Source organism: Gymnoscopelus microlampas, assembly GCF_963454915.1.
Source record: "Gymnoscopelus microlampas genome assembly, chromosome: 13".
Taxonomy (NCBI): Eukaryota; Metazoa; Chordata; class Actinopteri; order Myctophiformes; family Myctophidae; genus Gymnoscopelus; species Gymnoscopelus microlampas.
Window position 1 is genome coordinate 41339527 of NC_139950.1, and position 72089 is coordinate 41411615.

At 43.5% G+C, this 72089-nt stretch overlaps 2 protein-coding genes across 2 annotated transcripts; one reads left to right on the top strand and one right to left on the bottom strand.

Moving 5' to 3' along the window:
* Nucleotides 1-14700: 14700 nt before the first annotated feature.
* LOC311058665 (uncharacterized protein) lies at nt 14701-43925 on the top strand (the record flags this gene model as incomplete). Its single annotated transcript, XM_084076128.1, has 16 exons — nt 14701-15592; nt 15703-15753; nt 18622-18722; nt 19716-19851; nt 20108-20157; nt 21369-21474; nt 24179-24337; nt 25028-25145; nt 25250-25311; nt 26454-26579; nt 29679-29773; nt 29868-30023; nt 31022-31218; nt 32227-32356; nt 36772-36965; nt 43629-43925. The coding sequence occupies 16 exons, from the start codon at nt 14701-14703 to the stop codon at nt 43846-43848; spliced, it is 2793 nt and encodes a 930-aa protein (XP_083932254.1). The 3' UTR covers nt 43849-43925.
* Nucleotides 43926-52143: 8218 nt separating this feature from the next.
* LOC311058889 (ATP synthase subunit g, mitochondrial-like) lies at nt 52144-52455 on the bottom strand (the record flags this gene model as incomplete). Its single annotated transcript, XM_084076418.1, has 1 exon — nt 52144-52455. The coding sequence occupies one exon, from the start codon at nt 52453-52455 to the stop codon at nt 52144-52146; it is 312 nt and encodes a 103-aa protein (XP_083932544.1).
* Nucleotides 52456-72089: the final 19634 nt, after the last annotated feature.

Below are 72089 nucleotides of genomic sequence, written 5' to 3' on the forward strand. Positions count from 1 at the left end.
ACACACACACACACACACACACACACACACAGGGTTCACAGTGCAAAACGTGCACAGGGTTTTAGGCTGTTTGCGGCGGTGAGTAGACGGAAACAGAGATGTTATCTGGCCATGGTAGGGAGGGGAGGGGAGGGAGGATCTTTGGGGAGTGGAAGGGGTTTTCAGCGGGCGTGCTAATGCAGCTAACAGCCAGGAAGGACAGAAATGTTGACTCTGCAGAAACTGGGCCCAGTACGCTGACGGGCTAACGGAGGCTAAATACTGACCCCATGGACTAATAAAGAAAATCACCTCAGGCACGAGCCACGCGGGGTCAGAGGTAAGGGCACGGCTGGGAAAAACAGAGGCGGTGGCATGCGATCACCCTGGTGGCTAATTGAAATGACAGTTGAAGAACGGCGGGGGTGACAGTGTTTATTTACGTCTTTGTTGCCGCAGTGAGCAAGCACAAAGATATTCCATGGGCCGGCCAGGGATGACATCGCTCCTGTATGCTGTCTGGCTCCGGGATCTCTGGACTAGTACAATAAGGACTTCCTGTCTGCCATCGGATTCCGTTTGCCGCATTCCATCCAGAGCTGGCGATCATGGAGGGGAAGGGGGAGGAGGGGGGGGGGGGTCTGGTGTCATGGGGGCATTTTGGGGCGAAGGGGGTGGGGAAAAGGGGGTGTGGTGGTGGCAGTGGGAGGCGTGGGGTAGAGGAAGAGACCTGGATTAAATACAGTACGCACACGCCTTTCTCCTACTCTTTTGTTTACTCTGCGGGGAGAGTTTTTTCATCCTTATCAAAGCTGATAAAAGATGGGGCTGTTCCTCTCTTTCAGCCCCCGAGGCGTTTACGCTGACTCCTCCTGTATATACTGTCGTATATCAGGTGGCTGTCGGCCAAAACGTTTCTGTGGCAGGTGGACTGTGATGTGGTGAAGCGTCACTCAGAGCGGCATGGTTTCCCGTGCTGCTCAGACAAAATGCCACAGGAATGGCTTCAGGGCAAGGCTGGTCCTGACTGTCACTTGCTGATGTTAGCCTTGCTGCGTGCTGGTTATTGGACAGTATAGGGCGGCTACAATACCTGTACTAGTCACATAAAAGTAAAGCGGGTATGCTTTCTGACAGTTTGATCGTTTTGTTATTTTCTTATGATTGTACTTTGGTGTTGTGGACTCCAGTGTTGCAATGCTGAATTGGAACGTGGTTGCACTCTATTTTAATGACGTGACGCGCACGGCGCTTAACACCTACACTACAGGTCACACAATGGACAATTGATATGCATCTAGGCTCATTCCTATGTTAATTCGCCTGGTGTGAGTCGGGAGCCTTTGTAAACTTTGTTGAGGTGTGAATTGAAAGTCGTTTTAAATCTATGCATGTGCCTGTGCGTGCTCCTGGACTCACACCATTATATATTGGTTACTTTTCAATAAGGCGTATCAAAATAAGCGTTACATTTGAAAATGTACACCTCAATTCAAAGCTCCCTATGCATGTGCGGGAGTCAAATTATACATCAAATGAACAGTAAAAAGAACAGCTGTGTTTTAGAAGCTTAGCATTATGCAAAGAATGTCACAGGGGTGACACATGCTATTGATAGTTTGTAATGACCCTATTGCAATACTGATAAAACAAACACTGGAATAGAAGACGGCTTCAGAGAGTAAAGTGGCTTAACCCCGTTATGCGCCGTTCTTAAACGGGAGGCAAAGATGAGGAATGCAGATAGAGATATACGTATATAACAGGCAGCTAGCCAAAAACCAAGTTCCTTTGTCCACACCGCAGGGGGCGAGCAGAAGCCCTCATGTTGCTATTTGAAGGAAGGCGGAAAGATGGCATTGGAGCTCTCGTGTTTCAGCGGGGGTCAAGGAAAGAGAACAACTTTTAGCAACCTGAGCACACTAAAAGTGCTTGCTGCTGTCTCGCCCCATATAATGGGATCTGCACAATAAAATCCCCAGTGATCATTTAACTTTGAGAGTATAAATGGACCCCGAATGGTCCATTTTACAGTGTAGAGAGAAAACACTCTCGTAAAATGCCCCCATAACCCAGCAGCACTCGGCACCGCGAGATCGATACACTGTGTGCTAAGCACATTATGAAATGAATTAATACAAGATATCTTAAATGTAAAAGATAGAATCGATGGATTATGAATTACGTCATTCTTGACGTCATTATGCCACGATTTTGCAACCCTTTTTCACCCAGTGCCAAGTGAACCTGGGCACTACACTCCCCCTGCCCGCCTAGGGAGCCCAGAGCCGAGCTCATGCCTCCTTCAATGCATGAGAGCCAACTGACCTTCTTGTCACCTGAGAGGGGGGAGTTTCCCCGGTAGGACGTAGCGTGTGGAAGGAACACGTTATTCCAACCAGTTTCTTTACCCTCCATCAGGCGCCCGGGCTGTCATGGCGGAGGCAGTATAGAGACCAGGATTACTGCATGTTTTTGTAAGGGTACCTACCCTAGGGGACACAGGGAGGAACATGCATACTCCACACAGAAAGGCCCTTTCGCCAACCCCACATAGGGTATGGGCGCTGATGACGTGGAGGATAGGACACGCCCCCCGGCGCCCAAAGCGCCCCCGGCAGGAATCGAACCCAAGACTTTCTAGCTGTGAGGCGACAGCGCTACCAATGACGTACAAAATAATTACAATTGAAGTACAAGATAGAACACACCTGTATTACAAACAGCCAATATAAAAAAGAAAGAATCAGAGATTCATCAGATATAATATAGCCTACATCTCTCTCAGAGTTACATTTTTGTAAAGCTGCAATGCGTAAGTTACATGTCCTAACCGAGATTCGAACCCGGGTCTCCTGCTTGGGAGACCACTATTATTATCACACACATAAGAAGTATACTGTTACTGTCAGTTAAGTATTAACATACATACAAATAAGTATATAAACAATGAAAAGTATTTGCAAGAGCTTGTAACTAAATAATAAATACATTGGAGCCACTGGAACAGAGGTTATTTTTTCCCGTCCCATTTCCTGGGAAGTAGCGTGTTTTTTTTAACATAAAAGGTTATTCCACCCGACAGCGACCATATATAGAAGTATAATAAGAAGAGAACATTTTCCAGGTTCCAAACAGGAATCGTTTGCACTTTGTGTCAAGGAACCTGTGATTGTGATCAGGGCATACACACACACACACAAACACACACAAAAAAAGCCCATGACCCTTTGAAAAGCCCATTCCATTCAACCCAGGAAATGAAGCAGCATTGTCCTCCCTTCTGCTAATTGAGCAGCTAAGACGGGTCAGGTTTCTGTCGACAGCTCACTCTATGAAATAAAAGGATCACTCCCTTGGTTCCTAAAACGTTGGCAGTCTGCACGAGCATTAAGTGATGTTATGGAGTGATCAGTGAGTGTACAGTACATTTGATCCCATTACGTTTCCAGGTCTTTGTCAAAGTCATTCTAGGTGCTGATTACTCATGGTATTATGCGCTCAAAGGTGGCCTTTGTGCCCGTCCGGGTAATGCCAAGCCGTCATTAGTGCTTTTCGGCAAGAAAGGGACAGAGAGAGAGATGACGCATGTGTGTGTGTGTGTGTGTTCTGTGTTCTCTCTCTCTCTCTCTGTGTGTGTGTGTGTGTGTGTGTGTGTGTGTGTGTGTGTGTGTGTGTGTGTGTGTGTGTGTGTGTGTGTGTGTGTGTGTGTGTGTGTGTGTGTGTGTGTGTGTGTGTGTGTGTGTGTGTGTGTGTGTGTGTGTGTGTGTGTTCTGTGTTCTCTCTCTCTCTCTCTCTGTGTGCGTGTGCGATGTGCTCGTGTGTGTGTTAAGGATAGGCAATATGGACAAAATAGAATATTGCAATATTTTTGAACAATTACCTGTATATCAATTGTGACGATCTACTTTATCTTTTTCTTTTTTCTTACATTTTCCATAATAACGAAAATAGCTACAAGCTCACCTGTCGCATCGTGAGCTTGTAGATCTATTTTCGCTATTTTAGAAAATCTTGTGATTAAAACCAGGAAAAGACAACACCTATGCCATGTCATGATATTACGATATTCTAAAGCCCAGCTGATATCTAGTCTCAATATCGATATAATATTGATATATTGCCCAGCCCTAGCGTGAGTCACATCACCCATATTTGGGTTTGAGTGCATGGTGCGTATAGCTAGACTGTGTGTACCATATTCTCATCCCTAGCTAAGCATTGGACAGAAATACACAACAACACTATAGCCCGATTCCCTCAATAGGCTTACAGTGTGGAATATGTGATGTGAAACGATAAGCCACGTTCTCAGAATGCGTGTCACCTGACTGCAGTGCTTGGCTCAGTTCGGACTGATAGCGATGTGCGCGTGGTTGTGTGGTTGCGCTTCAACGATAACCTGTCACAACTGTTGAGGCTGGAACGTACCATCTCTTCCAACTTACTAACAGAATTCTGGCACCCACCCTGCACCATGGGACTCAAGGCTACGCATTATGCACAACAACAACGCACGCACGCACACACTCACTCACTCACTCACTCACTCACTCACTCACTCACTCACTCACTCACTCACTCACTCACTCACTCACTCACTCACTCACTCACTCACTCACTCACTCACTCTTGTTTGGTTGCTATCTTAGAGCCCCGCCCCCAATTGGCAACCCGCCAATTTTGTAAGTTATTTGTTCAGGCTTATCTTGCCTTCATTGATTGTTACAGGTAGTTGTGTCTGGATAGCTCACTTGGTAGAGCACTTACCTTTGGAGTGCAAGATTCTGGATTTGATCCCAGGCACCGCCACCTGAGCATATGAGTGGCATATCATCATAACCTTTATTTCAACTCGGAGTACAGTTGAGAGGTAGGACCGAGCTCATTTTCAATGTAGCCGAGATACAGAACATAATCAACAGGAATACATTTATATATACATCAATATTAAAAGTAGAATCAGAAGACAGAGAATACTCAAACATATTCAAAGAACTAAAACAGATAGCCTGGAAATTTAATAAAACAGTAATTAATGGCTTATATGGCTTGGGTACTGGGCTACTGATGCTAAGTCTTGCGCTCCACCTCAACAATACATCTTCCGTGCGTCTATCACATTGAAAATAGTATTGATATCCTTATTCTCGCCCGACACCAACAATAAGCCACTCCAACCTACTTATTGATAGTTAAAGTGTAGAGAGAGAGACATGCAGCATAGGTCCAGTCCAGCCCTGGAATCAAACTGGGGATTCACTGTAAGGCATGAGCGCCTATGTGATACGTGCCTTAACAACTCGGCCAACAGTGTCCCCAACCAATTAGATTATGAGATATCTGGTGTGTAAAGTGTCTTGTTGACATTTTTGCCCTTATATGGTGGTGCTAGAGGCAACATCATTGCCAAATTTTTCGGCAATTCTCCAAATTCGATTTTCTATTGTGTGCAAGTGGAAATTGTGGCCGAGGGGTGGTACTACAGGAAAGGCCACAATCAGTATGGTTCATCCTCTGCGATCATGAAGGTCCACAGGAAATTCCATGGCAATCCAGCAAGTAGTTCTTAAGAAATATTGTACCAACATTGCTGTCCTTAGAGCCCTGCTGCTAACTAAAAACGCCTTTTTTTCTTAACCTGCTGGCCCAACCTAACATAACCCTTACCGTAAACGTAACCACAACCACATCTAACCTTGACCCCACCCTTAACCACAACCACACCTACCCTCATCCACGCCCTCACACTGTAACTGTAACCTTAACCACAAACACTTCTAACCATAACCTCACTAATCCATAACCACTCACTCTAACCTTAATCCTAACCCCTAAATGCCTCATCCTAATCCTAACCCCAAAGATTGTTCTTTTTCTCTCTGGTTTTACTATCCTTGTGAGGACCAAAAGTAAAACAAAGCTAAGAAAGAACATTCTACAACATTCTATAGACTACCGTGCCTTGCAGACAGAGAGTGATTTGGCCTTTTGATTAAGGCAGGCAAAAGACAAAGGACCTTTTGAGTTACATTAAAGCTCAACGCGGTGTCTGTCAAACTGATTCATTGTGTACTGTGAATCAACTTTATTGACCTAGATATTGCCTTCTTATACCGTATATTGGTCAATAAAATGATCGGTTTTGTGATTAATCAAAGGACCGATTTGTTTTGTCCAATAGCTATTTCAAATGAATAAACGCATACCTTTTTTTCATTCTTCCCTGGCATGCATGAAATGCATTTTATGTTTGACAAGTGTTCCGTAACAATGGTCATATTGACACACAGACCCCCCCCCCCCCCCCCACCCAACCGCCTTGCCAATGGAGATTTATGTTGCCTGAAATGAATTGGATTTCTTCAGTGTTAAAAACTTGGTCAACATTCAATAAGACTCTCACTCTCCTCCCGTAATGATAACCAGCAGAACGAACCGCAAATGCGTCCAAGTCTTTGTCTTTATGAAATTCCTCCTATGATCTGTATGACTGCTGCTCGCTAGACATCTTATGAGCCGGTCCAGAAACAACAAATCAAGAAGGCATGCGGCTGTTGATTTGTTGTACGCTTCCAAGTATTTAAATCTAATCCGTGATTTATGATCTGATGGGATCGTTTCTCCTGACAGATGTCCCATGTCACTGTCACCCGGTTTACGTACGTTTGTCTGTGGCTGTGCTGCACAGAACATGGAATAATGACTGCTAACGACATAACGAGAACAAAGGAACACAACGTTAGCTTAGTCTTAATCTTCCCTTGCAAAGTAACACAAAGTGAATCATTGTTCCCTGTATCAACATTGCAATGTAAATACAAAACATTTTATTTTCATTATATCACACGTAATGCTTTCAAACAGTGGTGGAGGAAGTACTCACATATTTTACTTTAAGTAAAAGTAGCAGTATATAAGAATACTCTGTTACAAGTAATAGGCCTGTGTTCAAAATGTTACTTGAGTAAAAGTACAAGAGTATTGGCATTAAAATATACTTAAAGTACCAAAAGCTCACAACGCGTCGCGACGCGTTGTGAGCTTGTAGATCGGCTATTTTCAAATAGCCAATGTATAAAATAGGGCTAAAGTGGTCAATGTATGTTTCATAATATTAATATTTGTCAAATAATTGTAGTGGAGTAATAGTACAATATTTGCCTCTGAGATGTAGTGGAGTAGAAGTAAAAGTGTAATTGGAAATACCGAAGTAAAGTAAAAAAAAGTACCTCAAAATTGTACTTAAGTACAGTACTTGAGTACATGTACTTAGTTACTTTCCACCACTGCTTTCAAATATAATTCATTAAAGTAGTGTTCAAAGTTTTACCACGTCTTGCTAAGGCTGTCTAGAATGTCTCTTTAGGCCTCTCTCTCTCTCTCTCTCTCTCTCTCTCTCTCTCTCTCTCTCACTGTTATTCTGATAACTCTTTCATATATACCTAATGCAATTGACCTGTTGACAAGCTTCACCTCCCGGCGTTAATACTTCAATGAAAAACCCATGAGGCCCACGGTAAATTTGTCCCAAAGAAAAGAGTTCCATTAATAGTGTTGGTCATGGCAAAGGCCTGTGACTGTTGTGGCCATCTGCTCACTATTTCCACCACCTAAAGAGGATAATTGAATCTGAAATCACTTTTCTCTCGTTTTAAGAGGGAGGGGGTGTGCCTTTTCCTCCGGGTTCTCTCTAGACCACAATAGAGTGGGCCCTTGTTTATATATTCACCGCAGAGCAATTTCCCCACATTGTCTCTTTCCTACATCTGCCCTTAACCCTCCAGATCGATATGCACCATCCAATCACCTGCCACACTTAATTACAAACCCATCAGTGCCTTCAATGAGAGGCATCAAAGACATTGAGAGACTTCAATGGGTTTTCTTAGCAGGGCCGTCCCGTGGCAACAATAGAAGTAGTTGGAAATCCTTATAAGCTGGTTTTGGTTGAAAATAGGTCAGTGGTTGGCAGCTGTTTGTGATGATGTGTCCCATGGCCGGCCTGTGGTCCAGCGTGCCGCTCGCCATATTTAACACCCTTTGTGCCATCCTCTCGGCACTAATCTGCCTTTTCACCGTGTTACAATTAATTTGCGGTGATTTCTATGAGGGTCCCGGCGTCGTTAGGGAGCCTCAAAGGGCCCTAGCCCGATGGACATAATGTCAATAGTAGGTCATTGTCTTTGGTGTAGCCCCTTGTAAATGCCTGTGACAGCATGCTTTGAAATCCATGCCCGATGAGGCTCCGACCGATGCCCTATCAGTGGACATCACAATGGACATGCTTGTTTGGCTGTGAGGAGACCTCTTGTGACAAACATCATCAACCTGGCAAAGCTAGACCTTTATGAGTTGAAAGCTGCTCTTGTTGCAACAACAACAGCTCAACATTTAGTTTCCCTTTAAGCACTTTCAACCTGGTGTCCCTATTTTGGGCATGTCCTTAGGTGAACATTTTCAAAAACTGTCGCATTTTCTTCAGAGATTAAAAAACAAATGTGTCAGTCTAAAAATGTTCAAATATCCTGAAAATGCCACATTTAAAAGCTCACATGTTGCGATGCAACGTGTTGTAGCTTGTAGATCGTCTATTTTTCACTACTCCTTGTACAACAAAGGAACCGCTGCCTCCGGAAGCGCTGGTCGGCAAAAAAAATGCAACAAAAAAAAGTCTCCATGGGGTGACTAATCGATAGAAAAAAAGTACTTTTTTTGGGCGAACTATCCCTTTAATGTCATTAAAATAGTATTCTCTGAAACAAACATGAACAACCGTACCAAAGTCACCAGTTCATTACATTCCCCCTATAAGGAGAACACCAGGGCAAAGTGATAGTATTTGTCATCTTTGCAGAACGGGGTGTGTTCCCATGGGAACGTTAACTAGACCCAAAGTGTTTAGTTGAAGCTTTCCGGTGGTGCTCATAATACCATTAATTGTGTGTGTGGGGAGAGTTGGTGAGTAAAGGGCTAGCCATGAAGAGCCCTGAGGAACCACAACTTGTTTAGCAGGTTTTCTTACAGTGTTGCCCACAGTCTGCTGGGGTTTTTGTGGAGTCAGACCTCCTGTATCCGCCCCTCTCTGCCCTCTCCTCTCCTCTCCTCTCCTCTCCTCTCCTCTCCTCTCCTCTCCTCTCCTCTCCTCTCCTCTCCTCTCCTCTCCTCTTCTTCTTTCTGTATGCCCCTCACTCACTGTGGTGTAAAGTAACTAAGTACATTTACTCAAGTACTGTACTTAAGTACAATTTTTGGGTATTTTTACTTTACTGGAGTATTTCCACTTTAGCCCTATTTTATACATTTGAAAATAGCCGATCTACAAGCTCACAACGCGTCGCGATGCGACGCGTTGTGAGCTTATAGATCTGCTATTTTCAAACATTTCAGTACTTTTACTTTTGGTACTTTTAAGTACATTTTGATACCAATACTTTTGTACTTTTACTCAAGTAAATGTTTTATTCTTACTTGCAACGGAGTACTTCTGCATTGCAGTATTGATACTTTTACTTAAGTAAAACATCTGAGTACTTTTCCCACCACTGCCCCTCACACACACACACACACACACACACACACACACACACACACACACACACACACACACACGCACACAGAGAGTCATGCCCCCCGACCCATAAAACAAGAGAGGCAGAATTAAAGACACAAACTTTGCTGACGTCCACAGGACCGTGGGCCCCTTTCTCTCTCTCTCTCCGCGTCACTCTCACTCAATAAAAAGATAAACAGGGAGACAGAGGAAGATAGAGGGATAAAGAGAAAGATAGTATAGAGATGTAGAGAGAGTTTAGGCAAGACCCTCACTTCTCACTCCATAAAAAAAGATAGAATTTAGAGAGAGAGAGGGGGGGGGGACAGGACGGGACAGAGAGAGTCAAGAAGGGGAAGAGGGGGAGGGGCAAGAATTCCACTCATCAAATTAAACTTCCATCACCGTCGTCGCTGTGCTGAGATTCCAGCAAGCCAATCAGGCAATTTAAGACAAATGATTTAGTTGAGCTTCCTAGCCACACTGGGCGTGGGAACCGGCACAGATTCTCATAAAAAAAAAAAAAGAGAGAGAGAGAGAGAGAAAAAAAAAGGAAAAGAAAAATGGGGGGGCCAGTAAATGATTCCCCTCTCCTGCTTCAAAGGAGCTGAGCAACAAAAAGGTTTGTGTTTATGTGTGGTGGTGTTGTTGCTGCCTGGTTGTCTCAGAGAGTCTCAGCTGATTTCTACTGTGCATGTTGTAAGTGTAAACGCTGCAGTTCGGCTCTCTCTCTCTCTCTCTCTCTCTCTCTCTCTCGTCCAACTGCCTGCAAAGAGAAGAGAGGGGGAGAAAAAATACAAGGGGAGCGCAATCTTTGTTCCTCTAGATAAATAATGAGTCGACTAAACCGTTCAAGGGTCATTTAAGCCAAGGGGCGTCTTGTTGCAAGCCCCCCCCCCCCCTCCCCAAACACACACATTCACGCTCGCACGCACGCGCGCATGCACACACACAGTTCTTGAAGCAACGTTTTGATCAAAGACGTTTTGTAGGACTTCTTTCCCCCCAGCCCCATATCCCACACTCAAACCCCCCAAACCATGGCTGCCTTGCTGCCCCTAATCTTTGGTGGTCTTCTGACTGCCAACGGTAATTGATTAGGGAGCAGAGGACTGGAGGGCCGGAGGGTGGGTTGGGTGGGGGTTGGTTGGTGGCGGTGGTAGAGGGGAAAGTTCAGCCCCAGAAGTTCTCAAGGTCACTGCCCCCCCTGATCGCCAAACTCCGTTTTCTCATGCTATTAGGTATCACCTCCCCACACACACACAGGGGGACGTCTGCAAATATGTGGCGACCGTTTGGACTGAACTCTTCAAGAGGTTCGGTGGTGCTGAGTGCACTAAACAGGAAGGTACCGTGTAAGCAATTTAAATGCGTCTGTTTAGGTCAAACCGGGTGGCTCGGTTTTGCAGGCTTTACTTCTCCCTCCATGTTGATTCATCTGTTGATCCAGGAGTTACAAACAAATAAATGTCCCCTCGCAGGAACACACTTATTTGTTCACGTAGAAGAAGGCCCCTCTCGTGTTTGTCCCACCGTGTTTGCTCAACATCCTTGACAATATAAAGAGGTTGTGGATGTTATTCTGAAAGTTCTCAACCCCTTCGGGTACCCCCCCCCCCCCCCCTCTCCGTTCCTCCTGAATTCACACGAAGAGGTGACATTCCACCCATCTGGAAATTGACTCATGCTGCCATCTTGTTTAGTAAAGGCATTTACAGTACAGATGAACTGTTTTGCTCCACAGAGAGAGAGAGAGAGAGAGAGAGGGAGAGGAAGAGAGAGAGAGAGGGGGGAAAAAAAGCCTCTTTTCTGGTCTTTTGCGGTGAGATTTCGGTACGGCCAACCGGGGTCATGCTCGCCACAGAAGCCGCTGCATGCTGACGACACTTTAGGGACTGTGGAGGGGAGAGTATTGATGCCTATGGAAACATGACTGTCACAGGAAATGTTCAACATGTTTCAGAGTGCTGGAACCGGAGGGGGGGATGGACGGGGGGGACGTGAGGGTCTTTTTAGGAGGCTGTTCAGGGCAGTGGGGCTGGTGTTGATCTTGGCTGCAAAAAAAGGACGACTGCATGGGTCTCCCCATCCAGGATCTACCACACTCTGGTGGTGGGTCCCAGGAAAAACACACCGAGCATGCTAGCATACATGCACGCATCACGGACTTGTGTGTCTGATTGTGACTAAACAGGGCCAACTTTACTAAGTGCAGTGAAGTCAGGCTACTGTCTGCTTGCCCAGTTTCGCACCACAGCAAAACAAAAACAAAGATATCAAGCTTTCGACAAGTAATTTGGATACTTGTAAACGTGATTCCTCATCCTTCGCCGTGGAGCCATGGTTGGGTTCGATGTCTGTCTCCATGGGTTGTTCCCCGGCCTCAGTTATTGTCAGCAAGATGCCCCTGGGCTACAGCAGCTGTGAAACATTCAGCTCATGTGTGCTCTGACACTTATAGTGTCATTTAGCATCTATCATAAGGAACCAATTTTTCATAAATCTGTCAGTATGTCTGTAGATTTTCAAGTGATCTCCCACCATTAGCTTACAAAAAGAAGATGAAACATCGGTTGCCTTTACACAAATCCCTCTTCTTAACTTGCCTACTATGTCTGTGCAGTCAAACAACATGTAAAAAGGATTATTACAAAACCTGATATTCTTGCAAATACCAGATCACAGCATCATGAAAGCCCTGCACTCTCCGTGTTGTGAATGAAAAGCACTTGTGCGGTTTAACTTTAGCCAGACTTGTGAATACCAGAGGAGGTTGCTCTAAGGAGCAATGGGTTTCTGCTTTATGTCTCCTCATGTGTTCTCTGCTTCTGCTCTCTACTGCCTCTCTGTGGCGGGCATGCGGCACTGACCGCAATTATGTCACAGACCCCTGTGTCGCTGGGCATACAGTTCTTTTTTAAAAAGCACACGCTGAGCCACAAGTGAAGACGAAAATAGAAAAATTATCTGCGCTTTATATTTCGATCGTGATACCATTTTTTTATGCTGCATACATTGTTTTCGAAATTGGTTGCAGCTGCTTTTTAAGGAGAGGTAGTGTTTCCATTTTTCTGAGGCATGGTCTCTTTCACCTCTCTCTCTCCCGCTGCACCGTGCTGTAGTTCTTGGCATGCCTCTGGGCCTTGCAGCTCTTGCTGTGTCATGTTCTGCTCTGAGGTAAACTGATCCCAAACTGGGAGGCTTTTCTCTCATCTGCCACTAATTCAGAGCCCAGGTTGTTGGAGACTCCAGACCACCTCCTCTCCCAGCGGAAACCAGCATGCGGGCCTGTGAGTGCCTGCCACTTGGGTATAGATAGACCCCCCCCAAACCCCCACCCACCCCCTACTTCTCTCCCTCCCCCCACAAAGTGTTCAAACTAAAGCCCGATTTACGCACTGTGGTGCCAGGCAGCATTAGACGGAGTATAATGCTGCCTGGCACCGAGACTGTCAATACGAGCATCTTCCCCACTGGATAAAACCTCAACAGGAGAAAGAGAGAGAAAAGGAAGGTCATTTGCAACATTTGCGGCCTATAAAAAAACACTTTGAGAGAGATTTCTCAACCCATAACTACCCTATCAGCATTGGGTATGTAGAAAAATGGAGAGAAAGTGCTTGCTTACTGCTGATGGCAGCAAGTACAAATTATAGTATAGCACACCAAGAAATTGTTTGGCCTAATTTAATTTAAGACTGTGTAACTGTGTCCCAGGTCAACCTTTTATTCGGGGGAAGAATGGCCAGTCTCATTACAGCCTCCAATTAAGGGAAGGTCTGTGGTTAAAAACACACAATGAGGTTGGTTCCATATGCATGTGGGGTAATATCGCGGAATGGCATTTTAGTTTTGACTGGAAATGACTGTTGTGCAACATATGAGAAAACAAATCTCACTTTGCACATGGTAGGTAGGTAAAAGTGTATTACGACTTTGTGAAAGGGGTCCAAATCGCACAGTAACTCATATGAGACAGAGAGAGAGAGAGGAGAATGGAAAACTGGAGTCAGTAGAAAGTGTGGAAAAGTGCAGGAAAGCATGAAAATCAGCGCTACAAACCCCTCTCCCCTTTGATCTAATGAGGACATGCAGTATCAAAGGTGGACATTGTCACAGACGGTAATCACGCTCATTACTCCACCATAGATGTGTGGACAAAAGCACACAAACACAGATGCTGTCGTTCGTTGCCTACAAGACGTGTTTGCAGCCAACGGCAACATTGTGGACCGCCCACACGTTTGGGTGGTGGTGGATAGACATGGTTCTTACTCTTGTGTCCTGGATGACTTATCCTGTAGCAGCAGAGAGAAGAACAGGACTGGGCCTGTGGGGGTGAAACAAATGCTATCTGATGCCATAGGGGCTGTTATTGTCAGCCGTGCATCCGCCTGCCCATATTCTCACCTGTTCCCCAAACACAACGACCCCCAACAGGAGACCCACACAGTGAAAGGGAATACTGACTCAAGCTGTGTGAATGACATAGGATCACGCAAAACACCCCCCCCCCCCCCTCACCACACACCACACAGACATACGCATGGCATGCATGCACACACACACACACACACGGAACCACACACACACACACACACACACGGAACCACACACAGCAATAAAAGACACGCAAGACCTGTTACGACCTCGCATGCATAACGCAAAGAAAAAACTAACGTTGCGCAAAAAAACTATGAAAAAGATTTTAATCACTTCCTTCCCGTTTTCTGCTATCTACACAGCACCGTCCATATGTTTTTCTGCTAAGATGATATGTGGGCAGAATATTGATGTCATCTTCAGGCCCTTTTGAAAGCAGACCTGTGTGTGTCTGAACAATAAGGACTGCTTACCATATGAAAGCATGCTAATTCAAATCAGTATTCAATTTCAGGTGCTCACCTGACCCAGAAACACTGAATTGGTCCCCCTCTCCCTCTCTCTCTCACTGCTAAGCAACACATGTTCCAGATGAACGTTTTGTTGGGTTGCGTGCAGAGGCTTTGGGTCCTATCAAAGGGCAACATGTTGCTCCAGAGAGGTGTGGGCGGCTGTTTATCCTCGCCTCAGACTGCATGAGGTTTATCTGATGAACCTGAAGAATGACGTGTTTACCAATCCGGCCAGCACAAAGTTAAAGGCTGTCACAGACAAAGCACGACACAATGGTGGATTCAGAGAGGCTTAGGCCCGGCAGTCGGCGCCCGTGTGAGAAAAGTCCACGGGCGCGCTCATCTTACAGGCTGTTCTGCTGCTGCTCGTGTTTGAGACCAGAGGAGAGGGGTTCTTCTCCTCCTCCGAGGCAGGAGAGCAACGGGGACGCCCAGTCGCCTTGCCTGGACGATGGGATGTCAGTAGGAGACAAGGTGACCATCCAGATCACAGTGGAGGACCTGGGCCTGGTCAACCCCAGCTTCAGCCTATCCGAGGAGGACTCCCCCTCAGCCGACAGGGCCATCAGCATGGCCCGCTCGGTCAGCTCCGTGTCTGCATGCTACAGCCGGGCTCTGAGGAAGAAGAGGCTCAAACCTCTGTCCTCGCTGCCTCTGCCTCAGCCCAGGACTGAGAGTAGTACTAGTCCCGCCAATGGTGTAGAGGATGAGGAAGATGGCGAAGATCCGAGGTGGTTTGAGAGTGGCACCGACAGCACCACGCCTGCTTCCGGGGGCCTCCTGATGCCGCCCGTCATCAACTTGATCCCGCCCACTCCTTCCGACGTCATCGACGACGATCAATTCTTTGACCTCAACTCCGAGGAGGAGAGCGTGATGCATACCTCCGGTAGCGATGGTAGCTTCACTACAACTGGCGACCAGGAGAGCTATGAGGAGAGGATGGAGAGCATGGGGCCGGAGAATTCAACAGAGGAGTGTGCACGAGCCGAGAGCCAGGATGAGCGTACAATTGAACCCGAGAAGGGCCAAGATGGAGAGCTTAAACACAACAAAGCAGAAGTCATTCCAGGCAACATGAGGGAAAAGGAGAAACCCAAGGTCACATTCTTACGTAGTGCCTACCAAGTCGCTCCTCTCCCCGAGTACCCACGGAAGAAGAAGAGTGAGTCCGACTGTGGCCCCTTCAGCGATCCAGCTGTGCTTCACGGCTCTGCCATCATATAAAGATGCTTTGGCACCAAGTAATGATCTTGCCTTCTTTTTCTGTCATAGGGAGCTTCAACACTGGCATCAATCTGTTGTCATTTACTGAGCACAACCTGGGTAAGTTGGACTTAAAGGACCTAGTCTGGCATGTTTAGCCTGACTAAGATTCACAGCATACTTGACATACTTGCCCGCCATTTTGCAATGTCCATTTTGGTTTGGCATTGCTTGAGATAGGTAATCCAACACACTAAATATAATTGCAGCTTATTTTTCTTTTGGTCAATGTTATGTTATTGTGATGTTTTTTTAAAGCACATATTGTTTTGAAAATAGTCCCTATAGAAAAGATAACTACCAACATAATTCAATTATTCAGGTTAGTTTGTTAAACGTGCAAAATGTATGCAGAATAGGCAAATGAGATTACGTATCGACAGTACGATCCTTGAGTTGCATTTGCAGACGTTAAGGATTATTTGCATTCGAGCGACTCTGTCACGCAGTTCCCACTTCAAACTGTAGGTGAGGGGTAAATGGCAACAGATGATGGTCCCCCTCCTTCCAGCTGTTGAGCTCATGTGTTGCCTCTTTGTTTTGATCTCGGTTCCCCCTATTCAGAGGAAATTGCAGTGATTATGTGACATGGCTACAGTACCTCTAACGCCTCCGTCGGGAATTGCGAAAAGTTTCCCTTTGTTGGAATGTCTTTTTAGCCATTGTGTGCGTATTCCCAGTGCGTGGCCACGCAGGCGGTTCCCAGGTGTTGGGTTCCTGTGACTCAGCACGCTCTCCTCCCTCTGTGTTCTCTCAAAGAGAGCTCTGCTTGCCCATAGAGATTACTGCTTACTCTCCTTTCAATCTTCAAACCGGAGCAGGACAATAACGCTCCAAACGATAAGCATCGCGCTTTGCCTATCCGTTACATAAATGTGCTGAAAAGTTTGAACTCCTCTACTTTTTGCATTAACCCTGTGTGTGTGTGCCTGTGTAGGTGTGTTTGTGTCAATGTGTACCTGTTTACATATTTTCACCGAAAATATCGAAATCGGTTGAAAACAAGCTCACACAGAGAGACGCGGTTATTATGACGAATCAGCCGTTAGTACAGTACTGTATGCTTCAACAGAATGATGTTCGACTCTTCCATTACCGATGATTTCCAACTAAAGACAACACATAGGGCCTTGTCCCCTAAGCCTGGCCAGAATTTCCTGTCCTCCTCTGTTTGTGTTAGCCCTTTTCCTGGAAGACGCAGGCCGCCTGAGGTCTCTGACATCGCTTCGACATGGCTGTGTGTGTCCTGCTACCCTCCATTAGGCTCCTCAGACAGCTTCGCATCTCGTGTGTCCCTTCTCCCACGCTCAGTGAAAGGCAGTCATAGAGACGAGGAGAGGGATGGAGGATGGAAATGATTTTCTCCGTATATTTCAAAGACACTCTCTGTTATTTTAAGGGCCTGAGGTCAGCCGGAGGAGGGTGCCATTATAAGCCTATACACGTGTTTGGACCGAGGCCCCCTTCGCTTTTCTCATTTGAGCTTTTCTCTAGTAAAAAAAAAGGGAAAAAAGTTTCATTCTTGGTGTTTTTGCGTGGCCCGGGTGTGCTGCCTTGGCAGAAGCTGTAGGGGCCAGACTTTTATGATGGCGTAAAGAGTGACTCACAGCAGGCCAGCCAGGTGATGGAGAGTGTGCCGTTGCACTCTGCCCGTGAACCCCCCTACCCCCCCTCCCCCCTCCCCCCCTTCCCCTGCAATCTGTGTTCTACTGTCTCTCCAGGGCCCAGACAAGATTCCACTGCTGACACACATAAACCAATTACACTGTCTTATCTGATTCAGCCTCCCTCTAAAGTCCCCTTCACATCAAACAAGCCTTTCAGAAACAGGGCCCTGAAATGAAAAACATGTGTTTAAGAAATTAGAGTGTTTTTTTTGTTGTTGTTGGCTAAACTATTTGAAAAGGACTACCGTTAAGAATGTTTGTGAACTGTGTCAATAAAGAGGGACTTGATGCTATAATCAGTGCAGGTATGAGGGGGGGGAATACCCGACGCTTAAGTTATAGCTTAGCTATAAACATCGGTCATAATCATGTCACGGTGTTGTATTGCCTGAGAAGGCCAGTCCCTCGCTCCGATGCCATATTCTCGGTCTCATTTGTCTTGCTTGTTATGATAGGAGGAAGGAGATATTTGCTCACTGATCAAGTGACGTTTTGGGAAAATGCAAGAACATGCGCTTTCTGTGGGAAAGAACGAGGGTTGTCACAAAACTATGTGATCAACCAGACAGACTTTAGTGTGTCTGACCGGGTTGCCAAGCAACCCCAAACTGGCTGTGTCCAGTATCAGCACCAGCTAATGCACTGCAAATAGACTCTGAGTTGTTCTCCAAAATGAGCGCTGAGAACCCCAACTTCTAGGACCCTGAGAGTAGACGGAAGGACGTGAAGTTTGTTTACCATAAATGGACTCAGCAAAGCCTTAAGTCGTTATACTTATGTATGTCCGCGTCGCTCAATGAAAATCTGTTATTTTCATGCTCGGGTGGCACAGTGGTACTGCCCACCACCACGGAGGTTGTGGGTTCGAATCCATCCGGCTTTGTTGAGCATCTACAGGAAAACAATTGGCCTGTGTTCGGGGGAGGGTAGCCAAGCGGGAGGGTGATATTGGTCATTGGTCAAAAAAAAATCACACCCAGTGTGAAGAGAGTGGTGCCTTCGAAAGTGTAACTGGTTGCATCCTTGTGTTGCAATCAGCAACAATATGTTGTCACGTGACACGTGACAACATATTGTTGTCACGTGTCATTGGTCATTGGTAAAAAAAAACAACACTCAACCAACAAAAAAAAACACTCAAAAAGAAAATCGGTTATTTTCAGCGAGCGCCACAGTCATACAGCAAAGTATACAAGTGTCATTATCAGGAGATGGTCCCCAAGAAGAGTTTGTTGTAACCCTGTTTCTCTGTCTCATATAGATGAACTGAGTAACAAGGATGCTACCTATGCTGAGTTGCTGAAAGCTCAACTTTATCTGCTCGATCACAACACCAAGATGGATGCGTCCACTCGCCTACAGGTAAGAAGATCATATAGACCATGGGTTCCCAAACTTTTCAGCCCGCGACCCCAAAATAATGTGGCCATTGACTCGTGACCCCACCAAACCGTGGAAGTAATTTTAGCACATACACTTGCACGTTCGGTGCGCATTTGTAATGTATTTTAGCATGACTTTTGACTGTAGGCCTACTACTTGTGCTGTTAATAATCGTGTTAATATAGAATTCAATCAATCACATTTACATTACCTAATGAGATGGGTAAAATGTACTATTTGTAATTTTTAGATTGAAATAAATTCTGGATTTTTTTTTTTACCCAAAATAATGTCGCGACCCCACCGTCAGTGTCCCGCGACCCCAAGTGGGGGCGACCCCAACTTTGGGAACCCCTGATATAGACAGTATGAGCCCACTACAGAAAAGATGGGTGGCGCCGGTGTAAAAAGGATCCCTAGCTAATAATAATAATAAAATTCGGGGGAAAAAAACTGAAATATTGTATTTGTTTTAGAAGTAGTACGTCTTTCACTCAATAGGGACCGCTCCCGTCGCAAGTTGATGATGTCATTTGTCCATGTGTGGTCCACTGTATGGAATGCATGTGCTAATAAAAAACAACTTAATACTTCCCAAGGTTAATATGAGCGTCAAAGCAATATTTGAAATACTTTTTGTTGGCACATGCATTCCATAAATTGCACACATGGGCAAATGACATCATCAACTTGTGACGGGAGTTGTCCCTATTGGGTGAAAGATTAACTATTTCTGAAATAAACAAAAATGTTTAAGGTGTTTTTTTTTAAAGCACTTGTCGGTTTGACCGGGCATCGATAGGAACACAGTTGGCCGTGTTCAGGGGAGGGAAGCCGGGTTCGAGAGGGCCATTGTCGCTGATCTAGACAATTTTTGGTTATCTACAAATTAAGTTAAAGTTATAAATTAATGGTGGTTTGTTTAGATCATCAGGATAGACCAAGATATGATCATTTACTGTATATTTTCAGCAACCTGCCACTCGTTCCTGTAGTCTTGGAGACACGGTGACCAGGAGCCGTACCCTTCATGTCATCAAGCCCCAGGTGATAACACACCAGAACAAGGGTGAAGAGGGATCACCACGACAACGGCGCATAACCGTTGGTGAGACCTAATGGCTAAAATCTATTGTCTGTTACAGCCGTGTTTAGTGCCTAAGATAACTGATGTTTTTAAGTGTATTGTTTCGAACACAGTGAGACAAAGTATTCCAGGAATACAGTATATTGCTGATGTGATTTCTAATAGGCCTACGTCTGGTGTGTTTTGCACCAGAATACTATGTTATTCCAGAGTTGTACCTCTAATGCAATCAAAATAAATCTCACAATTTTCACTTCCCTCGCTGCCTTGCATCCAGCATCGTATATGCCTCAGTCTAAGGATCAGAATGGAAACTTCAGTGAAAAGGTACTGTAACCCATCCAAGCAAGCAGGCCCTTCAGGGTGGCATCAACACGCAGCCCAAAAGCTGGTGCAATTACAGAATATGTTTATATTTCCCAACTCCCTTGATCTGTCAAAGCAATGACTCTGCAAATATTCTCAGGATTTTAGTCTCCCTGTCCAGGATTTGCCAAGCTAGACTGCCGGTATCCTTAGCAATCCATGTGTTAGTTAAAACACAAAACAGAAAGAAAATACCCCCTTTTTTCTTTCTTTTTGTTTTTTTTCAAAAGCAAATTGCTCAAGTCCTACACTTGATGATTCATGTTTCCATGCATTATCTCCTATATTCTCTCCCTCAAGCACCCCGTGAATTAAGCATGAATAATTTGTACAGCATGTTCTTGGAGTAACCCATGCCTGGTACCCCAAATTAGATAAATACTATGGATTGCTAATTTGATTTTGGTCAATTACAATGTAATAGTGGTTATTTTCAAAATGTCTCTCTGCCTAACAACACAAGAGTAAAACCACTAAGACAAGGCAGACCACTTGCATGAACTCAGCTAATAATAATATATTCCAAACTCCCATGTCGCCTGTGCTGGCAACAGGGAATGCCACACATAGTTTAGTTCATCGGAGTTCAATTAACAGTAAATCTCTACCTCGAGAAATACACAGAAAACAATGTTGAGGTTGAGAACATAATGACATTTTTGTTCTGTACTGTGTAGCTTTGTGCTGGTACCTTTGCCTAAATTAGATACATTTTACATGTTATTTACCACATTTTATCCAGTTTGTCCATCAGGCTTAGCTTAGCTTCTTAAAAAACAAAAAGTGTTACTTTCCATACCCAGCAAATCAAAATGGTTGCTCCCAGTGGCATAATTTGTGGTAGATGTTGTGCGTTTAGTACCATAACATGCACATTCCTATGAATGACACACAGGATGATATGGAGTAGTAGTAGAGAGTGTGTTCAGAGGGAGTTCATATAAAAGAACCCGGACACTGTCTCTGAAATGCTTTGCACAGTGTCTGTTTGTGGTCTGTGATGTGTATTTGTTTGAATGACAGTGTTTAGCATAAACAAACATCTTCCTTTTGTCAACATATGCCACAAGAGATGCACGTTCATCCTACCAGCAACCACTTTTTTGTCTTCCAAAGAAACACACGTTTGTGAAATGCAAGAGCGCCTGTTTATCCTTTATGTCTCTCTAAAGGACGTGGAAGAGCCAGTGGTCAAAACTCTCGGGGATCTGAACACAGACGAGGTCTGCCAATGGTTCAGCAACATTGGTCTGCAGAAATGCCTCCCTTTCATCAGAGGTAACACATTCTGCCGCCTGGCTCCCCTCCTTAGGTTGTGCAATCAATTCAACGCCGTTTCCAATACATATTTCCAGGCAGACATGTCTGACAACGTGATTTACCGAAATCAGATCAAACCAAAACACCTCATCATTATACACAGTTTACAAAACACAATTTTGATCGTTCATTTGTATGTTGAAATAACCACGCTGGAAAAACAAAGTTACAAAGTACTGTAAAAGGAACACAATAAACATATGAACAAATAATAAGATTAGTCTGCTATTGTTTTTCATTAATTCCTATTCCTACTTGGGGCCAACTCAGCAGAATATCATCTTACCGTCCAAACACCAAAAATAACTATTTCTGAACTTCCTTCTGAGCATGTTGCAGACAAGGAAGAGCTTTAACTGGTTCAGGATGTGAAGAATTGGCTACACTTTTGAATAGAATATTGTTATGCTAGATGATATGGCTGCCTTCATTAACCCATTAAGACCAGGAAAGAATCTGTGTCATTTTTAGATTTCTTTGGCTATTCAAAAATAGCAGATATACAAGCTCATAGTGCGGCAAGCTTGTATATCTGCTATTTTTGGAGAAAATAAATTGAAAATATGTGCAAATCTTTGAATATATATATTTTTAAAAGCGAACATTTGTAACTCAAATCTTTGCTTCTGGGGATTCTACAAATGTCTTTTTTAATGTATTTGGCCGTGGACCCCCATCTCAAAATATTTTGTTCCAGGGACCCCCAGAAGTTGTAACAGAGTAAAAAATGTTCGCTTTAAAAAAAATTCAATTTCACTATTTTTTCAAAAATAGCAGATCTACAAGTTCATAGTGTGGCACTCGGTGCCTTGCTATGAGCTTGTACAGATGTGCCACTTCAAAACTTCACACGTTACTGTTCTTTCCCTGAAAGTGCCCTGAAAAGGCATGTTTTCCTCCCTGTTCTGCCCTTAAAAACGCACTGTTTTGCCCCTGAAAAGAAGTTGTCACTACACACCCCCGTTTTTCCCTTCAACAGACATCCATATACATGAGAACAAAAGAATGTGTGTTGAAGAAGGTGTCAGACTCATTGTGAGGCGAAAGGGGATTTGAAGAGGTCCTTGACCAGTTGCTCAAATTAATTAGCATCATAAAAGCAGTGATCATCAAAATAATTCAGCATTTTAAATGCCCTTCTTTGTCCCTCTTATTGCCCTGGGAATCCCCTGAAAATGTACTGTCTTGGCGATGGCAGGACATTTGAAGTTTTGAAATGGCACATCTGTAGATCTGCTAGATCTGCTATATTGAATAGCCCAAAGAAATCTTTAAAATGACACACAGATGCGTTCCCGGTCTTAAAGGGTTAAGTATCTCGGGGGTTCGTTATGTTTTCTGGATAATAAATGATTGTGTTTGCTTGAAGCTCAGAAACCTAATATCAGGGGGATTCCCCCTTTGCCTGAGCGGTGGATATTTTCCCATGCAGGCGGGAGAACCTGGGTTTGCATCCAGGAGCTTACATTGGTGTTGTTACATGCACTGGGTTTCCCAGTGGGTGTGGTTGGGGCGGGTGGGGGGGGGGTCAAATAAGGCGGGGTTGAATGAGGTTGAATCCAGGTGGTGACTATTGCTTAACCTTATTCAATCCGGAAACGCATCTGTCATTTTAGATTTCTTTGGCTAAAAGAACACATTTTCAAGATAATTTTTTCAATTCAAAAATGTTTTAATTTTTTTTTCACTTTAAAAAAAAAAAAAAAAAAAAGAACCAGGCGACACACCGCCCGCCTCTACCCAGACAAGGCACCCCAATCCTGGGTACCTCCACGCACCTGCGTGAAAATTCCTTGAGGCAGGAAGGCAGAGGCCGTGCTCCCGGAGACCCTTGGACACGTAGCACGATTTTTTATTTTTCAAAAAGAACCAGGGAAATCGAGAAAATGTGTGCAAATCTTTCACATTTTAACTCAAATATTTGCTTCTGGGGGTCACTGGAACTAAATATTTTGCTTCTTGGGATAACAAATACATATCATTTTGGGTGGCCCTTGACATGAAAAAAGTTTGAGAACCACTGATATTATAACAACATAAGTACAAAAAACTGTTAGGATTTTGAAGACATTTGTAGAATCCCCCAGAAGCAAAGATTTGAGTTAAAATGTTATATATATAAAATATATATATATTCAAAGGCACACATTTTCACGATTTTTCTAAAATAGCAGATCTACTAGTTCATAGCGTGGCACTCGGTGTTGATGTCTGAAAAATGATGTTGCAATATCAGTGGTGCTCAAACATGTCAAGGACCTCCAAAATGTATTTGGCCGGAGACCCCCCCATCTCAAAACATTTTGTTCCAGAGACCCCCAGAAGCAAAGATTTGAGTAAAAAAATGTTTCTTTAAAAAATATAAGCACTAGCAGGCAAGCAGCTCATAGCGCGGCACAAAGTGGCGCTCTATGAGCTTGTATATCTGCTATTTTTTAATAGCCAAAGCATAAAATAATGGTTAACGTGGTTAAAATAAAAAATTACACAGATGCTTTCCCGGTTTTAATGGGTTCATGTAATGTTTTCTTGTGGGACTTACTGTACATGTACAGCAGAATCCCGAGTGTTACTCTGAAAGCGTCCATTTTTTACACTTTCAGAGTTAAATTGAAACAGGTCTTTACTGTGTACTTATCAGTCAAACCTATACCTCTTTCAGAGGCAGGTCTGCGTGGAGCCCACATAGCCTCCGTAGATGCAAAGACTCTGGACCTCCTCCGTGTTTCCACGTTGGAAGATAAGGAGCATCTGCTGTCAGCCATCTACACGGAGCTCCACCCTCCCAGCACTACCTCTCAGAGAGTGGACTCTCTTCTCGGTATGTACGCTGACATCATTATTATAACATCACCCCAGACACACATGTGCCAATGGAGCAGTGGTGGAAAGTAACTAAGTACATTTACTTGAGTTCTGTACTTAAGTACTCTTTTGAGGTATTTGTACTTTACTTGAGTATTTCCATTTTCCAATACTTCTACTTCTACTCCACTGCATCTCGGAATCCAAATATTGTACTTTTACTCCACTACATTTATTTGAAAACTTTAGTTGCTAGTTATTTTGTAGATTTTGATTATTATTACAAATCTTAACCACTTCAGCCCACATTTCGGCTATTTGAAAATAGCCGATCTACAAGCTCACAATGCGTCGCGATGCGACACATTGTGAGCTTGTAGATCTGCTATTTTCAAAAGATCTTTATACATTTTTGATACATCTTTTTTTTATACATCTTTATACATTTTTATACATCTTTATACATTTTTGAAATGGGACATTATGCATAATGAGTACTTTTACTCTTGGTACTTCAAGTACATTTTGAATTCCGGAGTATTTCTACAGTATATTACGGTATTGATACTTTTACTTGAGTAAAAAATGTGAGTACTTTTTCCACCACTGCGCTTACATCATTATAACATCACTCAGACACACATGTGCCAATGAAGCACCAAATGAGTCAAATCTTATTCTGTCTCATCATACTGTATCTCCATAGAAACCTTGGGACCCAACAATGTGGAGAGATTCACCGCGGCTTTGGTGTCGATGAGCAAGTCCAGGTCCTCTCCCCATGTGAGCTGCCTCAACATGAACCGCTCTTCCCTCAAGCTTAGGTGCAGTTTCCCATGCATGTTACACATTATTATGACTAAGATCATATGAAGTAAAGATAAACACAAAAAGACGCAGTTTCAATATGTTGTCCCTTTCGTTACAGAAACAAGAGCCAAAGCTTCATGACACAGAAGAACGCTCAGCTGATAGAGATTACCATTAATGGTACTGTATCTGATTAGACTGCTAAGACTTGGGGGTGGAGTTCTAAAGTGTTTTTTTGTTTTTTAAGTTGCTAATGCTTTTCTGCCATGCATTTATGATACGTAGCTTGCGAGGTTAGTTCAGGCAGTATGTACTCGAGAGGTTACACACATGCTCATTACTATGTGGCTGCATACAGTGTTATGCAAGACCCATACGTCATACACTGACGTGGCAATCAGCTGTCCAATTGGGCGGGTTATTTAAGCTCACCTAAATCTGCGTTCCTTCCGCTTTATGTGTTCCTGGTTTGTTGTCATGCGACTGTTTGCTCCCACCACCACCCCAGCACCACCAGTGGGCTCTGCTATTGGTTCTGTTCCCCATGGGGGGGTTGTTATTTTATATCTATCTCCTTGCTCTTAATAGTTAATGATGGTTGTCTAAATTGTGCAGAGCACGGAGAAATATGTAGCAGAGCCTGAACGTCAAGATAAAATATTACATCCACACTTGTATTCTCATTCTATAATATTGGTTCAATCTATTTGTGAGTTATCTGACTGAACTATGGTAAAGATGCGCTAGGAGTGCTCCTCTTCCCAGCGATGTGTATGTTTCTGCACTCTCTGCATCCAGCGTTTCTGGCAAAGCACTGCCCTGGGCTTCTCCAGTGTAAAAATACATCTGTAGTTAAACTTTTGGAGAGGAGCGCCACATTCCTATGCAGAGGATTGGACTGACAAGTGGCAAACATTGAGCGGAGGGAGATGTGTCTCGCTAAAAAATCCAAAACGCTTTCTGTTGGAATGGCCCCTTATGTTCATTTTAAGGCTGGAGTTTGAATACTGACTGAAGTTTAAATGCCGGCACCAGCAATGTATGTCCTTGTCGTGGTATTTTTGGTAAAGATATAACGATCCTTTCTCTATTGTTCAAATCATTGGCCTTATTCATTGTCAACCTATACTGTGCAGTGTCATATATACTGTACTTAGACAGTATTTGATATTTGTCATATCATTCATTCATTCGAATCACAACGTGTTGCAATATGACGCGTTATGAGCATGTACTATATTGAAAGTTGCGTCACAAATACGCTGTTGAGGCAGGCTGCTTGTACTTCTTACTTCTGGTAATGGTGCCATGTTGTGTTGCAGCCTCAGAGCGGATTGTCCATCTCAGAACCCCAAAGGACACAACAGTAGGAAAGGTTACAGAGTCATGTATCAAGATGCTGGGAATGACCGAGGACAAGGATCTCTTCATTCTGAAAGACAAGCAAGGTTTGAGCACACACACACACACGCACGCACGCACGCACGCACGCACGCACGCACGCACGCACGCACGCACGCACGCACGCCAGTCAACGGTATTACTCCCGCCCAGCTCCAGCCCACAGACAAAAAGCCAAACAGGCCCCCATGCCAGACCCACTCCTGATATCAAATGGAAATGAGATATCCGGAGGGAGGGGTTTACCAGGCTAGGGCTGCCTTACTGTAAGTTGGAGAAACTCAAATTGTATATACGGGAAAACTGAACGTTTTTAATGAGAATAGTTTAGTTTTTTTTTCTTATTTGCTTATGTGCTGTTTGCACGTCCTCCTATCTATCTAGGTTCCTACCTTTATATTTGTGCATTTTATTTGTTATATTTGAATGATTTAAAGGTAGGGTAAGTGATTTGCTTTGGTTAAAATAAGTGTTAAATAGCTCTATATTCTGATAGTACTCAAGTCCTATAGAGTGTTTGTTCAGTATTAGGAGTCTCCTTGTCTCTCCAGCTCTTTATTAAACAGAAAATGCATTTTCGTTTCAGTTTCAGTTTCATTTCCAATTTTATCCAATCAGGACAGAGAACTCAATCAGGATATAGATTAAACAAGTGAAATTGGAAGTGATGACACTAAGAAATGAGCAGACAAAATTGGAACTGAACACTATGCAAATTAAGCTTAAAAATTGGTACTTTCTCCTGATTGGCTGAGATTTTGACACCTACCGAAAGATTTATTTTCTGTTTATTAAAGAGCTGGAGAGACAGGGAGACATCTGTTACTGAAAAAAACACTCTATAGCAATGATTACTATCAGAATATAGTATTTACCTTTTAACAAAATACTTTTTGTTTTAACCAAAGAATATCACTTACCCTACCTTTAAAGATTTAATTGCTTCCGCTAAAATAGATTCTACAGTTGTCACAGGTGTTGCGAATTATGTGATTATTAAAGCAACTCATTTTACTAGACTTCTTTCTGTGAATTGATATGATCCAGTCTACTGATCAGAACTACAGCTACAGCAATCGAGAAATAACAGAACAGAGAATACTGTGATTGACCAATTAGAATCAAGCATTCAACCAAGCCGTGTAATAAGGGATAACAAACAGCAATAATGACCACCATTGTACCACTTTATAAACAAAACAATATAAGTATACAAAAAAATATAATTGATTTAAAAAGCATTGTATTGCTTCTGCTAAATAAAATGGTACAGTAAATTTGACAGCTGCCACAGGTGTTGCGAATCAACTGATTGCAAAATTGCTGATTTGTGATTTCTCATACCAGACCACTGTGCTCCATAACAGACTGGGCTGGGTGCACTGTGACTACACACCTGTCGTGCATCTGATGCACCCAGGATAAGGGTACGGCCGGTCACACATTCGTGAGAATCGTGACTGAAACAGTCCGTGTCCCGTTCACTTCCATTCTATGCGAGGGAAGGGGGGTGGAGGTATGATTGCGAAAATGCAAAATCACATCACGTACTGTACTGTCGCCTGCCCTCGGGTTGAACTTTGCCGTGTTTGATGCCTCAGCATGCACTGGCCACTCCCCTGCCATCATGTGTGATCATGTGTGACCGTACCCTTAATCAGCCATCCCCACACATACTGCAGGAGAGAGCCTTTTGTCTTGACATCATGCTTCCATCTGCTCTGGCTTGTACCATCTTGCCCATATTCTTCAATAAACTTGTGTTTGTGCCATCTGCTTGTGCCCCTGCGTCGAAAGAGCCCTATAGGAAAGCCACTGGTGTAACACATGGCGGGCGAATTGCCACACTTGTGCGGCCAGATGACACAGAAGGGCCAGATAGAAGAATGACCGTGAAGCAGGGAACAGCGGCGAAGTGCCCCTGCATGGGGAGGTGCAGAAACAGAGCCCGACTATGAGACCCAGCGTTCTGGCTATACCAGCCCCAGCGGACTGGGGATCGGCAGCATCCTTGTGCTACAGCAGCCCCAACGCAGAGTTGATTTCGTCAACTAAAACTGTGTTCGTCGACTACCTTTTTTCACTGACGAAAACAAAATAAAAACAAAATAAAAACTAAGCTATGATGACTAAAACTAAGACTAAATATATTGACAATTTCGTCAACAATTAAAAACAAGACTAAAATGTTAGAGAGGGACGAGTGGAGAAGAAGTAATTTTATGTGTGGTTGCGCTAGGGTGTTGCACTCTGAAAATAGCCAATCTACAAGCTCACAACGTGTCGCGCTACGACACGTTGTGAGCTTGTAGATTGGCTATTTTCAGCATGCAACCAAGTGTAAAATCAGCCATTACGACGCCATCAAGGCACCGCCAAAATACATTTAAGTCGACTAAACCAACTGTAGATTTAGTCGACTATAATCTTATGATATTTAGTCGACTAAAACTAGACGAAAACTAAAACATTTCAGATGACTAAAATATGACAAAAACTAAATGGAATATTAGTCAAAAAAATATGACTAAAACTAAATTAAAATGTGCTGTCAAAATCAACGCAACGCCCAGGCCTTCCCCAGCAACAGCTGAAGTCAACCGCGGTGCCCACCTGAGGGTGGGGAAGGATTACCATTGTAAAACGCCTGCAGCTGGCCTACAGCCTCAGGATCTAGTCTCCGAAAGGGAGGGTGTGGAGGTGGTTGGTTACTCTGGGGAGGTGTGCAGGACAATGGTGTTTTCTTTTTCATTTTCATTTTGATGATTGGGCAAGATGATACAAGGCAGAGGAAACAAACTGTCATACCTGGCTGATTTATCCTGTGTGCATCGATTAGATTGGTGCACAACAGGTATGTAGTCACACCCACGACACGTGTGACTGCTTAAATCAGCCACCACCAAACACCACATACCCCCCAACACCAAAAGGAGGCTGGGGAGAACCCCTCCCAAAATAAGAATACCAGACTCTAAGAAAGGGGTGAAGTACACAATAATACACGTATCTGTACCATCTACTTACAGTATGTGTCGGAGGAGCCCCACCAAAGCCACTGAGGTGGCGCGTGTGGCAGGCAAATTGCCACGCATATCTACATGCCAACTACCATCGATGACAGTTACCTATTCCCTGTGTTTAAGGTGCCTCAGAGGAACTCTCACCAAATCAACAGATTGGTGGTCTGCTGATATTAGCGTCAGAGAACAGACAGCTGGAGCTGTACCTATGTAAAAAGGTAGGTTTACAGACAGTTAACTTGATCATCATTCATGTACTGGAGCGGCTGGTATCGACCAGCTTGTGATACTCTATGCTTGTGCATCTTATAGGAGAAGCCACGGCGTGTCGACTCTCAAGGACTCTCAATAGTAAACGGTTCTCATGAGAATGGTAAACAGAATGGCCAAGTGAACCAGCCAGCGAAAGAAGAGAAGATCAGGGAGCTGAACCAACAGGTGGACTCTCTACAAAATGTCATCCTTCAGGTCTGTATACTGTATCTCCACCCAACTACGTTGATTACAATCAAAGCTTTAACTTGGTATTCTGGGCTACATTACTTATCCCACTTGACCCCCAGTAATTTGTTAAAGTTACAGTCCGGGACTTACAGTAGCTACAGTCCAGAGTTAGTGTCGAAGTGTCCTTGAGCAAGAAGCTGAACCCCTAATTGCTCCCGATGAGTAGGTTGGTGCTTTGAATGGTTTCCTCCGCCATGGGTGTATGAATGTATGTGTGAATGGGTGAATGTAATGCACAATCTATGTAAAGCGCTTTGGATAAAAGCGCTACATAAATCCACTATTTACCATTTTACAATTATGTAATTTCTTTCAGTATGCCAATTCCTGATTCCCTGTGTATTCTAGTCCATTGCCACTGCTAACTCCTACAGTTGGTCCTCGGGAGAGCACAGAATAGACAATCATTTGTCTCCTCCGATACACGTGACTTCTTTTCACGGTGTGTTTCACCGGTTTGGGGCATGCAGAGGTACATGCTATGCCTCCATAGTTCCCAACCCACTGAACAGGCACCTTGACGAACCTATAGGAGTCGGTAGTGCTGCGACAGAGATCGCCCTCCCTGTCCAGCTTCCGTCCCGTGAGCACATGTCAGTTGTGTTCGTTGGGACACCTGGCCAAGCCAGGTGCACTTCGGAGGATTCAAATCAATCTGTGTGATAGAGTATGTTAACACAATATAACAAGTACATCTGCAGTGGTTGCATGTGGTCTCCCTACTCTACTATCATAGTAAACTTGCAGGTTGTAGCTTTAAATAATATAATATATAAATCATGGCATTTTCCTAACACTTCCCCCCCATACACAGTAAAATCTGTAGTGTTAATTCGACTCTAGTTTAAGATAAGACTCACAACCGGGGATCCCTTCACAGTTCCTTCATAACTGCATTGAAATGCAGGCACGCTGGTTCATCATCATTGGCTAAAAGCTTGACTTCCTCCTGGTCTCCAAAGGTCCAAGAGCTCCACCATGGCCTGGTGGCCTTCTGCTCGGAGCTGAAGAGCATGGATGGAGAGGCGGAGGTGGCAGGGCTCGGCTCTGCTGAATTGGAGCAGAAATTGGAAGTGGTCCAAAGCCGACTGAGGGATAAGAGGCACAGCCTTCATTCCCTCAGGGAGAACATCGGCAATGCTGCTGCTCACAAGAATAAGTGGGTTGAATAATTATAAAGTGTCTGTGTATGTCTAGTACGGTATCTATGACTGACCCAGCCCATGCACCTTTGAGACCCATGCAGAGCGCCTAGACAGGAATGGTTGCATCCTATAGTGTGGGATATTTTTTTTTAAGTCTGCACACCGTGACCTTGCAAAGGCTCCCAGTCAAGGCCTTATTGATTAATGTTTCGACACACAGTCTTCCTCAGACTAACCACCAATCAGTGCTGGGTTGCATTGATCACACAGGTGCAGTCGATGTGCATCCTATCGTGTTCCTCTAAGTCAGCGGTGGGCAGCTTTGATGATGGAGAGGGCCACTATATTTCCACACTCACTCCAGAGGGCCACATTACATATACTGTTGGGCAATGGGCAGACACCTCTTATCTAAGTATTTTAACTTTTTTCTTTTTCCATTTGTCACACAAAAGCAGCAAAAATTGCAGATCTACAAGCTTAAAACATGTCGCAATGCGACGCGTTTTGAGCTCTGCTAGCTCTGCTAGATCTGATAATCTTTTATACTATAAGTTATACTTATTTTAACTTAAATACAAATACATTGGACATAAAAAAGACAATAGAATTTTAACTAATATAGACTGAAGTAATTAAAACAGATTTTGTTTGCATATTTGTAACAGCTGAAATCAATAATATATCAGTATTCCGACATTAACCTGCAGGGCCGCATTAAGTGAAGGTGGGGGCCGCCAGTTACCCATGTATGCTCTAAAGCCTTTAGATTTATACTATACAACCGTCACACAACATGTTGCTTGTCAAAAAACGTACGTAATTTCAACTTTCAACTTTCAACAAAAGAGGTTGTTTGACAAAGGGTCATGCAACAAAGTATAAAATGTGGCTTAATGTTCTATTTATTCTCTGAGACACTGACCTATTCTATGGGGGGAAAAAATGACAGATCAATAAAGCATTCTAGCAGGCGATCACTCATGACCTTTGCTGATGAATGATATTGTCTTGCCATGCAGGCGGCTGGAGGTTCGTCTTCTGGACAAAATGAAGCTGAACTGCCAGGTGTTTCAGGAGGAGATCTCCCTGGTGCACCTCAACCGGCAGATGTCTCACCTGGAGAACGCTCTGCAGGACAGCCATGAGAAGGTGATTTTTGGTTCACCCAAAGAATATGTTTTAACTCATTCAATGCCAGAAAAAAACATTGTCTAGTTGCCTCAGTGGCAGGCATTTTTTGTGTGATTTCATTCACCTTTGAAAAAGCATAGAATACTATTCTTCACAGCGATCGACCCGCCGATCGCGATAAAAGACGTAGCGTGGTCTCGAACACTCGGAGAAAAAGAATTGGCCACCCGCGATCTTCCATTCCATATATATGGGCAGTTGAATGAGGAGTGGCTTTCCCCCACAACAACAGAAAGCAGAGAAAAAGGCGTTTTCAGGAAGTAAACGTGCAGTTTTTTTTTTGTGATCACGTGGTTTTGCTGCCTCGGTGCTTCTGAAGGACTCAGTGATGGAGATCGCTGGTTTGCGAACAGCGCCATCTGGTGGATAAACACTGAAAACACATCAAACACGTCAATGGCACTCAGAGCCTTTGGGAAACAATAATTAATTGGATAACATATCCAATGTGAGAGTGTGTGTGAAATATATCAATATATCAACCAATAACTCATACCAAATATCAACAACGTTTTAGAAACAGAGACAAACCGCAACCACCAGTCTTTACAAGCACCTTCACAGGAAAACAAGGGCAATGTCGCTTACAATAAGCAGACATGGCAACTAATCATGACGCGTTGCAAACCGTTTCCACAGCCACGCCCCCACCGTATATATATGAACAGAAGTGCACGCCCACAATTCAGTCTAAACACATCCCACAAATGGACGGGGTGTTTCTTGGAGTGTGTTACACACAATCTCAAAAACACGTCAAACACGTCAATAGCACTGTTAACAACCGTTTTAGAGATACCAAGAGCTGGGTGTACAATTATGGTCATACTGTATGTAGGCAGGCCTAAAATAGAACTATACGAGTACATATAGGTTGTCATATTCCTGTTTTATCCTGTGATGAGTCATCGTTTATGGTGTGCAGACATGGGCCTCCCCATGAAACCACACAGACGGTTATACGTTCGTGTTCATTGAATTAGACCGCAGTAGAATTAGCTGACTCTGGGAGAGAGGGCGATAACAACTTCCTGATCTAGTATTACTTGACGTCTTTGTGTCTGTCACCTCTGATCCACATTTTTTACTGTTCTCTTGAGTGACAAACACAATCCCTTCTATTCAAATGCACCCTGTTTCATTAATCCATTAAGACCGGGGAATGCATGTGTCATTTTAGATTTTAACCACTTTGACCATTATCTTATACTTTAGCTAGCAGATCTACAAGCTCATAGCGCGGCACCGAGTGCCGCGCTATGAGCTTGCAGATCTGCTATTTTGTTTTAAATCATGAACATTTGTGCAAATCTTTGAATATATATATTTTAAAGCAAACATTCTAACTCATATCTTTGCTTCTGGGGATTCTACAAATGTCTTCTAAAACAGTTTTTTGAAAAGACTTGTTGCTATGTTGCTATAATCAGTGGTTCTCAAACCTTTTCATGTCAAGGACCACCCAAAATTATATGTATTTGGCCCGCGGACCACCATCTCAAGATATTTTGTTCCAGGGACCCCCAGAAGCAAAGATTTGAGTGACAAATGTTCGGTTTAAAAGATATATATTCAAAGATTTGCACGCATTTTCAAGATTTCTTTCAAAAATAGCAGATCTACAAGCTCATAGCGCGGCACTCAGTGCCGCGCTATGAGCTTGTAGATCTGCTATTTTTGAATAGCCAAAGTATAAAATATGGATAAAGTGGTTACACAGATGCGTACCCGGTTTGAACGGGTTAAGCTATGCAGTTAGCAGCTGTGTGTGAGGAGTGGGTGCGCATGCATGCATGCACAGGCCCCGAGTGGTGTCGTCCATTGGCCTGGACGACATGCGCTTTTACTGAGAAAGTGATCTTTAGCGCCCGACACCCGAGAGCCTGTGACTATACCAACAATGGAATGTGTGTGACAAAAGCCACTGGGAGAGCGCGAGGGAGAAAATGGGCCAGCGTATGTAAAACTATCTCCAACCATCCCCAGAGGAGAGGCTTTTTTCTTTTTTTTTATGTGGCTCTTTTATCCCATTGGAGAAGCCCTAACGAGGTGCCATGAAAGGACACACGCGGCTTGGGCTTTGAAAGGTGCCCCGTGTCACGTTGCCGCCCCAGGGCCACACTGTGTTTTTTTTTTTCTCGTTTTTTTTTTTTTAAGGTGCTGAGTTTGTGGGAAAAGCGGCAGCGCTAATGTTTATCATATGACCTAATCAGAGTTAACACACGGGTCAGGGCCGAGAGGAGCACAGCCCTGGGAAACTGACGGAGACGTCGAGCTCCTCTAATAAGGAGCAGACCGCCCCGTGTTTGCTCTCGTAGAGCTGCCCCTGCATTACAGACAATAAGGAAATATTTCATCATCGGCCGTCTAATCTCGGGGATCTATCGCGACTGGAGAGCATCAATAAAAGAGGCCGGGGGGGGAGGGGGGGGGGGGGGGGGGGGTATTGGGAGAAGGGAGGGAGGGAGTGAGGGTAGGGAGGGAGGGAAGGAAGGGCAAGCAAATGGCGGAAATGATTTTAAATAAGCAGTTTAACTTGGACAGCACCAAAAAAAACAAAAAAACGACGACTTCAGACGGACGGTTAAAGGAGGGGAAATGAGAAGAATTGCTCTTTCTTTCTCCCTCCCTCCCTACCTCCAGCCTCCTCGCTCATTGGGTCTTTGAAGATGGATCGATTTTTTTGGAACAATTTGCCACCTCCGCTCTGCTGGCATACCCCTGAGGTTAGGAGGGCTGTGGCGTTGAGGATAGGGTGTCTCCAGTTCCCATGCCATATGAACAGTCAAGGATACAAGTTTGCGGTCGTGCTCTATTGCTCCCCGTGGTCAGATTGTGTCTCCTATTATCCCATAGCCTCCATTTTATACCCCAAGGTCGACTGTGTTAAATATCCCTGACGTCGGAGCCATCAAGACATTTACATTGAAGACGACAAGCATTGACCGTTGAGCCGCAAAAAAAAAAAAAAAGTAATTAGAAATGATAGTGTAATTCTTTCCACTTAGCCTAGCATCTACGTTTGTCTGGCCTGTCAGTGACTCATTTCTCACACTGGATCAAACAAAGTCCTTCCACAGGCTCATGTTTCAACAACTTCCCCTGACAGTGCCAAAATAATTCTCCCTATGAAAATGCCATTGGGAGTGGTTCTCTTTTAATATCCTTTCTATCGTTATTCCAAAAATTATTCCTACACACAACTTATTTCCACCTTCTCCTCTGCTTTTTGGCTGTGTATGCATGCGACAATGGCCGCCCCTGCATCTCAACAAGCAGTGTTATTGCAAACTTTGCAACAGCATTGTTAGGGGTCTGGAGTGTATCTGGGGTATGTGGAATGTCTTGTGTCTGGCACACAGGTAGGCTAGGATTTGGGCCAGATCCACTGGATAAACAACAAGAATATGAAGAGAAAATTCTTTGGGCTCTCGCCATGTGCCCCCATGCTTCGAGGGAAACCAGAAAAAGAGAGAAAATGATGCACATTAGAGAGAGTGCTCCTCAAGGGGCCTCTGCAGCGTTTCCGTGGAGATATCCTGTCTGGCCCTTGTGTCTGAGGAGAAAGAGGCCTTAGCTTTGACCCCTGACCCTGAGCACGGCGGCATCCATCGCTGCGAGGCATTCACACGCCATGAGGGGGGGGAGGGGGGCTGGGGGGAAGAGTGCGCATGAGGGGGGTGGATGGAGGGAACGTTGGAATTTAGTGGTCAGACTCACAAGTTATTTCTGTGCCCCACAAGCTACTTGCGGTGTGATCCCTTCCAAAGCTAATCATTACATCTTGGTGGTCTGTAGGCCCTGACGCACCCTCAGACTTATCTCTTCGTGACCTCCACGTGGTGCCTGTTTGAAGCTTCCAGGTCTTCATTCAAAGGGATATAACGGTGCATAAATCACTGCCACATTGCAGGGGCATTAAGACATAACACGATTCGGTGACATGATTTAGGTCTGTAATCACCCTCATGAACGCAAATATGTGCCAGTGGCATTATTCTCCATAGCATCGCTGTAACTCCACGTTCTCGATAACTCTCGCTTTGCCCTTTAATTAAATTGCTCATTGCAAAGATAATGAGAGTTTTATTTCCACGGAGACATACAATCAGAAGATCATTTTAGTTTTACCACTAAAAGTAAAAGAAGCGATTCCAAGTGAGGAGTTTTCTCGGCGCTTGCAAAATGGAAATTGTTTCATGTGCATTTTTTTTATGCCCGTACGATGCAAAACAAAGCGTCAGAGAGTCTAGAGTATGTGAGAGAGCAATGCATGTCTGTCTGTGTGTGGTGTGCGTGCCCTTGCCCCCTTGTGTGTGTGCACGTGTGCATTCTAACTGTGTGTGTGTGGTGGGGGCTTGTGCTTTTTGCAGAGGAGGTCTCAAAGCGAGTGTTCAGCCCTCGGCACGCTGGGCCAGCTGGTGTCACCTCAGTGTCCTGCCATGCTGCTGGCTGTCCAGGAGCGCCGAGGACCGGACGGTCGCTACGCCTTCACGTGTCGCCGGATGGAGGGTAGCGGTCTGGTGGTGGTGCGGGCGGGCGACTCCCACCTCTGTTTGGATGACAGGTAGTCCTCTATATATGTGACAATTCACTATGCACAGTACAATCCTCAGGGTTAATTTATCAAGTTTTAACTAGTGCACACAATGTACATTTGATACACTGTCAGAGTTAAAGGTTATTAAAATGCTCTATACATTCTGATAGTAATTATTGCTATAGAGCAGTGTGGTTCTCAAGCTTTTTACACTGAATACCACCTCAAAAAATATTAGGCTCACCAAGTACCACCATTAACTGATGTTAAAATGCAGTAGCTATCCCACCCTATTCATCTATGCACAGTTCACACAGGAGGATCATAATATATATATATGAATGAGAATATATATTTTTTACAGTTGTCAGCCAAAGTCATGCTGTACAAAATGGCAACAATATAACTGGTACTTTAACTCTATAATACATGCAATACAGTGCTCACACAACGTGACAGACAGACAGACAGACAGACAGACAGACAGACAGACAGACAGACAGATAGATAGATAGATAATTGTATTTCTGTGTCCTGCACACAAAGTACCCAACCCTCATGGGTTTATAAGACACCATTTTATGCTTACAGCATGTTTTACAATATATTCACATAATACATTCAATTAAATCTCAGAATTATACAGAGTGTTCTGTCTTCTCTCCCAAGCTTAACAAATAAAATCGGCCACAACAAAAGCTCCTTTAACAAAACATATCTCAAGTTTTTCATTACAGACAGACACACAGCTAGTAAGAAGTTTAACTTTCTACCGGCTTTGCAATGTGAGGAGGAGTAGCCTATGTCACTGGCTTTAATTGGCCACAGGTGTAAGGTTAATCGCGGACTTAGCCTGATTCAGTTTGTCTCATGTCAGCATGTGTGTTTGGTTGTAAGATGTGTTTGAGATGCGTTTCAGGCATTCATCACATACCACAGTGTCTGTAGCTATGCCTCCGCCCCACTCATGTTCTGTTGAATCCCAGTTTTGGCGTCACATTAACTGGGTGGGTTTGTGCCATTTGAACGGCACCAATTATCAGCACTGGGTGCGATTTCACTGTTGTTCCCGGAGCAAATTCTTGTGCTTTGTTCAAGTGCTGTGGTCCAAGACATCCACCACTTCACTTACAAGGCTGCATGCACTGCCGGTCAAAATATTCTCCTCTTGTCTTGATCCATGCTTGAGCCACGATTGCATCGTTTTAACTCCGCTGTTTATTATCTTGCCACCGTTTAGCTTGTTGAACTTGTGATCCGTTGATATCGTGGATACGCATCGCCGACACGTTTACATAAGCCAACATAAACACACCGCACACTGACAACGTATTAATACAGGAAAGCAAAACTCGTTTTTAAAATGCCATTTCCATAATATCATGGTAAAGTTATTTCCATTCATGGAAGTATTTCGATAGAAGCCTATTATATGTTTTAATATTTTATATTTCAGTCCACTTTTTTCTTTTTTGGGTGTTCCTCTGCGTACCACCAGAGGGGGCCTTATGTAGGTTGAGAACCACTGTGACAGTTGTGTTTTTTTTTTCCCAGTAACATGGGTCTCCGGATCTCTCATTCTTCAGTAAACAGAAAACACATTTTCAGATGCGGGTACCAATTGTATATACAGGATACAGGATTAATTAATGAAACATTTTTTTTGCAACTGGAACAATATAAAATTGATGCAGAACATTTATTTTCTGTTTAATATTTTCTGCCGGAGAGACAGGGAGAGACCCCTGTCATCGAACAAGAACTATAGCAATGATTACAAACAGAGCTTTAAATGGACACTCAGGTATTTTTCAAGGTGTATGCTTTCTTACACCTTTTTCAACCCACTTGGTCATGCCTTGACTGTACTGTTTCTATAGATCTGTTTTCTTGGCTATGAACCTTTAACATACGCTGCCCATCAACTGAACTGTCTTGCACGTGTCATCGACATCAATATTGCACTATGTTGCACCACATTGCACACAGTGGTGGAAAAATGACTACATTTCTTAAGTAACTATAACAAAGTACAAAGAATTGTAGTGGAGTAAAAGTATAACATTTTTCTCGGAGATGTTGTGGAGTAGAAGTAAAAGTATTGAAAATTGGAAATACAAATAATAGTTACTTTACACCACTGGTTGCACATTGCATAAGCGCTGTGCAATTCATGTGTGTGTGTTGCTGTACGTTCATTGCAGTGAATAAAGTGTTTTTGATTCATCATACAATGTTGTGCCAAGTTTAGTATTATAGGGTGGTATAATTGAGAACGAGAGAGGAAAGAGAGAGAGAGAGCCCCATGGCCACACAGGTCATGGACCAGTTTTGAACCCATAGGAATGCATGATTATGTGATACATACGTACTGTACGTTCACTAACTGCTTGTGGCACCTGGGCTCACTCACTGACACATAATACAGCAATATACTGACATTAAAGGGCACCCCCTGGGTACAGTAGCTCAATGAAACCTTGTAAGTCCATAACCAATTATTTTAAAAACATTTTGAAATAGTGAAAATAGGCGATCTACAAGCTCACAACGCGTCAAGCTTGTAGATCGACTTTTGTGTAACACTGCTGTATCATGAAGTAGGGCAGTGGTTCTCATCCTGTGGGTTGGGACCCCCAGGGGGGTCGCCACATGATTTTGGGGGGGTCCCCATATGACAGTGAAAATTTAAAAAAAGAAATGTGTACCTAAAAAAAAAAGTTAAGAAATGAAAAAGACCAGAAATAGGCAAACTAGTAGATCTACAAGCTCACAACGCCTCGAGGCGTTGTGTGCTTGTAGATCAGATATTTTGTAGATCAGCTATTTTCAATGTTTATCTGTGAAACCATGTCAGACTAAATGTAATGCCTCAACTCCTACAATTCCAAGTGCTTGTCTGGGTGGGGGGTCCTCAGTTCAAATATGATTATGGTGGGGGGTCCCCAGTTCAAATATGATCATTTTTGGGGGTCGCGGCCCGAAAAGGTTGGGAACCACTGACGTGGGGCATGAATCTATGAAAAAAAAACAATACAAGTTGAAATATGGAGATACGAGGCTTCTGCTCGACAGCAACGACCTACTAATTCATATAACGGCGCGACATTCTGGGTCTGAATCCAGCTCCGGATCTGCATGTCATGTCATTACCCTTCCCCTTCGGCTCTCGGCTCCCTGTCTCTCTCTTAATGCTGGGCCATCTAATAAAGAGAGAAAGAAGAACAAGAAAGAACAATTAGAATCGGCCTCGGGTCTAAATGGGTTAAAATAATGTAAAAATAATACGACTATTGATCTTAACCCATTAAGACTGGGAACGCATCTGTGTGTCATTTTAAGATTTCTTTGGGCTATTCAAAAATAGCAGATATACAAGCTCATAGCGCGGCACAGAATATATAAAAATATATATTTTTAAAGCAAACATTTGTAACTTAAATCTTTGCTTCTGGGGATTCTACAAATTGTCTTCTAAATCCTACAGTTTAAAAAAAAAACTATTTCTATATCAGTTGTTCTCAAGAACCCCCAAAATGATATGTATTTTTGAATATCCCAAAGAAATCTTAAACTGACACACAGACACGTTCCCGGTCTTAACGGGTTAACACGCCTAATCAAGCAGGCTGCATCGCAAAGACTTCCACATGGGCCACTGGTATCCTCAAAAAGCCTTCCAGTTTCCAGTTTTCCTTTTTTTAGAGCAAGATGTAAATCACTCATTTCCCATGCCAACTCATAAGTTATTTCTCTCTCTGCCCCTGTAGCCGTGGAAACCCGTCAGACACTGGCTCCGACACAGGAAAACACTGTAATGCTTCAAACTTTGAAGGCAAACAAGATAATGGAGCTGCATGTTAGACATGCAGTTTTTGGCATGTTTTTGCATCACTTGAACATCACGTCGAACATCACATTGAACATGTGTCTGTACACGCAAACGGGGAAGAAAACAGAGAGCCAATGTCATAATTCTTGAGAGGAATGCTTAAAGGGATAGTTCACCCAAAAAATCACCCCATGGAGACTTGAATTCATGGATATTTTCTTGTTTTTGTCGCATTCCTAAGCCAATCATTTGATGACCAGTGGACCGGTAGGCAGCGGTTCCGGTAGGAGACACAAAGGAGACTCTTTGTGTCTCCTACCGGAACCGCTGCCGGTCATCAAATTATTGGCTTAGGAATGCGACAGAAACAAAAAATATCCATGAATTCAAGTCTCCATGGGGTGACTAATTCATAGGAAAAAAGTAATTATTTGGGTGAACTATCCCTTTAATTCATTCTCCGCGGTACAGTGGTGTCGTGCGGCGAAAATTGCAGATCTACAAGCTCGCAATGCGTTGTTGTGCGTTGTTGTGCATTGCAACGCGTTGTGACGCTTTGCTTATAGATCTGATATTTTCAAGAACGTTTCACAAATTTACTTTGGTACTTTATGTATATTTTTATGCTACTTTTACTCAAGTAAAATCTCGAATTCAGGCCATTTACTAAATGGCCTGAATCTACTTTGCATATATATATATATATATTTAAAGCGTATATTTGTAACTCAAATCTTTGCTTCTGGCGGTCCCTGGAACAATATATTTTGAGATGGGGGTCCGCGGCCAAATACATATCATGTTGGGGATCCTTGACATGAAAAGGTTTTGATCACACCACTGTACCAACATAGTTTTTTCAGAAAACTGTTAGTATTTAGAAGATTGATTTTTTTTTTTTTTTTTTTTAAGATTTTTTTGGGGGCTTTTTTTTATAGCTTTATTTGGAGAGGGACAGTGAAAGTAGGCTGACAGGAAACGGGGAGAGAGATGGGGGAAGACACGCAGCAAAGGTCGTCGGGAACGGGACGCGAACCCGCGACACGCTGTCAGTTAAGGGATTTCAACTGAGGGTGCCTGGACCGCGACGCCACGGCCAGATTGATTTTTTAATCAGCGTCAGGTCTTAATGGGTTAAGTGGTTAAGTAAAAAAAAGAAAATAAATCAGAGTACTTTTCCCACCCCTGCTGCGTAGACGGTAGTCTTACACAGAGACAGAAGCTAGAGAGTGTTCTAGTCTGTGAACGTTGCTGTGTTTTGGTTGCTGATCACAGTACCTCTGCCAGTGCTCTTTATACAGTCAGTGAAGAAATATAAAAGGCTCATTTTTTCCCCTTCTCACAGTTTCATCCGGGCCGACTATAAACACAAAGCTAACGAAGGGGCTTTTTTAACAAGCTTGGGAGTCTGTGTAAAACTTAAGTTTAATATTTCACGCCCTGTCATTTGAGAGGTCTTTGATATCATTTGTGATTTGTTATATTAGCAAAAGCAGTGAGGGGAGCCTTGCCTCTACCTGCATGAAGCGAGGATTCTGCCAACTAACTGATATTGTTTTGCGGAATTAACCCTTTAAGACCGGGAACGCATCCGTGTCATTTTAGATCTCTTTGGCTATTCAAAAATAGCAGATATACAAGCTCATAGCGCATTTGCACATTTGTCCATATGTTTGAATATATATTTTTTAAAGCGAACATTTGTAACTCAAATCTTTGCTTCTGGGGGATTCTACAAATGTCCTTTTTTGACCTTACCTTGCAGTGGTCCTCAAACTTTTTCATGTCAAGGACCCCCAAAATGATATGTATTTTGCCGCGGACCCCCATCTCAAAATATCTTGTTCCAGGGACCCCCCCAGAAGCAATGATTTGAGTTAAAATGTTTGCTTAAAAAAGAATATACTGTATTTATTCAAAGATTTGCAAAAAAATCATGATCATTTTTAAAATAGCAGATCTACAAGCTCATAGAGTGCCGCGCTGTGAGCTTGTATAGCTGCTATTTTTTAATAGCCAAAGAAATCTAAAGTGACACAGATGTGTTCCCGGATTGAATGGGTTAAAGGGAAGATTTCCCCCTGAAGTATTTTGGTGGCCCTGTCGTAACCTTTTCAGTTTTGTCGAATGCACGGGATGGTATAGAATGATGATGATGATTATGATTAACTGACACTTTTGTTCATGAGCACCCATCCATCGTTCACTGTTTCTTGGGCGTAGTAAGGTTAGGGAAAATAATTATAGTGCAGGTCTAAATGTTCTGCACTGTCCTGCTGCAGTAATATGAGTCATTTACTGTATTTACATGCTACTGATTCTCAATCAAAATGAGAGAGGCTCTCAGTAGAAAATGATTCTTTCATTCCATTGTGTTAAAACTAATATGCAACCTTTAAGTTGTTTGAACGAATACGTGCCTAATATTTTGGGCATAAATATAATACCTGATATGTGTTTAACTCATTAAACCTGAGACCGATTCTACAAAATGTCTTCTAAATCAGTGGTGCTCAAACTTTTTCATGTCAAGGACCCCCAAACGATATGTATTTGGCCGTGGACCCCCCCCCCCCCCCCCCCCCCCATCTCAAAATATATTGTTCCAGGGACCCCCCAGAAGCAAAGATTTGAGTTACAAATGTTTGCTTTAAAAAATATATATATTCAGAGAGTTGCAATAATGTTCACAAATAGCAGATCTACAAGCTCGTAGCGCTATGAGTTTGTAGATCTGCTATTTGTGAATAGCGAAAGAAGAAAGAAAATGACCCAGATGCGTTCCCGGTCTTAATGGCTTAATGTATTTCGATTAATTCATGTGAACAGTAGGCTATGTGTTGTAATGTGTCCCACAGGCTTATGGAGGTCAATGGGGTTCCAGTGGTCAGCTCGACCGAGGAAGAATTAAGCGGCCTCCTGCTCCAGGGACCCAGCAGTGTTCAGATTGTCGTCCTTCGCCGACCCCCTCAGGGCCCCCCGTCCCACCAGCATCCTGTACTCCAGCATAATAATATGGCCGACCCAGACAAGGACGCCGCTGAAAGTCCTCCACAGCGGGAGACGATGGCCATCTGATTACCAGTGGTGGGACAGTAACTAAGTAAAGTTACTTGAGTACAGTACTTAAAGGGATATTTCACCCCCAAATGACTTTTTTTCTATTGAGTCACCCCGTGGAGACTTGAATTCATGGACATGTTTTAGTTTTTGTCGCATTCCTAAGCCAATAATTTGATGACCGGTCCACTGGTCATCTAATTATTGGCTTACGAATGCGGGAAAAAAACATCCATGAATTCAAGTCTCCATGGGGTGACTAATCGATAGAAAAAATGTATTTTTGGGGTGAACTATCCCTTAAGTAGTTTGAGTATTTGTACTGTACTCGCGTATTTGTATTTTTGGATACTTTACTGTATGACTTTCACTGTCCTACGTTTCAAAGACAGATAATATTGTACTTTTTGACTCCACTGCATTTCTAGGACGGGAAAAAATTACATTATGAGTTGACCACTTAGGCCCTATTTCAAATATGGTGAAAATAGCAGATGTACAAGCTCACAACGCGTCACATCGCAACGCATTGTGAGCTTGTAGATTTGTTTTTTCCTCAATATTTATTTATTTTTTGCAAAAATTTGGATCCCACGATTTTTGTAACCCATTTGTTCACCCAGTGCCAATTGCCTAAGCTGTAATCCTAGGCGCTACTCTCCCTCTGCCAGCCTGGGGAGAGCCCGAACTGAGCTCATGTCTCCTGCAACGCATGAGGAGCGAGCAGGCCGCTTCTTATCACCTGACAGGGTTGAGTTTCCCCGGTAGGACGTAGCGCGGGGAAGGAACACGTTATTCCAACCAGTTCCTTTCCCCTCCATCAGGCGCCCCGGCTGACCAGGGGGAGGCAGTATAGAGACCAGGATTACTGCATTTTTTTTGTGAGGGTACCTACCCTCAGGGGACACGGGGAGAACATGCAAACTCCACACTGAAAGGCCCCTTTGCCAACCCCACCTTAGGGTATGGGCACTGATGCGGAGGAGGAGAGGACACGGCCACAGCGTCCCCGGCGGGAATCGAACCCATGACCTTCTAGCTGTGAGACCGACTGCGCCACACCGTGCCCCCTTTTTCCTCAATATTAACGATATTTTTTGTTCTTTGTCATTTGTGTGTGTGTGTGTGTGTGTGTGCGTGAAAGAGAGAGATAAGTACAGTCGTGTTGAGGGTGGTACATGTAGAAAAGGTTGTTTCTCTCCTTTTATTTGATGTCCATCTACACAGTTGATAAATGGTCCAGTGTTCTTGTAAATCCTGATCATTAAGGTCGCTCTGCATTGTGCATTCCGTCTTTAATTTTCCTGTTTAGTTCAACACGGATCAGTCGTGAAATGTCTATGTTTAAGTGGTAATATGGGTAAAAATGGGTCCTTTGATGTATTTTTATTTGATCCTTTCCATTGCAGTGCTACACCGCATGGGCATAACTTTGTAATGGGTAGATACTAATGTATAATCCATATTGTTCCAATGGATGGGTGGATCAGTCAAAAAACCGACCATAAAAATCACGTTTCATGGGAAAAACAGAGCAGAAATCTACATTTTCCTCAACCATGTCAGTTGATAGGATAAATAAATCACTGTCAAGAAATAAATAAAGAAATAAATGTGCTTTTGTCCTTGGACAACATCATACTTGTGGTGTCAGTGAAAGTTGACTAGCTGGAAAACACAGTTGATGGACAACCATGGCTAATGGAGACCACCTATAGTCCAAGACGAGTCCAAGACCGAGGATGGCGACGTCAAGTCTAAAACGAGTCTCTCTTCTGACTGAGTGAGCTTGAATATGCTATACATACATACTGAGACTTTAGTACTACAGTCGCGCTTGCTACACGACTAATATCAGTCATTTGTTTGGGGATACAGGATACATAACTATGCCAATATAGACCTACAGTATCCCTCCTGAATTGTATTGTATTGTACATCTGATTGAAGATGAGGTGATGAGATATACAGTACAGGTTAATATCCTTTTTTTTTAACTAAACTTTTATCCCACGATTTTTGTAACCCATTTTTTCACCCAGTGCCAATTGCCTAAGCTGTAATCCTGGGCGCTACTCTCCCTCTGCCAGCCTGGGGAGAGCCCAGCCTGGGGAGAGAACACGTCCACAGCATCCCCGGCGGGAATCGAACGCAGGACCTTCTAGCTGTGGGCCGACAGCGCTACCAACTGTGCCACCGTGGCCCCAGGTTGATATTCTTCTATAAATGCGAGAAATCCTCTGTGTGTGCATTTGTGTGTCCTACGTATCTCGAGAACCGCCGACTGATCGACTTCAAAAGTGCGGTCGGTTTGCCCAATAGTGGATGTGCGAGGATTTCCGGTGCCCTCTCTGTTATTTTTAACACTATGAGTTTGACAGGTACAATGGGTTACCTTGACAACGGGTATACAATGGGAATTGCATAACCGGGTGGGGCGTGCATTCCCAACTTGCATCGTTCCCGAGCCCACCACGTTCCCGAGTATAGGCCCGGTTACCCCGTTAACAGTATAGGACAGATGTGTGTGAAGTGTTTTAAGGGCACACGCCTTTTTTTTGTCTTCTGTGCAAACTTAATCTTTTATGGAACAAGCGGCAGCAGAAATGCATCGTGACGTATTAGGAGCAGAAAATGTCTTAATCTCTCCAGAGACTTTCTCGTGTCATGTCTCGCCTTTTAGGATGCTGTAACCAGATCCGCCACGCTGTAGGATAAACCCCTTCAGCCAGGAAATACCTCATTTCTCAGCCTTGTTCTCCCTCATTAAGTGGATCGGATCTGTCTGACAAAAAGACGGACAGGCAGAGGGTAGTCTCTCTCTCAGACCCAAAGAATACGTGGTACAGTAAGTAGAACACAAATCATGAATGTGTGTCTGGTCATTCACTGATACAATTATGTCAATGGTTTAGTGAATTATAAGACCTTTATGCCTCCATGTACAGTAAGCCCAACAAAGACAGACGTCATGATATTTCCCCATCGCCAAACAGATCCATGGGCGGGAGAAGCAGATTACTGGCAAGCTGATTTTAACCCATTAAGACCGGGAACGCACCTGTGTCATTTTTAGATTTCTTTGGCTATTGAAAAATAGCTGATCAACAAGCTATAAGGCACCGAGTGCCACGCTATGAGCTTGTGGATCTGGTATTTTTTGAAAAATTGTGAAAAGGTGTGCAAATCTACAGTATATATATATTTTTAAAGCGAACATTTGTAACTCAAATCTTTGCTTCTGGGGGGTCCCTGGAACAAATTTTAGATGGGGGTCCGTGGCCATATACATATCATTTTGGAGTGGTCCTTGACATGAAAAAGTTTGAGAACCACTATATTTTAGCAACCTAAGTTTAACTGTTAAGGTTGTTACACACCGGGGCGATTTTTTCGTGCGAATAATGCGTTTTTTTAAAAAACCTTATAAAGTCAATGGCTCCGTACATGGAGCGAAAAAGCGAAGCGAAAAAGCGTCTTTTAATTATTCGGAACGAGTCCGAATTTTGCGTATATTCGCTATATTCGCCGGTGTGTAAGGACCTTTAGGATTTAGAGTTTTAGTTAGTTACAAATGTTCGCTTTAAAACATATATATATATTCAAAGATTTGCACACATTTTCACGATTTAAAAAAAATATAGCAGATCTACAAGCTCATAGCGTGGCACTCGGTGCCGCGCTATGAGCTTGTAGATCTGCTATTTTGGAATAGCCCAAAGAAATAAAAAAATGACACACAGATGGCGTTCCCGGTCTTGATGGGTTAAAGGTTTAGTCACAGATATGGGAAAGTGGCTCAACTGTGCCACAACAGGTAGATGCCACAACACGAAGATGATCGCATAATCACATACCACAGGAAATGTAACAATACGCCGTGACGTGACCCAAAAACCCACGGAATACTACAACGTTAGAGACAAGTGCGTTCACATGCAATTTGTCGTAATTGGTGCATTCATTGCACTGAGACAACACAACTAATTACGTACAGCTAAGATATGAGAACTAGTTAAATCATAATAGTTCAAGCTTTTTGGTCTCAGGAGACGACGCGATTTAGACTCGGGGTAACACTTTCTATGAAGCCCTTGTCTATACTGTATGTGAGTATGAAATATACGATATAAAAACAGTTGAATATATAAGTAAAAAGCAGTGGTGTAAAGTAACTAAGTACATTCACTCAAGTACTGTACTTAAGTACACTTTTGTGATACTTTTACTTTACTGGAGTATTTCCAAATGTCAGTGCTTTTACTTCTACTTCTGCTACATCTCAGAGGCTAATATCATTTTAGTTAATGTTAATGTTAATGTTTCTACATTGTGGTATTGATACTTTTACTTAAGTCAGACTTGTGGGTACTTTTTCCACCACTGGTAAAAAAGTAAAAGATATTAATGAGGAGGGAGAGACAGACAGACAGACAGACAGACAGACAGACAGACAGACAGATAGACAGACAGACAGACAGAGATTTACAGACAGGATGACACACAGATAGACAAACACACAGCTGCAATGACTGGAGTAATCCCTGGTTTAGACTCCTTTCTGATGCAGAGAGAAACAGAAAAAGTGTGTTGAGAGAGAGAGAGAGAGAGAGAGAGATTGAGAGAGAGACAGAGAGAGAGAAATAAAAAGTGTGTGTAAAGAGAGAGAGAGAGAGAGAGAGAGGGGTCAGAAGCGCAGCACAGCAAAAGCCACACAAGAGACACCCAGGAGAGAATGTGTCATGGCTGCCTTTATGGAAATAAATTAACACACTGGAGAGAATGAGCCAACAAGGCTCCTATAAACACGGCTCCTGGCATGAGTCGAAAGAAAGACACCCTGGGGATATACCCACTGACCAACACATCCACCCCACCCTGGCCTGAAGTCTGTCTGATCTAATACGCTGTCCTACCCGTCATGTGGAGCAAAAAAAAAAAGAAGGGGCATCTGAGTCTTCAAAATGCCAACCATAAACAGTGGTGTAAAGTAACTAAGTACATTTACTGAAGTACTGTACTTAAGTACACTTTTGAGGATTGTTTTTACTTTACTGGAGTATTTCTAATTTTCACTACTTTTACTTCTACTCCACTACATCTCGGAGGCAAATATTGTACTTTTACTCCACTACAATTATTTGAAAACTTTAGGTACTAGTTACTTTGCAGGTATAAATTATTACATTATAAAACTTTAGCCCTATTTTATACCTAGGCTATGCGACACGTTGTGATGCGACACGTACATTTTGATGCCAATACTTTTGTACTTTTACTCAAGTAAATTTGGAATTCTGGACTTTTACTTGTAACGGAGTATTTCTATATTGCAGTATTTGCTACTTTTACTTAAGTGAAGAATTTGAGTACTTTTTCCACCACTGACCATAAACCACTATAATTGTCAATCTAAAAACAGTGGGTGTGGGGTGTAGGGGGGTACCACTGCATGGAACTAAGAAATTGAACTGACACCGTGAAGAAACCTCCAAACCCACGTGGATCCAGTCGAGTTAAGAAGATGTGCTGCACAGGACCCCCGCGGTGCATTGTGTTTCCAATCCCCAGAACATCTGCACTGAGTTTGAACAGTATGGAATATTCCTGCAACACTGCGAGCGGTCGGTCCCATATAGGCTAGGCTGACCCTGCATGGCTGTAACTGACACAGACTGGCACTAGTCTATCTATAGTAACATCTGTTCCGCCTTAACACATTCAAACCGGGAACGCATCTGTGTTAACCAACCACTTTATCCACATTTTTATACTTTGGGCTATTCAAAAATAGCAGATCTACGAGCTCATAGCACGGCACCGAGTGCCGCGCTATGAGCTCGTAGATCTGCTATTTTTTGAAAAATCTTCCAGGGGTCCCTGGAACAAAATACTTTGAGATGGGGGTCCGCGGCCAAATACATATCATTTTGGGTGGTCCTTGACATGAAAAGGTTTGAGAACCACTGATATATAGCAACATACGTTTTTCAGAAAACTGTTAGGATTTAGGAGACATTTGTAGAATCCCCAGAAGTTACAAATGTTCGCTTTAAAAATGTATATTCAAAGATTTGCCAAAAAAATCACGAATTTTCAAAAATAGCCAAAAGAAATGACACAGATTATTTTCCCGGGCCTGAATGGGTTAACAGCCTAGTAGGTGAATACAGTCACCTTCACAATTCACTGATAAGCAGATCAAGACCTCACTGTGGGGCTGGAGCGTTTCCAGGAGGATTTCTCCCTCTCTCTCTCTTCCCATGCTGAGCGAGATAGAACCCACCTCCTTTCTCCTCCTGCCTGCCCTGCACCCCACAACCTCCTCCCACCACCTCCCACCTCCTGCCCGACCAACCCATGACATTTAAGGGCTCCTGGCATCCGTTTGAAGTGGGAGACGGGCATTAGCTCTGGTTTCCTGCCCCAAATCCCACACGAGCCAATAAAATGTGAGCGCAGGTTCTGAAAAGTATAGCAAAAGGGATTCCTTGTCCAACATTAATGTTAAACAAACAAGCTTGGGCTATTTATCAGTACATTAGATTAGAATAGAATAGAATACCTACACAGTGGAATAGTTACCTTAGCTTTTACCTAAAAAGATCACAAGCCTGTCCTAGTTCTGTTTGAGTGTGGATGTACAGGTACTGTTTGTGTGCGTGTGCGTGTGCGTGTGCGTGTGCGTGTGCGTGTGTGTGTGTGCGTGCGCGCTCGTGTAGTTATATCAGTGGTGGAAAAAGTACTCACATTTTTCACTTAAGTAAAAGTATCAATACTGCAATGTAGAAATACTCTGCTATACTACAATTGAAAGTCCGGAATTCAGAATTTACTTGAGTTAAAGTACAAACGTATTGGTACTTTAAGTACCAAAAGTAGAAAGTACTCATTATGCAGAAGGTCCCATTTCACACGTGTTCAAATGTATAAAATTATTTAGAAAATAGCAGATCTACAAGCTCACAATGCGTCGCATCGCGGCGCATTGTGAGCTTGTAGATCGGCTATTTTCAAATGGTCGAAATGGTCGAGTATATATATAGGGCTGAAGTGATTATGTTTTGCAATAATCATCTAAATCTATCTAAGTATTAAGTAATGTAATCTATACGTAACTAGTAACTAATGTTTTCAAATAATTGTAGTGGAGTAAAAGTACAATATTTGCCTCTGAGATGTAGTGGAGTAGAAGTAAAAGTACTGAAAATTGGAAACACTCCAGTAAAGTAAAAAATACCTCAAAATTGTACTTAAGTACAGTACTTGAGTAAATGTACTTAGTTACTTTACACCTCTGATTTATATATAATATATATATATATACATCCCCCATTCTCTCTACCCCCTTATATTTCAGTAATCCCTCTGGCAGGGCTGAGGGGGTAGAAAGGTCAGAGGGAAATCCCAGGAGCTTCTGAATTCATTTTTCTGAGGTGGAAGTGGGACTTAAGCCCCTTTCCCCTCCAAACCCTGGCTCTAAGTAGCAACAGTAGGCACTTGGAAACAGTCCCTGGAGATATTTACGTGTTGACGCTGATCCTGATCAACAGTGCTCTCCTGATTGACCTTTGTGTTCCTGTCGCTGTGTTCACACACTGCATGGACTCTGCCTAGAGACACACAGACAAGCAGCAATAGTTTAGGAAGCACTGCCATCTTCTGGCAGACTCGCACATTTCACCTCCTGGGTTGGAGTTGTTGAGAGAGAAATGCATATTAGGTGTGATTGATTATTATTGCATGTGTGCTAACTGTACAGTGATGGAAAAAGTGCTCACATTTTTTACTCAAGTAAAAGTATCAATACTGCAATGTAAAAATACTCTGTTACAAGTAAAAGTCCGGAATTCGATATGTACTTGAGTTAAAGCACAAAAGTAAAAGTACTCATCATGCAGAATGTCCCATTACAAGTTTTCAAATTATAAAACTCTTTTTAAAATAGCAGATCTACCAGCTCACAATGCGTCGCATCATGGATCTGCTATTTTCAAATATAGATTACACCTGTTGCACCAATTATTTAGGGAACCACAAAGACCATTTCATTAATGATTGTATTTTATAATCTATTTCTTCACTTGTTTTTGATTCTTTTTTTCTTTTTTAGAGTCTCTTTTTCTTGGGGTTTTGTTGAATGCAATTATTTCAGAGTTAAATTGCACCAATGTAAATCTAATCCACACATCTGGTAAGGACTGGCATATTTGAAATTAAAACGCAGAGAGAGAGAGAGAGAGAGAGAGAGAGAGTGGAAGAGAAGTGGAGCCTCATGGTCGAGAACAGCAGGAAGTATCAATGGTCCATAACTCAGACATCGTAGCCAATAAGGCCTCCTTTGCCAATGCACTCTCCAATATAGAACCACATCAACACTTCAGTGGCCACCAGTCCATTCCTTAGTGCATCCTTCACTGTTGTTTGTCCAAGGCGTCCTGTCTGGAAGCCCTTGATGAGGCTTTGTACACTCTCAATAGCTGTGGGGATCTCAGCAGGAGACGGCGGAACCAGCTCAACGCGAGCGTAACGCCAGAAGGTCGCCAGCCGGGGTCTGGAATAGGTGACAGTGGCGTCGACCAGTGTGGGTACCTTTGCCATCAATTTCTGCACTGCTTGTGCCATCATGATGAAGCGTGAACTCGTCCTCTACAACCTGGATCTGTCAACTGAATGTCACCTCCAGCAGACCCACTTTGTTCCCTTTGAATTAGTGATGACAGACAGTGACGTGTTTCTCAGGTGGTGCGCTTGCAGGTCAGGACGTTGTGATGATGATCACAGCCTGACGCGATCAGTGACATCACCACTGATGTCATGTTATGACGTCACAAACGAGCGCAAACTGACCTCGCCAATTAAAGTCAATAGTTCACGTACAATATTAGCTTCAGAGATGTAGTGGAGGATTGTTAAAGGTCATACTATGATGTCATTTTCACTTTACTGTCATTTGGGCTATAGCCTGTCCGAAATGGGCTTACTCAAGAAAAAGAATGAGAAACAGTGTAAGGATGTTATGGTTTCTGTGGAGCTCCATGTATTTGGATCCCACCCTTCTTTAATAATAATTCGACCTAATAGATCCTATGGTGTAATTTAGTTTAATCCAGTTGATTGCTGCTCACAGCTCAAGGGTTTCAGTGTCTAATTCATAAACGTGATGACACATTACCGGAACTGGGAATCAAACCCTGGACCTTTAATTTGCTTTGAAGGTGGGCTCTGTAGCCATTCAGCTATGACGGCTGCTTTCAATGACCTAGTGGTTCTCAATCTTTACTTGTCGCAGACCCCCAAATTAATATTAGGCCATCTTAGGGGGCCGGGGGGTGGGGGCGAAAGACATGTGTTTAAAACATTAAAGTATTCAATATGTGTCCATTTTTTTATTTACAAGATTCTTCAAAGTGGGTGTCTGCTATTTGTAGAATTTGAACATGGATCCTTATGACATGTAGAAAGCTTCTTACCACATTGAGCTATTGTGGTTGTTGTTGGACAAAGACCAAATGGATTTATCACACAAAAGCCAGAGGCTTGTTGTTTCCATAGACATTGAAACATCTAAACAAGCAACAGCACAACAATGACACAGGAACTAAATACTTTTAACTACATATTCTGATATGTATTTTGTTCGTATCGTTGTTTGTTACTTAACCCATTAAGACCGGGGACGCATCTATGTGTCATTTTTAGATTTCTTTGGCTATTCAAAAATAGCATAATACAAGCTCAGAGTGCGGCACCGAGTGCTGCGCTTTGAGCTTGTAGATCTGCTATTTTTTTTTTTTTTTTTTTTTTTAAAGTGGTGTTAAAACCCGGTCTTAAAGTTGAGTGGGCAGATAGTATGATAGCTCATCGTCTTAGGACAGTGCCTACAGGGGCCGAGAGTCATGGGTTCAAATCCCCCTGCATCTTTACTCTAAAGCATGTTTTAAAGACTAACGTCCAGAAACCACACGTAAAAGCACTGAAGAAACGGGTGTAATGTGTGGAGGTGCCGTAGGGCAGCGGATAATTGGTGAACATGCTCATTGTCTGATGTGACTTTAAGGTTGACATGTAAATCAGTAAAGCCCTGCCAACTACACCATATGACCTGTTCCTTGGAGGAGTTGATGCAAAAAGGACTTTAGCTTGTTATTAATTCAGTTCCTACATTGACACAATAGTATATGAGAAAAGTCATACTAAACGCGTACTGTGTCATAAAAAATGAAGTCATACAATACTTTAGTATAAACAAAATGCCATACAGTCCTGTCGTTAAAAAAATACTTTGTTCTTGTCAGCCTAAATTGTTCACAGCACAGCTATGTGCTAGGGTGACTGGTGTGGTTGTCATGGTTACTAACCATGTGTCATGTGTGTCAGAATGATTGGAGGGCGGAGTGTGTCATCAGTGGAGATCTGGCCCACCTGGATTGTCCTCTATAAAAGAGGTGGCTGGACTTCATTCTTGTTCCCTCTCTCATTGTGAAGTTCACTGGGAGCACTCCAGCCTTTTGGATTTAGCTTGTTAAAGAACGAGATCACTGTGGTAGAGGTTTGGGTTGTGTAGTTACCTTGTCATGATGTAACTCCAAAGGTGAACAAGAAATCTAAAATAATTGCTGTATAATAATTGAATAGAAATAGATCATTCAAAATATGCTCCTCATTGACATTGTACGGTGAAACGGCTCTCAAAGTCACTCTTTTAGCACGTAAACGAACACAAACAAAGCTGATTCAGTAAATATAGAACATCACCAAACCCAGTACTGTTTATTTAAAAATAAAAATGTCAACTTCCTGTTGATTTTACTATTTGAAGATCCAGATCCGCGGATCCAGTCCGAGTTCTTCTTAATAAAAATAGCAAAATCAACAGGATGTTAGCATTTTTATTTAAAAAAACAAACGGTACTGGGTTTGGTGATGTTCTATATAGTCTGAATCAACTTTATTTGCGTTCGTGTGTGCTAAAAGAGTGACTTTGAGAGCTGTTTCAGCCTACAATGTAATTCAACGAGGAGCATATTTTTTTATTATCAATGGAGCAATTATTTTAGATTTCTTGCCCACCTTTGGAGATGCATCATGGCAAGGTAACTACACAACCCAAACCTCTACCAAAGTGGTCTTGCCCTTTAAGCACTGTTAACCACCCCAGTATCCGTATTGTGGGTATAGCTTTAGCAGAAAATAGCCGATCGACAAGCTCACTGCGACACGTTGTGAGCTTGTCGATCGGCTATTTTCAGTCAAAACTTTCCTCATAATAACACAAAACAGAAAATACACTAGTATTGAGCCTTGAGGCTCACCGGTTAACCCATATGGGGTTAAGTTGGTTTTAATAAAATAATTTAAACGTTCTTTGTTTGTGTGAGTTAACTCATTTTGTTACACACTCAGCCGTTTGCAACCCTCTTGGTTGGTGGTTGCAATAAATGCATTACATTTAAGTGGTTGAATTTATGTAATTTGTTATCCCTGAGTCACTAGAATACCTCAAAACGAAGTATGGAGCTCGGCCTATAATTGATCATTGTTTTGATTGATATGCTGCATGCCATGAGTGCGAAATGGTATTTTCTTAAACTTAATTCAGTTAATCATAGAGGATCTGTGGTCATAATACAGCACTGTTTGAGGAACTATAGTTGAAAACTTAAGACATATTTTTTAATGTCCAGTCCAAAGTGAGAACAATGTAGCCTACTTGATTTAACACCAAAACTGCTATGGTGTTGATCATCTGAAACGAAGGAATTTATAAATGACAAAAAGGGTATGCATTTTTATGACATTACGAAACATCTCTCTGTTTCCTTTCAATGAAAGTGTAAATCTGGGTTCAGACTCAGCCAGAGTAAACGTTTTCTAACAGATGGTTTTAAACAACCTAAATCTCAGTCGTGTCATAATGAACCCTTTCCCTGATCATCAGAGGGTGTATCTAGTAGATCCAGTCATTCTGTCAGGGGTAGAGGTGTTTGCTGTGGATTTTCATCTTTTGACCTGTCACCTCTCGCTTTAACTTTAAATATAACCTCAAAATCCTAATTAATGTGAAAGGCCTGGTGGTGCAAGAGTAAAGCATAGGTTTCACAAGCGGATGGTGGTGGGTTTGAATCTTGGTCAGGGAAGATCTCAATTTTCGGTCTTTTTAAGGCGAGAACCATGGATGAAGCCCGCCTCCCTCCTCACGCCCTCTTTTAGCTCCGGTAGGAGAGGGAGGAGCATTGAGGGAGCCCACCTCCAGGGGGAGGATCTTAATAAATTTACATATTAATTAAAGATTTTTATTTTAGTATTTTTTGTGATTTTATGGCCACTGTTTTTTTTTCACATTAATTTATTCGAGACATTTTTTTATTGTTTTTTTTCATCACCAGTTTGTATTGACCACAGCTCCATTGTTTTTTTGTTGTATTACCCTTTTAGTTTTTATTTAGTAGTTGTTTTGAGTGAGCTTTGAACCTCGAACCTTTAGTTTGTGAACCTTTGATTTATCTTTTAAGCCACGCTGGCATGGAAGGTACAATTGGGAACGTCATCCTTAACCCTTCTTTTAGAATTTAGATGGACAGTGGTGAAAATGTTCTTCAGGAGCCTTGAACCCCAAACCTTCAACTTTCAGACCCTGTGTTTAACTCTTGAGCCACGCTGACATGGAAAGTACAATTGGGAACGTCATCCTTAACGCGCCTTTTAGAATTTAGATGGACAGTGAAAATGTTCTTCAGGAGCCTTGAACCCCAAACCTTCAACTTTCAGACCCTGTGTTTAACTCTTGAGCCACGCTGGCATAGAAAGTACAATTGGGAACGTCATTGTTAACCCGCCTTTTGGAATTTAGATGGACAGTGAAAATGTTCTTCAGGAGCCTTGAACCCCAAACCTTCTGCTTTCAGTCCCTGTGTTTATCTCTTGAGCCACACTGGCATGGAAGTTGTGATTGGGAACGTCATCCTTCACCCGCCTTTTAGAAATTAGATGGCCAGTGAAAAATTTCTTCAGGAGCTTTGAACCCCAAACCTTCTGCTTTCAGACCCTGTGTTTATCTCTTGAGCCACACAGGTATGGATAATACAAAAGAGAACGTAATACTTAAACCTTAAAATACGTAAACTTGAGCCATGGTGGCATGAACCATGCGACTGAGAACATAATACTTAAACCACCTTTTCAGGATTGAGATGGACAATGAAAATGTTCTTTAGGAGCTTTGAACCTTAAACTCTTTGGTTCATAAACAGTGACACATCTCTTGAGCCACAGAGACATGAAACATTCAGATGAGAAGGAAATACTTATCCTTTTAGTATTTAGATGCACAGTGTTATTCTACATCAACTTCACCACTTAAACCCTCTATTCTTAGTAAAGTTGCAACTTTACTTTCCCGCTTGCCTTGTTACCATCTACACCAAATCTTTTCACAAAGAATTGTCAATCTACAAGCTCACAACACGTCGACACATTGTAAATCTTGACAAATGTTTGCCGCCAGAATAGGGATGCTGGGCCTTACTTCTCCCACCACTACTGAAGAGCATACAAGACATTAGACAACTAAGAAACCCCAGTGGTGCAGTTAGAGCATACATGGGCAACTGGCGGCCCGGGGGCCACACGCGGCCCCCACCCTCACTTAAAGCGGCCCGCAGGTTGATATCAGAATACTAATGTATTATTGATTTCAGCTGTTACAATTCCAAACATGCAAACATGACCCGCTTTAATTACTTCAGTCTATATTAGTAGCTTGATGACTAGTATTACAATTCTATTGTCTTTTTATGTCCAATGTATTTGTAATTAAATTCATAAGGTTAATATAAGTATAACTAAATGCAATTTAAATTAAATACGAATGTTACTTTTCAGGATCCCGATTCAAAAGTAGAAAAAAAAAATCAGGATTCCAATAAAAAAAATAGCTAAAATAGCCGATCTACAAGCTCAAAACGCGTCGCAACTTTTGTGTGACATAGAATGGCATAGTGAGTGTGGAAATATAGTGGCCCTCTCCATTATCAGAGTTGCCCACCCCTGAGCTAGAGATATGTTGCTTCTCAAACCAGAGGTTAGGGGTTCAAACCCAAACTCAAAATATTGACTGCCATGGCTGGACAACCCTGTGCGCCTTACTTGCCGAGACGGGAATAGAACCTGTGGCCCGACAAGCCGTGTGGCTTTCGATGCCAAAGACCACAGAGGTGTCCACAAACTATCCGCTGCCCTACGGCACCTCCACACATTCACACATGTTCCTTCAGTGCTTTTAAGTGTGGTTTCTGGGTGTTAGTCTTCAAAACATGCTTCAGAGTAAAGATGCAGGGGGATTTGAACTCACGACCTTCGGATCATGAAGACACTACTGTCCTAACATGATGAACTACCATACTGCCTGCTTCATTTCAGTTTTTCTCCTTTAAGTATCAAACGACGATAAGAACAAAATACATATCAGAATATGCAGTTAAAATGATTTAGTTTCTGTATCATTGTTGTGCTGTTGCTTGTTTAGATGTTTCAATGTTTATGGGAACAAGCCTCTGGCTTTTTTGTGATAAATCCATTTGGCCTTAATTGTCCAACAAGCACAATAGCTCACTGTGATAACATGCTCTCTACATGTCCTAAGGACCCGGGTACAAATCCTACAGACACCCACTTTGAAGAATCTTGAATTTAAAATAAACAATGGACACATTTTGAATACTTCAATGTTTTAAACACATGTTCTGTTCAAGTAAAATAAACAACGTCTACAATTATGTAAAACTAGAAATATAATCAACATTCCAGTTGTTTTGAGTAGTTTCTCTATAAACATGTAATCTATAAGAGTAGAGACGCATTATAGTTGTGCAAAAATCATGATTTACAGTATACAGTACAGCTTGAAATGTATCATTCAAATACAGTATTATCAAGAAGATGTGCACACTGCTGGCAACTGTATTGTACTTGGAACAGACTTTAACATGTGATAGCCATGGTGGAAGTAGCCCTCATTATGGACTCCAGTCTTTAACATTTATTTCCATCAACCTGAGTTTCACCATGCCACCAGAGGGTGGTAGCACTGATACACACCATGAACAAAACCTGTTTTTGTTCTAGTTCAGCTAAGCTCCTACAGCCCTGCCTGTCCCTCCATCATGGAAGGAGGACTAGGTTATTACTAAACACACACTGCCCATGGTAAAGTGTGTCTTTAAAGTGGCAGCAACCTGTCCAAAACAAACTCTCGATATTCAATGAATAGAAGTTACAAGGGAAAATAATGTTGATTTTTTTTTCCAATCTCAAACAAATTCCAGAAGGGAAAACATTTCAGTTTCCCAAAGTTTTAACAAACACTGTTTACTTTCTTTTACCTTGATAAAAATCTCAACAGGCAAAAATAAATGAAATAAAATGTTCTTTTATATCATCCAATATCATCCAATATCATCCAAACCCAAGGGAAAAAGACTTTTCTTTTATATTTCTGTTTAACATATTTCTATTTATGATTAAAAACAATCAGCACTGTTAAAACAACAAATGACACAGGAAGACAAGTGCATTATTAGGAACTAGAGTTTCGGGGGGCTACGCCCCCCTCAACCCCAGCCGCGCACGGGGCCCAGCGTGGCCGTGTGTATATTGGGGGACCCAAATCGCCGGAGTGAAACTGTGGAAAAGTTTTTTTGAAAAAGGAAAAAATTTGAAGAAATAATATTTGTTATGTTTCAGGGGGTCCACAGGGGGTCCGCGGACCCCCTGATGGTCCACTGACCCCCTGTGGAGTGTTGGGACGCGCGGGGACACCCCTGGAACATTGCGGACCATTTCGGTGTTTTTTTTTTTTTTCATGAAGGTGGTTGCTTGTTTCTGGCGCAGGCTGTGCAAACTTGGCAACCCAGCGCATGCTGCCGCACGTTTAAGTGGCGTAGCGTCATGAGGGTCAGTGGGGCCGTGGCTCGGTCAGTGAAGACCCTGTAGTGCGGATGATATGTGGCATAGAGGGGCAGATTGTAAATCCACAGAGGAAACATCCGTGGGCTACCATTGGTTCAGCGATGTGTGCGGTCGCCCTGCGGCCCCTCCTCCTCCACCAATGTGCAGTATTGAGAGCCCTGACGTCACAACAATTGGAGCGATGGGCACTGCACTGTGGTTGGTTAGGGTACACCTAGGGCCCAGGTAGAACCCAGTTAAAGCCTGCATGGGCAAACCCAGTTAGGACCCGCCTTGGTCCCACATAAACATGGCTAGTTGGGGCCCACCTAAGGGCCAGGTAGAAGCTACTTATAGCCTGCATGGGCATCGCAGTTGGGACTGAAGTGGATGCCGCTGACATTGCTGACATGGGGTCCATATGGTTTAGCCCACCTTGAAACCATATGGGAACTACGCTGGCATGCTGGCTGTAATGCAAACGCTGCATCATACCACATCCGGCGCGCCATGGAGAAGGCACGCGCTGGTACGAGCTCCGTAACACCGCAACGTCTTTCCCTCTTTTTAGTATTTTTTAGCCTTTTCTTTTTCTCCTACACCGTCGGGTGCCTAAGGAGTTATGATAGACAAGCACTTATGGACATCAGAAAAGCGATTGCACATAGAATTTCGGACTTTTTTACCGAAAAACCTCCACCCGGCTGGGTGGGGGGAGGGGATCCCTTTGTCCCTGGAACAACAACAACGCAGAAGCGGCGCAAACGCAAACGGCGACCCGGCCGTCGCGGAAGGAGAGCAGGCGTCCTCGTTAAAACAACAAAACGTGGATATAAACCTGCACTGCCTTCAATCCTGCTAGCGAACGTTAGATCTCTGTGTGAATCTAGAACAGTGACCACGATGGACGACTTACTGGCGCGCGTTAAGTATAACACCGAGACGAGGAATACGTGCTGTGTTGTGCTAACGGAGACATGGCTAACGGAGCTAGCATCTGATTCTTCCATCACTCCTCCTGGCTTCACCGCGTACAGGAAAGACAGAGACGCTGTACTGAGCGGTAAGCAACGTGGAGGGGGAGTTTGTGCCCTTATCAACAACAACTGGTGCAAAGATGTTAAAATCCTAGATAGCCACTGTTCACCAGACCTAGAACATTTAATCATAGGCTGTCGTCCTTTCTACCTACCACGTGACTTCAGCATTGTGATTGTAGCCGTTGTTTACATTCATCCTGGAGCTAACAAGGACACAGCCATGAGGGAATTACACCAGGCTATCAGTGCACAAGAAAATCGTCACCCGGACTGCGCAGCCATCTGCCTAGGCGACTTTAACAGGACAGACCTAAAAAAGGTATTTCCCAAATTCCACCAGCACGTCACCTGCAGTACCCGTGGTGACAATATTCTTGACCACTGCTACACGCCCTTCAAGGATGGATACAAAGCCCTCCGCCGCCCACCGCTAGGAAGCTCTGACCACCACGCCATCCAGCTGCTACCTGCCTACAAACAGAGGCTAAAAAGGGAGCCGGTCGTTGAGAAGGAAATCCGAATCTGGTCCGAGGACACAGACGCTATGCTACAATCCTGTTTCTACCAGACTGACTGGGGGATGTTTAAGAACGCCGCTGGGAATAACATCAACGAACTCTCAGACTCAGTCACTGGCTTTATCAGTAAGTGCATAGACGACATAGTCCCAAAAAAGACAGTTCGGATCTATCCCAATCAGAAACCATGGATGAACAGCGAAGTACGTGTACACATGCACGCACGGGATGCTGGTTTCAAATCTGGCGACGTGGAAACGCGTAACACGACGCGCGCGGCCCTAAACAGCGCCATCAGGAAAGCGAAAAAGGCCTACACTGAAAAGATGCAAGACCAACTCAGCAATGGCAACATCAGGAGCACGTGGCAGGCGGTACACACCTTGACAGACTGCAAAACAAGAACCAGAAGCGAGGTGAACCCGCCTGCCTCCCTCCCCAACGAACTGAACACTTTCTATGGCCGGTTTGAGATCAGCTCCAACCGCGGCAGCCAAGCGGGGGCATCAGCAACACCAGCAGAGGAGAACCCTCTAATCATCTCGGAGAGAGAAGTGCGTACAGCCTTTGCACGGGTCAACATCCACAAGGCAGCCGGACCTGATGGAATCCCAGGCCGGGTCCTTAAGGCATGTGCAGACCAGCTGGCGGGTGTCTTCGCTGACATCTTTAACCTCTCCCTCTCCCAGGCTGTGGTCCCTGCAGGGTTCAAAATGTCAACCATTGTGCCCATTCCCAAAAAGGCCAGAGTGACATGCCTGAATGACTGGAGACCTGTCGCTCTCACCCCGATCGTCAGCAAGTGCTTCGAGAAACTGGTGAGGGAATACATCAGCTCCACGCTACCTGCCTCGCTGGATCCGTGGCAGTATGCATACCGCAAAAACAGATCCACCGACGACGCTATTGCCATGGCTCTCCACACCGTCCTCTCGCACATGGACGACAAGCTGCTGAAGGACAAATATGTACGTATGCTGTTCGTGGACTACAGCTCAGCATTCAACACCATTGTCCCAGCAATACTTGACAAAAAGCTCAGAGACCTAGGGCTACACCCAAGCATGTGCGACTGGATACAGGACTTCCTGTCCAACCGACATCAGGTGGTGAGAATGGGCAGCATCACATCTGACCCCCTGACCCTCAACACCGGAGCACCCCAGGGATGCGTGCTGAGCCCTCTCCTCTACTCCCTGTACACGTATGACTGCATAGCCACACATGTCTCCAACACCATCATAAAGTACGCGGACGACACGACAGTGATAGGCCGAATCGTAAACAACGACGAGTCTGACTACAGAGACGAGATCAACTCACTGGCGCTCTGGTGCCGGGAGAACAACCTCGCTCTCAACGTCGACAAGACCAAAGAACTGATCGTGGACTTCAGGAGGCCGCGGAGAGACCATGCGCCCATCCTCATCGACGGTGCTGCAGTGGAAAGGGTCAGCGAGTTCAAGTTCCTCGGAGTACACATCGAGGAGGACCTTAAGTGGGAGACGCACACCACACACGTGAAGAAAAAGGCTCAGCAGAGACTGTACTGGCTCCGCCGCCTGAATAAGCTTGGAGTAGGACAGCGCATCCTCAAGCTGTACTACAACAGTTCGGTTGAAGGCGTCCTAACAGGCTGCATCACGGCCTGGTACGGGAACTGCACTGCCCGAGAGAAGATCAACCTACAGCGAGTAGTGCGATCGGCAGAGCGGATAATGGGAAGCGACCTCCCAGCGCTTCAGGATCTGTACAAGAAGCGGTGCGTGGTCAAAGCCAAGCGCATCATCAAGGACAAGTACCACCCTAGTCACAGACTGTTCAGAACCCTACAACGACCGCGACCGGGCAAGGGGACCTATCGCAGTATCAAGAGTTCCACCACCAGGTTCTGGAATAGTTTTAACCCGGCTGCTGTCAGAATGCTGAATGAAGCATGAGCCCCCTTTCCAGCAGCCTGACAATAGGCGGTACTGCCCAGCTGGCTGCATACTTCTCTGGCTCTTCCTGAACACACCTGTGGATTATTATACCAGGAAATGACTTGGACTTATGAGGAATCATACCAGCGGGAAAAAACCCTTTAAGTGTACAGTTTGTGACAAAAGCTTTAGTCAATGCTAATCTTAAGAAACACATGTTGATACACACAGGAGAAAGGGCTTTAATTGTACTCTTTGTGGCAAAAGCTTTAGTCAATGCTAAAGATTACTTTTTGTTGCTCTCCTTCATGGAGCTACTTGCGGATTATACCAGGGTCAGTCCACCTTAGGTGAACACGCACTGACCCTCTGCACCTTAATCCCCATGTATAACGCACAATCTTTTTATTTATTTTTTTTTTTTTTTATTACTGCGCTCTTTTCTCTCTAAGCACCTTAGCGTCTATAAGTATATCATGCACAGTATACATACATTGCTGCTATGCTCAGGCACCTTAGTTTGTCTCTTATCTCAGGTACTTTGTAAATATGTAGATAACTTGTTTTTGGCCTTCTATTGTTCTCTGTTGATCTCCTTCCCACCTAATCCCCTACCCCTCTTCTTTTTCTCTCTCCCCACTCTTCTTTCTACGGAATTTAACGTTGCGATGGGAGTGTTGTACAAAAACGAATTTCACCCACTTTTTTACCTTGTAAACCTGTGATGTGACAATAAACCTGATTCTGATTCTGATACCTGCAGTGTGTAGTTTGATGTTGTGTGTGTAGCAGATATACCTGCAGTGTGTAGATCAATGTCCATAGGAAAGTCAATGGCCAGCAGTGTTTTTTTTCCCCAGCAGAGTTTCTAGTGTCTCTGTGTCTCTGTGGAAGAGGTTGCACATGAACTCTGCAGCCGCACTGAGGCGCTCCAACACAAACACTCTGACATTAAGCTGCTTGACACAACAAACATCAGCACCACGCTGCTGTTTGTCCAAAAGACACAATATCTCCTCTCCCACCGACGTCATGTGTTCATTTATCGACAGCCGTACAGACTCCTTTTGACACATTTTACGTCGTTTATCCAGCTCTCACTGACTCTCCACATCGGGCTGTTATTTTGCTGTGATCAAGTCAACGATGTGAGAGATTAGCTATCACAGACGGACGGACAGGGGGTGAAACATAGTCTTGCGCCATGCCTTTCGGCCTGGCGGAGACAATAAAAAACCGAAAGTAAAGGAAATGGCCATTTCTGCAACAGAAGTAGTCAATAAACTATGCTATGAAAACATGGGCCACATTGGCAAAGAATGTAAGAAAGAGGCAATCATGTAGAAAATAGCCGATCTCCAAGCTTACAAAGCCTCTCAACGTGAGGCGTTTCGAGCTTGTAGATCGGCTATTTTCACAATATTTACTTGTGGAACGGAGTCAAACAGAATGGGGGGGTCCCAGATCAGGTACGTGTATTTGGGGGGGGGGGGGGGGGGGGGGGGGGGGGGGCGTGAAAGGGTTGATAAACACTGCTCTAATCGGAGCGAAATTATCTGAAATTACTACATGACCATAATGCAGCCTAACATGCGTTGCACGGGGCGGTCCTGCCATTACGTTAGTTACTGTAGTTGCTGTGGAGCTACATAGTTCTCCAGAAGACACACACAAACATACACCATCTACAATGGACGAACTGAGCAGCAATGTAGACATTCACCACACGAACGTGCATTGTTGACAAAGTGATTGCACAGCCGCTGCAGGCATGACAACCACGTTAGCGTTAGCGACATGGCAGCTATCACAGCGCCCTGTCCGTCGTGCTGCAACTGCCTGTGATGGCTACAGCAGTAACAGCAAGCTGTCTGCGATGCCATTGTCTGGAGACTGCTCTTAGCGTGACAGGACCAATGAGAGTGAGCGCTGTAGTTGTTGCTAAGATACGGTGGCGTCTCTGCCCCATAGCTTGTAGATCTCTCACACATGATTGGCGTAGGCTGCGTTGCCAGGTCTGACTTTGTGTCTAAGCAATGGTCGGCTTATTTTTGCGCGCCTTTGGGCTCGTTTGCATTGTGCGCACGGCAGCGCTTGTTTAGCGTACGTCAGCGCGACGTGGCAACGGACGTGGCAACGTGAAAGGTGATTGGCTGGTGAAAAGAAACACCCGACGTTACACCAGAAATGGTGCCTGGAGAAAATGGTGACCAAAAAAAAAGTTTGGAAAAAAAGGAAAAAACCCCCGCAGCGGCTGGCTGCTGTTGTGGTGATGAGGTCGTGCGCACGGTAAACGGTACGAAGCTGCCTCCCCTTCCGTTTTGTCCGACATTTGGTGAGTAGAATTAATTATGTTGCGCGGTGGAAACGGTGTAGTGAGCAGTGAGATGTCCCCTACGCGAGGCGTAAATTCAGCGCGGCCACCGTGGCGAGTCAGTAGGCGACATGTGGTCTGGCGGTGCGTTGTTTAGTCGATAACAGAGCTGTGGGGTGTCGCCACCGAGGGTGCGGAAGTTGCTCGCCATTTATATAGTTAGATAACATCCCAACAAAGCTCCCAAAAAACAAAACAATTGCAAGTTACAGAACAGCACAAAAATGACAATAGATTCCACTGATAACTAAAGGCACCCAGTGATTTCACAAGGTTGGGAGGAAACATGAATTCTTGTTGCGTGAAAATAATGTTGAACTTTGATAGAACCGTGGGTTGTATCGCAATAGCTTCCTGCCTGGCCATGATAGAAGTCTAAATATTGCTAAAGAAGGTTTCTGGTTCGATGCCTGGTGTAGTTGAGCACGACGCTGAATCTCGATGAGCAGGTTGGTGCCTTGAATGGCTTCCTCTGCCGTGGGTGAATGTGTGTGTGTGAATGACTGAACGTAAAACACACATTATAAAGCACTTAGGATAAAGGTAATATATAGAGAGTGAACTAGGATTCCTTGTTCCCCACTAAAGGAGCACAGGAGCAACTGAAAAAGGCGTTTGCCAATATTTGGTCTTATATCTACGACCCAAGGTATTTACCAAAGTTCACTTCACTTCACTTTGCGAGGCACGAAAGAGGCCGTTCTAGTTTGGTCCTAATGACCCGATACGTGACCAACAATGCAAAAAAAGCAGAACAATAAACAAGGCGGTAATCTCTCACTGGTAATGAAATGGGAGTATCTGGGAAGCAAAACATACAATCCTGACAAAAGAATAAGAAAGAAAAGTAATATATTGTACAAGGAGAGTGGTGCTGTGTGACTCTGAACGTGTTCGAATGGAATGGGTCTTTGGATCAAACGCTGCAATGGCTGAGGGGCGGTATGGCTGTGTCTCTGACGCGAGTGGTGGTTATCATTGATGAATGTACCGTTTGTGTGTGTGTGTGTGTGTGTGTGTGGGGGGGGGGGGGGGGGTCACCAATATGGCTCAGAAGTCATGCTCAGCGAGTGAGGGGTGTCTTTGGGGCAGTCGTTATGGTACGGTAGCTGAGGCTGTGTACTCAGCCTGCGTCAGAAGTGGAATGACGTACAGAAGTGAGACATGGGCCCTGAGGGTGGAGCATGAAGAGAAGCTGAACAGAGCAGAGATGAGGAGGATCAGATGGATGTGCAACAGAGGGAGAGAAAGACCAGTGCAGAGCTGAGACAGAAGATGGGATTGGAGGCCATATAGTGGATCTGGTGAGGAGAGGCAGACTGCGATGGTACGGACATGTAGTAAGGAAGGAACAGAATGATTGGGTGAAGAAAGTAATGTTGATTAACCCATTGAGACCTGGAACGCATCATTTTTTGGATTTGAGCTGAAAAGCATTATTTTATACTTTGGCTATTTTTGAAAAATCTGGAAAATGTGTGCAAATTTTGAATATATATATTCTTTTAAAGCAAACATTTTTAACTCAAATCTTTGCTCCTGGGGGTCCCTGGAACAACATATTTTGAGTTGGGGGTCTACGGCCAAATACATATAATTTTGGGAGTCCTTGACATGAAAAAGTTTGAGCACCACTGATATAGAAACATACTTTTTTCAGAAAACTGTTGGGATTTAGAAGACATTTGTAGAATCGGCTTCAGGTCTTAATGGGTTAACTTGGAGGGGACAAGACCCACTAAAGAACACCTGGCTGACGAACGTGTTAGCTGACATGAAAGCACTCGGCATCGATCACGAGAGGGCCATGGACCGCTCCCGATGGAAGAAAGCCATAGCGAGAATCCAGTCCAACCCAGCGGTGCCTGGAAAGCGGACTTTAAACAGATAATGATGATATCTTGGTTTTATTTGATGGCCTTCCTGCCCTGGTATTTAGCCTTTGTGCCCTAAAGAAATTGACAACACCAAAGGCCAAGTGGCCGTGACCCTAAAATGACGTGTGTGTGTGTGTGTGTGTGTGTGTGTGTGTGTGTGTGTGTGTGTGAGCGCCCGCGTGTGCACGCATGCGTGCGTGCATGCGGTAAATGAGTGGATCCATGAGTCAATGGCTGGTACGATTTTAAGCAAATCCATTATCTTTAAACGCTATTGGAACAAATCATTAAATGTATGCCATTGGGTATTAAGTAAGTAATTGGGTATTGGTAAAACCTCATAATTTCTGGGCAGGGTCTGATTTGCCTCAGCATTTGATCCTCCTCCTCTCTTCATTAATTCTTGTCCTGCTGCGACAAGTTGTGAGCTTATGAATTGATTTTTATAGGACTTAAAAAATGTCCCCTCCCCCCTGTTTCTTTTTACAAATCAAACCCTGTGTTCCTAGAAATCAAACATGCAAAGAAATACACACCATGTTATCTATCTGTGAATCCTCTACATTCATGCTCTAGATGGCAGTAGAATTCTCACAATCCCCTCTGTTGCTCAGAAAAAGAACCACTGAGGCATCTCTGGGGTTTTTCTCGGTGGAACCAGACCCAGAATTAATGTAGAGAAATTACGTTTCACAAGCAAGACGTTTGGTTTGAGAAACTGCCAGACGCATCCTCCAATAGGCAGATGATTTGCAGCATTATGATTTGAAAAGTAGGCCAAGGCTCAGGCTGATACCATGATGGCACACATAAAACATGTTGCATTGATGATCACAGCAAAGAAAATGCAGAAAACTACGTTTGATGCAACAGCATCCATGGTCACTGCTAGAGTCATAATAAACAAGGCACGGTCAAATCCTGTGACATGATTTAACCCATTAAGACCTGGAACTGTGTCATTTTTAGATTTGAGCTAAGAAGCATTATTTTACACTTTGGGCTATTCAAAAATAGCAGATATACAAGCTCCGAGTGCCGCGCTACGAGCTTGTAGATCTGCTATTTCTTTTAAATCGTGAAAATGTATGCAAATCTTTAAATATATATATATTTAAAGCAAACCGTTTTTAACTCAAATCTTTGCTTCTGGGGGGTCCCTGGAACAAAATATTTTGATGGGGGTCCGCGGCCAAATACATATCATTTTGGGGGTCCTTGACATGAAAAAGATTGAGCACCACTGATATAGAAACATACGTTTTTCAGAAAACTGTTCTGATTTAGGAGACATGTAGAATCGGCTTCAGGTCTCAATGGGTTTAACTCTGAGAGTGTAAAGGTGAATGGGTACTTTTTAGATTCTCAGTGTTAACCATTAAGACCGGGAAAGCATCTGTCGTTTTAGATTTTAACCACTTTAACCATTATCTTATACTTTGTCTATTCAAAAAATATGTAAAAATATGTAAAAGTATGTCGCTATAATCAGTGGTTCTCAAACCTTTTCATGTCACCCAAAATGACATGTATTTTGCCGCGGACCCCCATCTCAAAATCCAGGGACCCCCAGAAGCAAAGATTTGAGCTAAAAATGTATATAAATATTAAAAGATTTGCACAAATAAAATAAAAAAATAGCAGATCTACAAGCTCGAGTGCCGCGCTTGTATATCTGCTATTTTTGAATAGCCAAATCAATCTTAAAATGACACAGATGCGTTCCCGGTCTTAATGTGTTAAAATAACACTCAGGATTTTACTGTGTAGGTGGTAATATAATATTGGCATATGGTATGGTAAATGGTTCAATATGGTAATATTGAACCATTGACAATTCGCAACAGCTTTGTGCTCAGCTAAATTATTTCCTCCCCCTCCCATGTACGGTATTACAGCAGCTGTTTTTATGGCGAGGTGGTGTAGGCTGAGCCATCACCATGGTTTGTCTGTATGTTCAGTATGTATGTGTCAGTATGTCTCATATATATGTCTGTCCCCTCAAAAGTAGACCAATCACAGCGCCTGCTGCTATGTGCAGGACATCACAAAACAGAAGCACATCTGACCTCAAAAGCTTGAAGTGCTTGGTGAAGTTTATGTGAAACTTAAGAGTGTGAAATTTGGCTCTAGTTGAAAATATATTGAGTAAAAAAAAAAAGACATCTCCAGTCAACATGCCCATGAGCTGCCAGTTTGTTAATGTAGGGAAGGGCGGCTGTGCAATATTGTACTTGTACTTGTAATATTAGACCAGGGGTCTTCAACGTTTTCAGGCCAAGGACCCCCTAGCTCAGAGAGAGATGAAGCAGGGACCCCCTCTAGATTGTATAAACATTTTGTTTCAGATGTAACTTCTTTTGTTTACTTGGTCTGCTCTCTTTCCTCTCTACACCAAACACCTCTTTGCCAAAAAATAGCCGATCTACAAGCTCACAACGCCTCGCAGCGCGAGGCGTTGTGAGATTGTAGATCTGCTATTTTTTGGCTAAAGTTCTCCTCAACTCTGAGGACCCCCTGTTGAAGACCCCTGTATTAGATCATCTTGCGATGGGATCACACCTTTTTGATGAGGTTCTGATCAAATCGTTGAAAACCCTTTTTTATTGACCATGTCCACTGGAAGTTTGTTATTAGCCTGTTGTAGTAGCAACGTTAATGGAAACTTATGTCATATCAGCTAGCCAGTAGACCATCTGTCAAATACTTTACTGTTAAGTTCCTCTTACCCCGCACGGATGCCTTTCCAAAGTCAGAGCGATTGAGGTCTCAAATGGCAACCACAACACACACATACAGTAGGATTTGGAAAAACAATACAGAAAGTAAAAACACATCATTATCTTATTGTGAAATACTGTCATTATCGTTTACATTCCCTTACCCAGGAGGGACGGCCCCGTCACCTGTCAGCTGTTTATATCCCATAACCCAGGGGGACTGTGCTGGAATTGCTTAATTGGTTGTCTAACAAAAAGTGATTTAATGGAGGATTATTTTAGACTAAATGTATGCTATTTCAAAGAAGGAGATCCTGTTCAGCTAAAACATTATTTAAATGGCGTCTGTATTAACCACTTAAGCGCTATAAACTTTGTCATTACAACAAATATGTTGCATTGTGAGCTTGGGGCCGTTCTTCAAGCTCACGGGCTCATGCTGAGAGTTATTTTCACTCTTGAGCAAGACGCTGAACCCCTAATTGCTCCCGATGAGCAGGTTGGTGCCTTGCATGGTTTGCTCCGCCATCGGTGTGTGAATGTGTGTGTGTGAATGGGTGAATGAAATGCAAAATCTATGTAAAGCGCTTTGGATAAAAGTGCTATATAAATGCACCATTTACCATTTACCATTTACAAACCTGGTGTCATTTAAGTTATAGAAAATAGTTCCCGTTCATTGTGATTGCCATTGCCGTTGGATGTTTATTACAGCCGTGTATTTGCATTATTATTTGTGTAGGTGGGTACTGTAGTGAGTTGATGATTGCAAAGTGACCATAGATGGAAGGACATGATGGAAGAAGGACACCAGGGAATGATGTGGGGAAATGATGCGCATGATGCCTGCTGAATGCTCGGCCACAGGGACAGATACTGTCAGACCGTGTGCTAAAAGGGTGTAGGAGAACGCTGTATGCTCGGGGAGATAAAAGCAGGCAGAGCGAGAGAGAGAGAGATGCCGAGCAAGTAAAAAAAAAAAAGAAGTTCACTGTCAGACTATAGTCATCCTGTTGCAGAGGTTGAAGAGTTTCCACTTCTCTGACTACTTTACCCACAGCATGACATTCGTCTTCTCCATAATTGTGTTACATCTCCCGCACACAGCCATCGAGAAACCACAGAATAATTACTCTCGGAGGGTTCAGAGATGGAAAACAAAGCCATGATTTATTCAGAACTCTTGTTACATGAATTTCAGCATTGCAGTTGTGATTCTCTCTTTTTGCGCGCGCGAGTATGGGCATAGCCCAGAAATGTCGAGGCCTCTCTCGGTGCCGTATCAAACATCGTTTTCTCTCTCTCTCCCTTGTCTTCCAGCGTTTCATCTTGCGGAGCAGCAGGCCCTCACACAGAAACACAATGGTGACCCAGTTCTGCGTGTGTGTGTGTGTGTGTGTGTGTGTGTGTGTGTGTGTGTGTGTGTGTGTGTGTGTGTGTGTGTGTGTGTGTCTCTGTCTCACAGCCAGTTCTCTTTTCCATCCTAAACATAGTCCCTCAGCTGAGCTGCGGCACTAAGAAGACAGGAGGAGAGGAAAAAAAGGGGGGTGGGATGACGAGGAGAGATAAAAAAGAGAGGGAGAGTGAAGGAGAGTGAGAGAGGAGCAGTAGACTCAAAGGAGAAGAGAAAGGGGGACACATACAGTGTATAGGCAATAGACACGCAGATAAACAGATAAACAGATAAACAGAGAGATAGAGAGGATGAATGATAGATCTCTAGAGCAGTGGTTTTCAACCTTTTTCAATGCCAAGGACCCCTAAATTGATATATATTTGGCCGTGGACCCCATCTGAAAATGTTTTGTGCCAGGGACCCCCAAAAGCAAAGATTTAGTTAAAAACTTTTGCTTTGAAAAT